The following is a 72,089-nucleotide window of genomic DNA, read 5'->3' on the forward strand; positions in this document are numbered from 1 at the left end:
CACACATTAGTGCACGATTTCTTGAGCCATGGGATTCTTTTATATGATGGCTATTAGGGTTACACCATGTAACTCATAACTTTACCCATTCCTTATGCTCCATGGATTTTAACCTCCATGGAGTATCCATGGGTCACCCCATCGACTTAGTCCAACATAAGGAATCTTGGATCACAAGCCCACATATATAAGAATGAATGATTTACACAATCAACCCATATATTTAATTAGTTTCCTTTTGATCACTTAATTAATTCCAAATTAATTCTTGATCAATAGTAATTAAATAACCTTATTAATATATTAGAACTTATAATATATTAACCAACCTTAAGTGTTATTTCTCTCATTATAGTCTATCCAAATACATGATGCCATGCAACCCAAATGGACCATGCCGGGTCGGGTCAAGTCTTACCAATTATAGTTATGGACTTAGACATTAATCCAACAGTCTACCACTTGGATAAGTCTAAAACTATTATTGCGTATGACTTCAGGAACCGATCAGCAATCGTAGCTCTCAAAAGCTTCTGTCGAACTCTGACCTTGTCGATGAACTCTGGCCTTTGTCAATGACTTGTCCATTAGATAAGGGATCATATATTCCTCCATTGTAGATATCATATGGACTGAGACATGGATTATCAATCATTCTCTCTGTCCATTTGTTGTTTCCCGATTTCCGATTCATGATGACTGACTGATTGAACAAATCAAATCAGTCCTGGCTTGGCCAAGCACTCACATGTATCATCTTTAAATCATCGAGGGGCCCACAGATATTGCTTTTATCCGAAGGTAAAAGGAATGGATAAACTTCGACTCATATGGCTTGTTCTACTACTTGTTGAATCATACACAAAGGCACGTTTTATAACATCGAGTTACCAATGCGTTTTCGTGCAATCAATGTATAACCAACTCATAGTAACAACTCATATCTCTAGGTTTGAAGAATATAAGATATTATCGTCTCATGATCTCTCGTGATAAAATCCATGAAGTGATTCAAATGAGCGCGGGTTGAATCCAATACTCAGAACTTATGAGCACTCATGAGTGTTGTAGCACCACTTTGTCCACCAACTTGGACCTCTACAAACCAAAAGTGAAACACAAGAATAAATGAATCGAATATGGTATCAAACCCTATGAATATAAATAAACACTTTTATTTATCACCATACTGATTACTCATTGTTCATTGTTTTGGTGTTATCAACTTTATACTTGAATTTAAAACAATAGTTGTCCCATGATCCAAGCATGTACACTATGTTTTCTAAACACTAGTCATGCCATACACCAAGTATGCATACTATGCTTGTCTATGATCTTTACTTTGTAAAATAGATCAATTGAACATCACTCCAATGATCCTCTTTTCACAGTCCCAAATCCTTACTGCAAATGCAAGAATTCCAAATTCATGCCATTTACTGAAATCTGTTAGATTCTAAACTTATATGCATTGATCCTCTTAATGATTACGCACGAAGTCAGAAAGACTTGACAACAATCATTACAGAGCATTCCAAAGGAGATCAGCTCCTTGGAAACATCCTTCTTTCATTAAGTTTCCTAATCTTACACATATTGAATAATTTCTAACTTTGAAACATTTCCATATTCCATTTTGACTATCACTTCTGAACAAGAGTTGCCTCCTTACAGATTATGTCAATATGGTCCTTCCAGAATTAACATTATACTTCCAACTGTCCTTGAGCAACCAATCTTTGGTAAACCTTAGATTGTCCTCGACAATTGCTTAATCATTTTAGTCATATCCAATTCTAGACCTTTTCCCTTCATAATGCCCCAGGCATTTGGAAAATTTTAGAAAGGATGAATATAGCACATGTAATCGATCCTATATCCGAAGCATATGGGACACGATTCATGATGTCTCACATAAAGACTAAACCAGTCTTTTGCTATAATATTTCCATTTCAATTTGCCAAGTTCTCAAAATTCAGATTATGAAAAGGGATGCCGTAATCATAATCGAATTTTAGAACGCAAATAATGGACCCATATATAGAATTTTCTTATGTTGAGCCATTCCAACATGAAATTCATATATATATCCTTGATTAAATACGATTAAAATCTCAATCTAAGCTTTTAGAATTGAAATGAAGTATAATTTCCTCTCCCTTAATTATAGCAAAACAACTTTTTCAACCCCTGCAACCTCACGAATTGAAACTTTTGTTTTCTATAATTAACATTGCTAACTTGCAACCTTTGTCATAATTATCATGCTCCCACTAACATGATGATTATTAGCATAACACTTATGCTCCTACTAGCTTTGACATGTACTCAGAAATCAGCTGACTTTCTTACCAAAGTTCAGATTTATGATACTAGATTGTTTTGATAAAACTTTATCAAAATCATACACCTCTCTTAGATAGCTCAAATGTGTGTCTAAACAATTTTAGAACTATGAAAAGGGATGTCGTAATCATAGTCTCAATTGTTTAGACCTTTGCCACTTCTCACAAGTCCATGTTAGTGTGCCGGTAAACCACACACGCTCCACTAACGACTTTGAGAATGCAAATATCGCAATTGCTATCTAGCTAAAATCTACTTAGTGAAAGTGTTTCCTCACCATCATTTTCATGAATCGGAGAGAAACCTTATGACACTTAGATTTAATAGTGTATGTGTTCTTATCCATGTGAATTTGTCAAAACCATAATCACAAGACAAGGTTAGTGCCAAATCCAAACTCATATTGATTAAACTTGTGCAATCTTAAATTCTTGCCATTTGGCAGCTCAGGTGCCTGCCATTGCTTCCAAGTAGTTGTGCAACCAATTGAGAACTCTCAGAACTCCTATGCAAAGCCAACTTGAATAGGCACAAAAATTTCAACACGATAGGTTATAAACCTCAAGTCGTGTGCTAGTGAAGGACTTTAGGTTTTATTCTTGATTAAGTCTTGAAACTTTCAAGAGCCTTAAGACTCCCACTGTCCTCTTGACATATAAGACTCCCTTGTCAAATATTCAAGAGATAGTGCAGATTCTTTATCAAGCCTAACACTTTACACAATTGGCCTAAGTTGGTCTCTGTTTTATCCAAAACATCACAACTTACCAATTTCAAATGTACAAGAGTAGATAACCTTTTACTCTTACATTTGACTAGTGTTAACAAACCCTCTTTAAGATATGTCACTCAAGTTACAATCTTGGAGTATGACTCTAAGAATTGTTTTGGAACGAAGTATGACTCATCTTTTTGATTTAACCATTTCAACAATTCATGACTCCTCTTCTTAGTCATAAGAATGCACTAAGATGACTTTAGAGGACCAATTGTGATATGGTATCTTAATCATTAAGATGATCATAAACATGATACTAAAGTACTCTCCCATCTTTTCAGATTTGAGAAACTTTTATCTTTCTTCCATACTTTGATTCTTCTTATTCGTTCTGTCTCACATTGAAACTTCTCCAATGCTACAGACTTATACTTAAACTTATAAGTATAACCATATTTACTGAACTTAAGTAAATCATGACGAATAGTCTTCTTTATCTTTTGTGGTGGACTTGACCAGTGCACAAGAATGTGTACTCGATCCCTTAGTCCTTTCCTTATTCACATAAGGAATTAGTCTTAATTTTCCAAGCTGAAAGTTCTTATTCATCATACTATACAACTTGCATGATTCCAAGTTTCGGTCCAATTGAACCTTGGGTGATGAGAATCTTTCCTTATTTGGTAATATTAGACACTACCACAACCGAAAGAATCAAATCCATTTTTCCAATATTTCTATCAATGGAATCTTATAAGCAACAAATTTTCACAAATGCCATTGTAAGGATACTTAAAATAAATAAAATCAAAACCTTTTTCTTTTATTTTAAAACTTTGCGGAAAAACTTATCCTTACAATCCATATGAAAACCTTGTTGTTATCTATTCCTAAGCAATATAAATATCATAACTCTTAAGTAATAGCCCAAAATTCTGATCACCGAACCATGCGATTGAAATCCATCTTCGCGATCAGAATCAGCATGTACTTAATAGAGTTAGACAATGGACTTTACCTGAAGTAGAGCCAAACTTATTGACTTTAACATCCTTAGGTAAATTTGGCAGCTTCGTAACCAATGCCCCTTCCTTTGGCAATAGTTACCTATGGACCCTTGATAATAGGACTATCTCAGACTTTGCCTCTCTCTTTACCATTGGGTCAACCGAGTTGACTATGGCGGATCCTTTTCCATTGGGAAGAGAGAGCTTTACTGGATATCCAATGTCATCATTGTCAATGTCCATAGCGTTTTAGGAAGTTGATCTTAGGAAATAGATAAGATCATTAAGGGTCTTGTCTTAGTCTGTTTCATAGGATTCCCAAAAGAACTCACTGTGTGACTTAGAAAGTAGTTGAGCCACCAACTTTCTCAAGACTTTGACACCCAACTCTCCCGGCTTGTCAAAATGTGACTACATCTCCAAGATGTGATCACACCTAGACCTTGCCTTGCCAATAGGGTTTGAGTGACCTTAAACTTTTTAGGAACTTGTGGGTTAGGGAAAATAATTGGAGGAGGTGAAAGAAGTATGATATCCATGGGACATCATCTTCATTTAGGAAAGCTTGTTTCAAGAGATTTGGGAAGATCATAAATGTCTAGACCATACATCTTTTTGGGAGATATTCAAGATAGTTGATTTTAAGTCCTTAATATGACACCCAATATGAAATATTAAGGCTAGGACCCAACAAACTATTTTATAACTTAGAAGAGGGATGCCGTAATCCAAGCTATAAAATATTTGAAGGTAGGTGAATGACGATTCACCAATTTCCACCATGAAAAACGAAATAATTTATTAGGTTTTAATTGGATTTGAAAGTCCTAGATCTTTGAGATTCATTGAACTGTTCAAAGGCATGTTTCAATCTCGAGTGTGCCCTTCAGGTTTTGTGACTGGGATGCCGAGGATCACAAAACAAGGTTTAAATAACCATGCAAATATACTTGGTACCCTTAATATTTACCCCTTAATCAGTGTGCCGGTTAACCACACACGCTCCACCGATACTATGATAAATATTAAGTTACCCTTTGCCTACCTTGTTAAGTCCAGGTTAGTGTGCCGGTTAACCACACACGCTCCACTAACGACTTAAGCAAAGTGCAAAGTGTAATTTCATGGGTTAGCACCAAATTCACATTTTCCTAAGTAACTAAGATTGGGTATTAATAAGAGTTTAGTTACTTAGTATTTATCATTAATACTTTTAATGGAAGGAGAATTATAGTCCTTGTCCTACCCGTTCGGCTAACGACCCTCCACCAGTCAAGGAAGCGGTGGTTGAGAGTGGACACCCATTAAACTGCCATTTTATAGGCAGTAACCTTATACCTCCCTTATAGACCGGCTTCGTGAATGAGGCCTACTAACGGTAAGACTGACTTTACTCTTATATATATATATATATATATATATATATATATATATATATATATATATATATATATATATATTATTAACTTATAATATTATAAAGTATAAGGGTTGAATTTTAACTTTTCAAATTCCAAAACTTGAGGGCAAGTTTTGAAACTATTCAAAACTAATTAATTCCATAACTTATGAGTTTAAAGTAGTTTTAATTTAAAAAAAAAAAAAAAAAAAAAAAAAAAAAAAAAAAAAACTCTTCAACTTCCATAACTTGAGGACAAGTTATGGAAGACTTTAAACTAATTAATAAAAAAAAATAACTTTTTTTTTATTGTAACTTATGGAACTAATTAAGGTTACACTTTTTTTTTAATTTAATGAAGAGACTCTTGAACCTCCATAACTTTAGGACAAGTTATGGAGTCATAAAACCATTTAATTAGAACTAGACTCTTCATTTTGTAACCTTTGCCAACTTTTATGAGTTTTATGATTCATAAATGTGACTTTTCATATAACTTGAGGACAAGTTACAAAAACACACTTTGGAATCAACTCTTAGATTAAAATGGATTGAAAACAACTATTTCACACAACTTTTCTATTAATCTAAGAACCTCATAAGAACAAGATAATTCAAATCATCAATCTTCAAGAAATTAGCATGAACATACAAACTAATACAAATCTTGAAATTATGACAATTATCTTAGAAATTGGATTAGCATGAACATTACCACATCAAAAACAAGTTTATAAGTCCAAAAACATCTTAGGGTAATGTTCCTAGTCCAATTCCAGCCAAAACAATCGAATATATGCATCCAACTCGATTTTTCAGCTACTTTTGCAAGTATAACAAGAAAACAAGCCTAGGCTCTGATACCACTGTTGGGTTATGAGCATTCTAACACTCCTAAGTGTACATGTAACCCTAAATACGTTGGATCTATGTTTTCTCTATTATACATACAATTATGAACATCCAAGGTATTATCCTAATCTAGCATACAAAATAATAAATATAACAAGATAGAATACATACCTCTTTGATGTAGAATGTCTTCATGAAGCTTGAGTGCCTAGTGCCCCAAGTGTGACACCTCAAATGGTTCACACAACACCAAATACACTTGGAATAACTTGAGAGAAACTTGAACACTCCTTGAAATCGTCTAGCCCTCACACTCACACATTAGTGCACGATTTCTTGAGCCATGGGATTCTTTTATATGGTGGCTATTAGGGTTACACCATGTAACTCATAACTTTACCCATTCCTTATGCTCCATGGATTTTAACCTCCATGGAGTATCCATGGGTCACCCCATGGACTTAGTTCAACATAAGGAATCTTGGATCACAAGCCCACATATATAAGAATGAATGATTTACACAATCAACCCATATATTTAATTAGTCTCCTTTTGATCACTTAATTAATTCCAAATTAATTCTTGATCAATACTAATTAAATAACCTTATTAATATATTAGAACTTATAATATATTAACCAACCTTAAGTGTTATTTCTCTCATTATAGTCTATCCAAATGCATGATGCCATGCAACCCAAATGGACCATGCCGGCTTCGGTCAAGTCTTATCAATTATAGTTATGGACTTAGACATTAATCCAACACCACTGTGAAGGACCTTGGAGAAGCTGCCTATATCCTAGGGATAAGGATTTTGAGAAACAGGAGTAAAAGACTAATTGGACTTAGTCAAAGCACCTATGTGGACAAAGTGTTGAAAAGGTTCAACATGCATAACTCCAAGAAAGGAGAGTTACCCATCCAGAGTAACGCCAGATTGAGTAAGACACAAAGCCCTAGTACTGAGGCTGAGATAGAAGAAATGAGTCGAATACCTTATGCTTCAGCTGTTGGATCGATCATGTATGCTATGATGTGTACTCGACCTGATGTAGCCTTTGCTTTGAGCATGGTTAGCAGGTATCAGGGGAACCCTGGCAAGGCACACTGGACTGCGGTAAAGAATATCATCAAGTATCTACGGAGGACTAAGAACTGGGTCCTTACCCTCGGTGGCAGTGAGAACTTGAGAGTTGTAGGGTATAGTGATGCTAGCTTTCAGACTGACAGGGATAATTTCCGCTCTCAGTCGGGCTGGGTCTTTACTCTAAACGGAGGGGCAATTACTTGGAAAAGTTCCAAGCAGGAGACAGTGGCTGATTCCACTTGTGAATCAGAGTATATAGCAGCAAGCGAGGCAGCAAAGGAGGCTATATGGCTAAAGAACTTCATCGAAGACCTTGGAGTTGTACCAGCTATAAAGGAGCCAATGGAGATTTTCTGTGACAGCAATAGTGCGGTTGCCTTAGCCAAGGAACCAAGAGATCATGGGAGATCCAGACACATTGACAGAAAATATCACTTCATCAGACATCGAATAGATGAAGGAATCCTCGTGGCAAAGAGGGTATCATCGGATGAGAACCCAGCAGATCCCCTCACGAAGGGACTGACTCAAGCTAAGCATCTCCAGCATGCTCGGAGCATAGGGCTGAAGGATGATATTAGTTTTAGTAGTTAGATAATCTTCAAATTTGTAAAATGTAATTGACATTTGATGATAAATAAAAGCTGTTATTTATGAGTAAAGTGTTGCTATCTCTTGTCAATCGTTTACTATTATTTCTTTTTGCATGTTTTGACTTCCAGAATAATTATATTATGGTTTATATCATATTATTCAAACTCTCCACAGTCGGTCATATGTTGGAAGTAGATATGAATCAAGACTGTCATGGGTTGGCTTGTAGAGGTCTAAGATGTTAGACAAAGCGGGGCTACAACACTCATGAGTGCTCATAAGTTCTGAGTATTGGATTCAACCCACGCTCACTTGTATCACTTCATGGAATTTTTCTCGAGTGATCGTGAGACGGTAATATCATATAAGTCTTCAAACCTAGAGATATGATTTGTTGCCTATGAGTTGGTTATGCATTGATTGCACGAAAACGCATTGGTAACTCGATGTTATAAACCGTGCCTTTGTGTGTAGTTCAACAAGTAGTAGAGAAAACATATGAGTCGAAGTTTATCTGTTCCTTCTAGGATTAGAAGCGATATATGGGCTCCTCGATGATTTTGTTTTGACCTATGTACCGGGCCCGGTCAGAACTACATTGATGTGTTCAGTTAAGTTCTATGTCAAACAAATCGAAAATCGGGAAACAAATGCTGGACAATAAGCAAGACCATGTTCCATGTATTTGTCCGGCTGATATCTAGAACAGAGGATTATACGATCACTTATCTAAAATGGTGCTTCATAGTTCAACAGAGTTTTAAGAGCTACGATTGCTGATCGGTTCCTGAAGTCGTACTTGCAAATATAGTTATTAGACTTATCCAAGTGGGTGACTGTTGGAGATAGTGTCTAAGTCCATAACTATATTTGGTATGTACTTGACCCGACCCGGCATGGTCCATTTGGGTTGCACTTCACCCGAACAATTTACGGATAATCTTTTGAGAATAGTATAAGTTATGATTTATTAATATATTATAAGTTCTAATATATTAATATAAAATCACATTATTTAATTAGTGTTGATCTGTAATTAATTTAGAATTAATTTAGAGATCAAAAGTATGACTAATTAAATATGGGCTCTTGTATTTATATAGTGTAGGCTAATGCTTATTTGGAATGGGCTAGGCTTGCATGGAAAGTCCATGGATACTCCATGGAGCTTTAACCCATGGATCTCATGGAAATGAAAAGACATGGGTATTAGGGATGTAACCCTAATCCACCACACTATATAAAGGAGGCTTTGGTTCTTGAAATCACACTAGTTGTGGTGAGTAAAGTAAGAGGGCCGATTTCAAGAAAGGTGATTACTATTCTCTCAAAATTCCAAGTTTGTGGTGATTTGTGATTTCCATTTGAGGCATCCACACTATTGGTGCTAGTCTCTAAAACTCCAAGCACTCAAATACAACTACAAGGTAAGTAATTCAACTAGCTTTATTTGATTCAAGTTCCCCATGCCATGCTAGATAGGATAAGAACCTTGGAAAATTAATTATTTACATGTATCTTAGTCAAACATAGATCCAAGGTTTCTAGGGTTGCATGTACACCATAGGAGTGTTAGAATGCTCAAAACCCATCAAGTCTAACACAAAGATTTTGTGTTATAAACAAATGGTTTTAAATATCTTATCAAAATGGATTTCAGTTATCATCAAATCAAATGGTTTTCAAAGATTGTATCAAAATGACATCAGGTCACCAAAATGAATTTCAAAATATCAAACTTCTTTTAAATATTTTTTTATAACTTATATTTCTCCCAAATATCATACTAGTATGTATATATATATATATATATATATATATACATATATATTTATATAAAGAAGATTTAAAAGGCTTAGGACTGATAATCCACTTTGGTTCCTTTTCCTTGTTTGGATGTGGGATTATAAGCATCAGTTATTTGTCCGAGTGTCATTTAAATTTTACTTATATATATTTGTATATGTATACAAGTATAAAAGTTAGTTCATTAAGTTCAATTACCCTTTGTAACATGTTGAGCAAGGGGTTGCATTCATGAATACTCGGTATCAATTCAGAAAGGGCATATAGATTATAATAGGTATAATTTATGATTCATAGAACATTAATTCACGATTCAAGTATACTAAAGTACATTGTTTTACAAGAACAAAAGTTTGATTCAAAACTACTCAAGGGCATACATCTTTCAGATACATGTTAAGAATACTAATTCAAGAACATACTATCAATCATTTATTTCAGAATAATTGGGTTTTCATAACTATTATACATGTAATGTTTATATGCTTTTTATGAGTCATTTGATATAGGTTGTTTAATTCATTTAAGCAATATAGTTAAAGTCCTGGCATTATAACCAGAATCATCAGCCGGGGTTCGAAACAATGTCTGTATAGATCTATATTGGGATTGACAACCCCGCACTCGGACTGCTAGCTACAGTCAGGCATACGCGCCTGTGAGTGACAAATTGTTATCAACAGCTTTCAGCGCATTCATAGCATTGGGTCAGGCCATCTAGTCGGTATGGTTATAATAACTCATAAAAGATATTAACAATACGTTAGTGTATAATTAACTAAACTTAAGTACATTTTCAAAGTCCTAGTTTACAGTATTACATTACAGTTTACAATAAAAGTTGATGAAACCAGGAACACTCTCAGATACAAGTTTACAAAAGGATTACAAATACAGAACATTGGTTTACAAATAGAACGGTTTTATGTAACTAAAACTACTTTTCATATACAGCAGAAAATATAGGATTTTCTGGAACAATTTACATATTCAAGAAACAGAAAACATTCTTTCAAACATAAATACTTATGCACTCACTCAACTTTATGTTGATATTCTCTTTTCAAATTACTTGTATTCTCAGGGAACCAGTAGACAGGTACTCCCCGAGCTTTTGAGAAGATGGAGCTATTTATGTCTTGTCTTCTTCTTTTGTATAACTATTTGGTTTCAATATACTATGATGAAACACATGTAAATACTTATACTTTTTAAATACAGTGGTTGTTTGTACTCTGATTACTATAATGCATGTGTTGTGATACTACAAATGAAGTCCTCCACCCCCGGACGTTTCCGCCGTCTGGTTTGGGGGTGTGACAGATTGGTATCAGTGCATTGTTTATAGTGAACTCAGTATATCAATCCATAAAAGATATACAAACTATAAACACATTTGGGGCTAAGAGCTCTGACTACAAGTACACTTTTAAAAATTTAAGTATTTTTACAAGAAGTATACTAACACTCATACCTACAAGTACAGTATCACAGTAAAAAGAACTTAAAAGGATTTGGATGTTGAACATTATTGTCAAACCTGGGCAGTTATGTAATCATATCTGGGATTAATATAGCCTGATCAACTATATTGATTTGAGATATGACCAACATGTGTTTGAGAGTGATAGTGGTGTTGCGACATATCTAAAACTTACCAACAATACATATTCAGAAGAACTCTAGAACAAAACATAAAGATTAAAATATTGTAGGGGTATTTTAGGCACTATATACTAATAACAAACATGTGAAAACAATAGAACAATTGAGGGTAGAACTATACATATTAAGGGTATATTACAATTATATATAATTAAAGTTACATAGACTTAGAATATGTGATCTAGCTTCATTTCTCGTTCTTTGTTTGGTTGTGGATTTAGAGCCAGGTCATTTAATCGAAGGTCGGTTATACTCAAGTTATATATAATTAGTATACACTTTATAGTTATAGTAATACATAGAACAAGTCATAAAGAATACATTACTTGATATATGTAGGTCTTTCTCGTAGAAACTTGTATCCTAAATCTATCGTTACTAACTATATTCTATATCTTTTATCCCTATTCTCGCTTAGATAACAATGGCTAGATTTCACTTACCCGGTGACCCATACTTCCCCGATCAAGGACAAGATGCAGATCCAGAAGAAAATCACGAATTTCCCTTAGATGATGATTTTGCAGAAAATTTTCCTGAAAACAATGATTCCGGATCAAAAGCCTATAATCCACCTCCAGTTGCCCAAAATCCTAACCCTCGTCCGACTTTTCATGTCCCGACGCCTCTGTGGGTGGAAAGATTGGAAACATAGAGTCAAGAGCAGGGTCAACCCATGCCATACACCGAAGACAGAAGCTTCTACAACCTGCCAATTCTGGTCCGCAGGGTTGCTCGAAATGAAATATAGGGTAGGACAACCATCAACTGAATCATGGAAGTTGATGCCAATGCAGGAGTTAATACAGTCCGCATTCGTCGTCTTGAAGATGCTTGTGACAGAGCAATAAGAGACAATGAAGCCTTACTGCAAGAATTAGCTGAAACTCGAGCTGAAGTCATAGAACTTCGAGCACGCCTGACAGCGTATGAAAGAAATCTACTTGCTGTGGAGCGTCAGCTGGCTGAGCTGAGGTTTCGTCCAAATAATACCCGTCGCCATTAGGAGATGCTCTACTCGTTTCCTGTTCACTCTTTTGGTTATAGTTTAAGTCTACGGATAGGTTCTAGCGTTATTTTTCATGTTTTTCAGTACGGCCGCGAAAATTTCATTTTCGGTAGGTCAGTATGATGTCGATGTTTTTCCAGAACTTTGTATATTGTAGACCTGTTTAAGGTCAAGTTTTTCCAGACTTTATATATTCAATATGCCAATTTAATCGACATGCATTTTCATATTCTTTGAAAAATAACCACTCAATTTCATATCATTCTCTTACAAGTCGTACTTGTCGTAGACTTTTATTTCCAACTCATTACAAGATTCATGCTGAACTATATGTTTTAGTTCAGAGATATCAAAATTTATATTCACTCTTGATATCTTACCAAGACCAACCCTCAAAACTTCTTTGTCAGTTCCCTGAAGTTGCAAAACCTCTATGTCCTTCAGAATCAATGCAACTTGAATCAGATTATTCAAGTTCATTATTGGAAAATCAGCAACTGAGAAATCACAAACTTGATTGTTCGCTCTTACAACATGATACTAAAAGTTTTGTATCATATTCTTGAACATCACATCCTTCGTTATGTTGACAACTTTCTTGATCTTCACCAAAGACCATATCTCTTCAGGTTCTTTCCCAACAACTGCATGAAACCTAAGTTTCATATGAATAAAATCTTCTTCATTGTCGAACTTCTCAACAACCTTGTACTGAGCCATTATAAACATCATTTCGTTTATAGGGAAATCAAGCTGACTCATATCAGTGTTAGTGACAGAGTAGCTTTTCTTCGGCTTCTTCTCAAAATCATACATACGATTATAAGACACTCTAGCTTCAATGTTCTCATAACTGTACAACTTCTTCGGATCTCCTTTTTCCATGCCAGGTGGATCACTTTCACGAAGTCTCAGTATGCTTTGATTTTGCCTTTGCTTCTCCATTTCAACTTCAGCTTCGACCTTTTTCTCTTCCTTTGATTTTTCAACTACTATCACTTTTCCTTTATCTCTATCACCTTCTGAAACTTTTGGTCTTGACGAACTTGAGCTTCCTTCTTCAGTTGTCGAATTAAACACAATCCCCTTCAGAATGGGTCTTGTTGTTGTCTTGATTGCTTCTATTGTATTCGTCTTTGGAACAATAGGAACTGTGACTTGAGTAGAAATAACTTTCGTTACTTCACCAGTAGTGGTAACAATCTTCTCAATATTTTTTGGTTTTTCCACCACTTTTGTAACTTTCGAAGGTTTGCTTTCTGGATTTTTCTTCTCTCCCCCTTGCACCCCTGTGACAACAGGCGGGGCACTAGTTGGTAACATATGAGCAAACTTCGAAATAGGAGCCATAGCCTTCTGAATCTCTTGATCCAGCGAATGTAACTTCTGAGTTAAAAACTCAGGAGTTAAAAACGATGTAGGAACTGGCTTCGACACTAACTCCTTTAATTCCCCAAGCATAACACCCATCTTTTCGAACTACTGAGCATCAGCTTTATCCTTTGCATTAAACTTCGGAGTTAAAGCTTGATACCATTCAACAATTGTTCGTACAGCAGCTGCAATAGTGTCAACATTCGACTGAAGTGTGGAATAATTGGAATTCAGCTCATGTAGTTCTTTGGAAACCTCAGCCTTCAACTCTTCAAGCTTTCTATTCACATCTTCCCGAACTGTCTTCACATCTTTAACAAAAAGAACATGGCGTTCTTTTGTTGTCAAACGAAGATCCTTGAGTTCAGAGTTAAATGAAGCCGACTGAGCTTTGACCCGCAATTCATTATTCTTATCCATAACATCCATCTATTTTTGCATGTGAAGCTCTACAGCCTTGAGCATCACATCAACTTCAATTCCAGACACTAAGTTCTTTGCTCCTGAATCAGCTTGTGATTGAAGAATGTCATTGAGTTTTCGATTTAAGATCTTGAACTGCTTACCAAACATCAACATATGATCTGGTATATCTTCTTCCTCTGAATCAAAATGAAGATCATCAAACATTCCTCCGAAACCTCCGCCATCAGTTTCTTCATCGGAATTTGGTTTTGGTGGATCGGTGGATTGTGATGGAAAGAGTGTAGTGAAGGGTTGGTTTAAGACTTGGTCAAAAGTTGGTGAAGGGTTTGTAGTGGAAATGGAAACAGGTGTAATAAAAGGTGGAAATGAAACAAAGGTACTGGTAACAGGTTCAGGATTACCTTGAGAAAATGGAGGAACACTCACCATAACATGTGCATCCATATTAGATACGTTTGCAACAATGGGAGTAATTGGAACCTCCTCAGGAATTGGTTTGGTGATTACAACTTCAAGTGGAACTATTGAGATTGGCAATGAAACAGTTTCGATGATGAGTGGTTGTGAGACTTTTGGGGAATTCGAACCCAAAGGAGATTCTGGAACAATCTTTTCTTCTGAGGACTCATCTTGAACCACCAACTTTCGCTTCTTCCTCTTCTTGTTGATTTGCTTCGCCACATCCTCTACTCGTCGCTTCTTGGAAGATGGGGAAACAGGTGCAGGTATTTCACAAACTTTCACCCCTTTGTGGTTAACTTGAGGTTTACGAAAATTTGGAGAGTGATCTTTGGATGAACTTCGTTTCTGATATGTGAAATTCCATAGTCTTTTGAACACTCCGGATTTCGAAGGGATGAATTCCTTCGAAGATTTAGGAACTACTTTCTCCTTAGGCTTCTCTGTTTCACTTGGAAACTTCTTAGGAGACTTAGTCTTTGATTGTTTGTTGGGACTTTCGTTAACAATAGCCTCTTCAGTAACCTTCTTTGATTTCTTCGACTTCTTAGATGACCCTTCATCACTGGTTTTCAGCAAGACTCCAGTTTCTATTGAAGGATTAATATGTTGCAAATATTCCACCAGCACAGAATTTGTGGGATCAACCTTCTTTAACATGCCATCAGGAATTCGAGCAACATTTGGGAATTCGTCTGAATCATCAGCAACATTCTTTGGAAAGTGATACTTTGCAAATTCTGCCTTAGCCTCATCAACAGGAACAGGAATACCTTCTTTCTCATACACATACTGTAGAATCAAACTCCAGTAACGTGCACACGAAATTCCTTTCACCATATTCGTGTTCTCCAAGCTCTTGATAAACTCCTTCCAAATTTGAGTGGCATAATCAACATTGAGATCATAATACAACCCTGCTACCATACCATAAACTTCCATTCTCCCCTTATCAAGCCCCACACTTCGTCTAGTTAAGTAACGAAGGTATATTCCAAACAGAAAGTTCCAGATGCACGGAAGACCAGATTTCTTGAAATCACTAATCTTAACGAGTGGAGGTTGATGACCCATCTCGATAAACATGAACATCACTTGATCAGCAGTAGGTCTAAAGAATGGAGGGGAATTGGGAATTACCAAGATTTGAGTAAACAACTTCTTCGAGAGACGAATTCTCTTTTAATTCACCAGATTGAATGTGATAAGATCAGTGGCTTTGTTGTAAGAAGCAGTGGAACCAGCCATTGATAGCCATGACAACGGAACTGCAAAAGCATTAAACATTGCAGTTGCAAGACCTGAATGTTTAAGAGTAGCAATCAGCATCTTGAGTTCTTCTAGATACAGGGACACATCTCCTTCAACCTGATAGTTGGTACTTTGGATCTTCATTAGTGGTTGAGAAACAACTTCTTCAGTAGTGGAACCCCTATTGAATGCCAAACGTCTTCTGAAAAGAGTAAACCACGACTGTCCTAGAAAGTCGCACCACTAGCCATTAAACGCGCCATGTCAGATAAAGTTCCTTGAAACTCGGGCCACATTGCCAAACCGTCACATCAGACTGTTCGTTAGTACCATTGGATAAGATTGAAAACCTTCATCATGGAGGTTAGGCTCTTTCATCTTTGGGATTAAAGACGAAATCATTTTCCAGACTTCCGAAATCATCAGCCTGAGTTGGTAATACTCAGAACCTCAAGGATTTCGTGAGTGCAGTGTGCCAAGAGAATAAGATAAGAAGCAAACTAACGAAAAATTTAGGATCTGTGATGTCGAAAAATAAATTTTCGACACAAAGGCAGTTAAACCCCGGGCAAAGGATGCTTCGTTAATTATCAAGAGAGATAATTAACAGCTTGTGTATGTTCCCGTGAATTACAATCGAATACTTGTAGAGAAGTATCGAAGGGCTTCTTTTTCAAGGCTTCATGGTTGGCTTAAAAAATTTCGTTACATATCAACCTAAACATAAGGTGAGTAATTGTAACCGAAATTACTTGTTTGACCAGTGTAGTCAGTGACAAGTATGCTTTGGATTAAAGTGAAAGTGACTTCGAATTTCAAATGAAACTCACCCGGAAATCATATTGAAGAAAAAATTTGAGTTGGATCCTGTTGGGTAACAAATATCGTGGGTTTCGACAATTTGATCAAGATCACGCAAAAGAATTGAATATGATTTGGTGTTTCGAAAGTTTTGTACTGAAAAAAATGTTTCGTTAAATCCGGAACGAAGTTCCCCGTCAATTACTTAAAAGTTTAGAAAATTGGGTTTCGCTTTCATCACGGTCTCATGATTAAAGATCATAAACACAAAGTTTTGATATGTCTAAGTCATGATTGGTTTGATCAATGACCTCTTGGACATATGTCATTTTGTGTGAAATGTGTTAGAAGTTTGAGATGAAAAAGGTTGGTTCACGAATTCAATTGTACCTCTGTTATTCTTGGACCAAACAAAAAACTCTTAACTTATGTGAGAAGAGTTAGGTAGCTCAGTAGACTAATGTGAATGCAAGCCTGATTGGGAAGAAATTTTCGTAGTGAAAAATTTCGTTAAGGCTTTCGAAATCACACATTGAGTCAATGGAGGCTTGGGTCGACATGCTGCAACATGCTTCTAGGGACATTCTAACCAGTACAAAGTTGTCAAAATTTTACCTGACCCTAGAAACGCAAGCATGACCCTTGTAAAACATTCGTGAAATCTGCACTAAGAAAAAAATAACAAAATACAGAATAACAAAAATCTTTTTGGTCTTTTATGTTTTTGGAAAGAACGGAAATATTTTGTGTTTTAAAGTTTTTCGAAAAATTAAAACAAATAGCAAAAGAAAATCTTTTTCGAATTTTTGATTTTTCGAAAAGAATACAAACAAACGAAAATATTTTTGGTTTTTCCAATTTTTCGAAAAGAAAACAAAGTAACGAAAATATTTTTGGTATTTTTGATTTTTCAAAATTAACGAAGAAACGAAAATTTAAGAAAAATTACCAAACTAACGAAACATTCAAAATTAACGAAAATTTAAAACATTACCAACTTTACAAAACTTGTCTTTCCCAAATGTCGAAAACGAAGCATGTCGAAGCGCTGAACGTGAACAGTAACTTTTGAATGGTTAATACTGCCAGCCTCTGAATGAATCAGTTTTGCCTCCGAATCGACACTTTTGCATAACACTTCATTGTTATTGTTTTGAATTTAGTCCTGGAACAGAACTTGCTTTGATCATCCCCAATCCTGTCAAAATTCGAACAAATGATTTTTCGTCCAATGCTTTTGTAAAAATATCAGCAAGCTGATCAGTTGTTTTTACATAATGAACTTCAATATTGCCATATTCCACATTATCTTTAATAAAATGATAACGAAGTGCAATATGTTTGGTTTTCGAATGTTGTACTGGATTATGAAAAATGCGTATAGCACTTTGTGAATCACAATACAGTGGAGTCTTTTTCATATTAATTGCATAATCATACAATTCACTCTGGATCCAAATGATTTGTGAAGTGCAAGCATCAGCTGCAACATATTCAACTTCAGCAGTAGAAATCGAAACACACGTTTTCTTTTTCGACTGCCAGCTTACTAACTTTCCATCCAATAATTGACATCCACCACTTGTACTTTTTCGATCCAGTGTACATCCTCCCAGATCTGCATCTGAAAACGCCTGAATAAAAAATCCTGATTTCGAAGGATATCACAATCTTAACAAAATTGTTCCCTTGAGATAACGAAAGATATTTTTCATAGCAGTCAAGTGTGGTTCTCGTGGATTTGCTTGATACCTAGCACAATTACATACAGAAAACATGATATCAGGTCGACTTGCTGTAAGATAAAGCAATGAACCTATCATACTCCTGTATAAAGTAAGATCAACCGTAGGTGTTTCTAACGAAGGTGTTAGCCTTGTTCCAACTGCCATTGGTACTCTGAACTTCGTGCTATTTGTCATTTCAATTTTTTTGAGCAAATTCCTTGTATATTTTTCTTGATTGATGAAAATTCCTTCTCTGCTTTGATGAATGTTTAAACCAAGAAAATTATTGATCTCACCCATCATGCTCATTTCGAATTGGCTTTTCATCAAACATTCAAATTCACTAGACAAAGCAGGGTCAGTAGAGCCAAAAATAATATCATCGACATAAATTTGAACAAGCATTAGATGATTCTGTCACACCCCAAAACCGGAACGGCGGAAACGTTCGGGGGTGGAGTACGTCATGTTCAGTATCACAACAATGCAACAACATCATCCATTGCATTAATAATATAATTTCATACAAGTGTGTTCTGTCAAGTTATATAGACACCAAAAATATACATCAAAAATAAAAGATGAGTCTTGAACGAGCTCCATCTTCTCAAAACCTGGCACCGGTACCTGTCTACTGGTGACCTGAGAATACAAGTTATTTTGAAAGAGTTTATCAGCTTTAAAGCTGGTGAGATCATAAGTATATTAGTGTATGTATTTGTATGAAAGTGATTGTAAGTCTGTAATGTATAAGTTTTGTAAAAGTTTGTAATTGTTTGAACTCTCCTAGAAAACCCTATGTTTCCTACTAAAAGTAGCCTTCTACCAAGGCATCTAGTGTCTGTGTGTGTGTCTCTTGTAAGAGTATGTATTTTCCCAAATCTGACTATCATTAACCAAAATATAGTTTCTACATTATTTTTTTATTGTGTGAATATCACAAAGTAAATGTAAAGGGAAAATGATATAGTACTGTAGTGTTGTATTTAGTAACTACTGCTATACTAATTAGTTTAAACCAATTGTTATTTTAAAGTACCATGTGATCGGCCTATATCCTGCTACCGACTCTATAGTAAAACGACGATGTAAGACGTCGTAAGAAATGACGTTTGGCACCCGTAGAGTTGTAAGTCCCACTGTAGAGAGAAGCAAGGTGTAGGATAGTCAATCCAGTATAGATCTATACACAAACTCATACGCTCCCCATTTAAGGAGATTGTGGATACAAAACGGGTCATGACAGGTAGTGCCATGCCCCCGTTAAGTGGCGCACATAACTGTAAGTAATGTATATGTATGTGCTAGCTTTATTGTGTGTTCTTTCTCTATCTAGCTTGTATGTTTTGTTTCTCATCACTGTGTATTATGTTTGTTTCTCATCACTATGTATTATGTTTGTTTCTCATCACTATGTATTATGTTTGTTTCTCATCAATATGTATTATGTTTGTTTCTCATCACTATGTATTATGTTTGTTTCTCATCACTATGTATTACTCATGAATATGACTCATTGTATGTTTCATTGTTCTAGTAATAGTATCTACCTAAACTATACCTATTATAGTTTACTAGTAATGTTGTTTGTGTATATGAACATGTTTGTATACCTTTGCTACCCAAAGGCATTGAACTGAATGAAAGAAGTAACCTTTTATATCTATACACATATACATGATATATAACTAGGATTCAAACGACCTTCGGACAAATAACTCTAATACCCTATGTCCACAACCAAACAAGGAACAGGAAGTAAGGTGAGCTATCAGTCCTAAGTCCTTCCAATCCTACTTATATAATTATATCCATATAGATACACATAATATAAGTTAAAAGAGTTTAATAAATGTATTTGATAAGTAAAAGAGTTTGTAAAACAGTTTGAAGTAAAACAGTTTGATAACACAGTTTGAAAAGTAAGAAATCCACTTGTTTGGTAGTTATTAATCACATGTGATTGATATAATAACTATAATAGTTCAACTTGTATTCCCCCCCATAAAAGCATTTAAAAACATTTAAAAGGTTAATTAATGGGTATGAACTCACCTGTAGTGAGTGGTTTGGATGAACGGAAAGTATAGGATGCTAGGTGTCAAGTGAAGACTTGTACACACACGATGATCCTAGTTAACATATAATATCACATATATATATCCAATTAGTCTTTCAACAACTAATTAACAAAGTTAAGACATCCTAGGACATGTAAAAAGACCTTATTTAAGTGTTATAAGTCCTAAGGATTGCATCTAAGTGTTGTAGGACATTGCTATTGAGTTTAGGGTTCAAGGGAACCCTTTATTTGAGTTTACGGTTTTGTGACCATAACTCATTGAGTTTACGGTTGTAAACCCATGAGTTTACGGCCGTAAACTCATGTTTCTTTGACCCTTTTGTGTTTTGAAGCCTTAAAGATCAAAAGAAGCATTCCTACTTCATGTTTAAGCCTTAGGAAGAGATTAGGGCACCATTTCACTCCTTTTAGGAGTTTACGGTCCTTGGACCATTTCCCTTTGGGTTTACGGCCGTAAACCCAAATGGTTTATGGTTTTATGATGTTTTCAAGTACTAAGCACATCAAGGAAGGGATCTAGGCAAGTTTCCAAGGCTTAGAAGGGACTAGGGCACACTTTGGCACCCTTTTTGGGGTTTACGGTCCAAGAACATCTTGGACCGTAAACACCCTTGATCCTTGGTTTCTTGGGTGTTTTCTTGATGTTTAGAAGTGTAACAAGCTCTATAATACTCTAGGATACAAGTACTTACTAGGTAGAAGCTTGAAAAGGTGCTAAAAGTCCAAGAACACTAGTGTGTGTTCTTGGTGTTCTTGGTGAAACTTGAAGATCTACACTTTTGGAATGATTTCACGGATGGAATCATGTTAGATCACTAGATTAAGTAAGATATCAACTTTTTAGGGCTAGAAACACTTACAATGTTGAAGATCAAGAAGAAAAGTCGATGATACTTGAGATAGAATTGAGTTTTGGATCTTGAAATTGTGAAAAGTGATAAATAATGACTAAGTGTCATATTTATACCCTCTTTTAGGGTTTATGGCCGTAAACACCTTTGTTTAGGCCGTAAACTCCAAACTCTTGGAGTTTTGGAATAATATTGTTGCACAATAAACCCTAGGGCATCCTCTCTCCTGTTATCTCCTGAAGTACTAATCTTAAAATACTCAAACTTATTCCAAAAATCTTGAAAATTAGCAGAAACAGTTTTGACTGCTATTGAAGTGAATGGTTGTATAGAATAGAAATTTCGGGTTGTCACAGATTCCCAACTTTCTTTCGAAATAATGTGGGGTCAACTGATCCTTGTTTAAATTTCGATTTTTTTAAGAAACTGGTAAGAGTTGCATACAATGCTCTTGGTGCTTGTTTTAACCCATATACTGCTTTATCTAAAATATACACATGATCAGGATATTCTTCATTCACGAAACCTGGAGGTTGTTCAACATACACTGTTTCTTCGAGTTCACCATTGAGAAAAGCACATTTCACATCCATTTGATAAACATCAAAATCTTTGTGTGCTGCATAAGCTAAAAATATTTGAACAACCTCGAGTCTTGCGACATGGGAAAAGGTTTCTTCATAATCGATACCTTCTTGTTGCGAATATCCTTTAACTACCAATCGTGCTTTATTTTGAACAACATTTCCATCCTTGTCGATTTTGTTTTTGAAAATCCTTTTTAATCCGACAATCGAAACATTTTCGGGTTTAGGAATTAACCTCCACACCTTGTTTCTATCGAAACATTTTCAGGTTTAGGAATTACCCTCCACACCTTGTTTCTACCGACAATCTGAGTGTTCCATTGCAACCTTAACTGTATTTGGTTCAATTTTCGAGATGAAAACATTAAACATGCAAAATTCTTGACGAGTATTGAGTACCTCATTCTTTGCACGAATTTAAGCTCTAGTCAAAACTCCATCTTGTGGATGTCCAATGACTTGTTCTTTCGGATGATTTCTTTTCACTTTTCCAATGGTGGATATGCTGGATCAAAGTCTAAAGGTGCATCTTCGTACATCTCTTCATTTTCGGATCCTGCAATAGAATTATTATCATTTAGTTCATGAAATTCATCATTTTCATCAAGATTTATGGTTTCAGTTTCATTATGCTCCCCCTCGACATAATTGTCATTCTAATGCACCTCCTCGAAACTTTAATTGACACTGCTATTCTCCCCCTCGAAAGGATGCTCCCCCTCAACAGTTGAAGGAATATTCAAGTGCTCCCCCTCCACTTGAGCATCTAGCATACTTTCGCCATTAGCAGTTGTATCTGACGTGATTGGCGAATCCTCAGTATGTTTCGAGATTCAGGAGTTTGATTATCAGCAACATGTACTTCATAATCAAAATCATATGAATTAGAACTTTCATATTCATCATTTGATTCATTAAGAATTGGTTTTTGTTCGAAATGTTTTTCAACTTGTTTCACATAGTAATCATCAAAAGTGAGGTTAAACATTTCTTCTACTTTTCTTGTTCGTTTATTCAACACTCTGTATGCAACCGAATTATTTGAATATCCCAAAAATATTCCTTCATCAGCCTTAGCTTGAAATTTCGAAAGATTATCTTTGAGATTCATTATAAAACACTTGCAACCAAACACATGAAATAATTTGACATTAGGTTTTCGGTTATTGATGATTTCATACAGAGTTATATTGAAACGACGATGAATAAAAGATCTATTCTGAGTAAAGCAGGCTGTCGAAACTGCTTCTGCCTGTAAGTCCCTAATCTGCTTGTGTATCAATCAGATCCGTTTGATGGTGCGGAATCCCAATCAAACGGATGATGTCAGATCAAATAGATGAGAATGAGAAGAAGAAGATGATGAATCTTGTATGTATTGATATGAATGAAGATTCGGATACAAGATTCACACGCACTAACACACACTCTCTTTTCTCTCTCTCTAGAACACCTTCAAATGCCCACACTTAAGCTCCTCTATTCTATGGCAATTATGCACTCCTCACCCTATATATAGTGGACATGGGCCGTGAATGGGTTTACGGCCATAAACCTGTTCACGGCCGTAAACACAACCGTAAACACGTATACGGCCGTAAACACCAAGCTGTTTACGGTCCAAGACACAAAAATACATTTTCCTAGAAAAGTAAAGTATAAACCATATTTTTGACCCAACAATCTCCCCCTTGGTTTATAACTTTCTTTTCTTAATTGACCCAACAAGCTCCCCCTAAAAAGTAGCTGGCTTTTCTTGTCAATCTTCATTGGGAGCTTTGGCTTCAGCTTTAATCTTCGATATCTTCATGACTTCATCTTGAGCAATTGGGCTTTTCTACAGAATTTGGCTTTGAACGCACGTCGGGTAAGGATGCTTATTGAAAAGTGTAGAGACCCATTTTTACAACGAACGGTGAGTGCGGAAGAAGGATATCTCGAGATTAATCAAGTTTTTGGAAGTATGAACACCAAGAACATATTATGAGTTCATAAGAAAAGAGACTAAGAACAAAGAGAGAATATTCATATTACATGAAGAACATGGTGGGAGAGAGATTCTCCCTGGGTGGGAGAACCCACCACTTTCTCTCTCTAGAGATTACATTGTGAGAAAAGTAACTCTAAGGAAAAATAAGCTAGATTTTTTAAATAAATGACCAACTCTCCCTTTATATAGGAGGGAGAGTATTTACACCTAAAATACAACCTAATAAACACTCATTATTTGTGGAGCATTTCCATGCACCGACATTCTCTCCCTAAATGCTTACAAATGATGAGAGATCCAATAAGTGATACAAGGCTATAATACAGTAATCCGACTAGCGAGTGTGGTAATAAAATGCAATCAAGTGCTGAAATGTCTCTGAAACTCTGAAGTGTCTGTGCAGTCTGAAACTGGTCATGAATCTCTGAAATGAAGGTCTTCGGCTTCAAAGCACAACCAATGGAGCAGAAAAAAAAATAAGATCCAAATCTTCAAACCAGTCATAATCACCCGAAGAAGGAGGTCACCATGAGCAAGTATAAGATCCAATAAAAGAAACACTTCGGCTTCAAAATTCTGAAAAACATCTCAAGTTCTCGAATCATAATACACCGAAATTCTTCAAAGAATAACTTGCTAAAAATGTGAAGCATCCATAAAATGAAGTCCGGATAAAAATAATGTGAGTCCAAAAACATGGTCTAGCAATGCCGAAAATTTAATCCAAGGACCAAAAATAAGTGCCACATCACATTGCCAAAATAATCTCCGTCCTCAACATATCACAAATCCAAACTCGTGAAACCATAATATCTGAACCGGATGCGAACACAAAATCATCCTGTGGTAGAGTCCGAATGATAAATAATCTGAATCGGAAAACATCGAGTAATGCCAAAAATTTGATCCGTAAAGACCAAAAAGAAATGTCACGTCGCATCACTAAATAAATAATCGTCTTCAGAAGTCTTCAAAATTCAAACTCAAACAATCATAATAACCAAATCCGGATGATATTCTCTCCCTATTTTTGATAACCAATGACCGGATATCAAAAATCAACAAATCATCGGATGGAGAGTGTCGGATACCAAGAGCTAATAGAGAAGCTCTCCCTAGATGTATGAAGGGTCTCGATACGAGACGAGACAGAGTAAAAGAGATACTCTTGCGGTCATGAGGAAGCGGGTGACATAGTTGCTGAAACTGTGCTGAGAATAATCTGTTGTGCCAAAAATATATCCAAATATCCAAACTGCGGTGCCGGAACACTTGAAGTGGTCTTCAATAGAGAATAAAGTCCACATGCTCAAGATACATGATTCGTCAACCAAAAATCAAGAGCGACAAGTCATAATATCCCATAAAGTGAAGAATGTGAAACAACTTTGTTGATCAATCGCCGTTGCGGTGCAAGCATCACAAAAATAATATGAAGTCCGACTGCGGTAGGAGTATTCTTCCAATAATAATAACTGGCATGAAATGAACGAATGTGACAATCCAAGGGTGCGGGTGTGGCAAAAATTGGTGTTAAATAAAATAATTGGTTTAACAAAAAAATTGGTTTTAAAAAAATAATGGCTAAATTAAATAATTGGTGTTAAAAAAATAAATGGCTAAATAAAAAAAATTGGCTGAAAAAAAAATTTAATTAAAAAAAATAATGCAGAAAAAAAAATCTGAATAATAAAAAAAATCTAGAAAAAAAAGGGTTTTAAAAAAAAGGAAGGGAAAAAAAAGAGGGGAGGGGAGGAAAAAGAAGGAGGGAATGAAGGGGGGGAGGAGGAGGAGGGAGGGGCTGAAGGAAGAAGAAGGAGGAAGGTGGGCTAAAGAGAGGGTGGAGAAGGGGGGGGGGGGCGCTGGAGAGAGGATCTGAAGTCTGAGAAGGGTGGTTGCGGGTCATGGTTGGATGCGGATGGGGGAAGGTGGTTTGGGTGGGAGGTGATTGCGGATGAAGGGTAAGCAGGTGGGTGCGGTGGGGTCTTGGGTGCGGATGGAAGAGCTGGTCGCGGATGGAGCTGGCTGCGGTAGGCGAAATGGCTAGGCTGACTGCAGTTGCTGGGATGCGGTGCCAAGGAAGTAAAGCCATAGCGGTGCGAGCCGGGATGCCACTGCGGTCCGAGAGTAATTCAGCGAGTGCCTGCGGACGAGGCTGCGGTCCGAGGCTGCTGATGGCTTCGGTCCGGAATAAGCAAATGACTGCAGTCTCTCGGCTGCGGATAGGGACCTGAGAGGACCTCAGATCAAGGCTAAAAAATGGCTGCGGGTAGGCTTTTAAGGGGACTCCGGTAGGCAGTTTTTGACTACGGTCCGGGGGGCTGAGAGGGGCTGAACAGGTGACGAAAAATGCTATTTTTTCATGAAAAATGGTACCGCAAATGCCATTTATTCATATTTTAATAAGGGAATCTTTTTATAAAGCATTGTGTTTTTGTAAGTATGAACACGAAGAACATATTATGAGTTCGTTGAAGAAGACTAAGAACAAGAGAGAATAAAATATATTAATGAAGAACATGGTGGGAGAGAAACTCTCCCTGGGTGGGAGAACCCACCAACTTTCTCTCTCTCTAGAGATTACATTGTGAGAAGTGTATTCTCTAACTAAGGAAAAGATAAGCTAGCTTTTTTAAATAAATGACCAACTCTCCCTTTATATAGGAGGGAGAGTATTTACACCTAAATACAATAAAGGGAAAATACAGCCTAATAAACACTCATTATTTGTGGAGCATTTCCATGCACCAACAAAAAGATTCTTGAAAGATAGCGCTTTCAACTTGAGAATCTTCAGAGAGAACATCACAGAGAACTAATTTTCAGGATCACTTCAGCAGGTTAAGATAGCAGCAGACTGATTGAGGAGGCTTCAATGCAATCCGTCACATAATCTTCAAGTCAGCTTCACCTTGCTTCTGGGGTTGAAAGATTGAATGTCGAAAGAATAATCTTCATTTCTTGCTCCTTCGAATCACCTGAATTCACTTTTCAAGACAAAACAAAACTAAAAGAAAATTTAGCACACAATATTTTTTGGGTTTTTCATATTTTCTGAAAAAAATAAAACAGAAACAAAAGTATTTTTTGATTTTTAATTTCTGATTTTTGTTTTTTTTTTTTAATTTTTAATTCTCCCCTAATATTTAAATTAGAAGAAAACTATGAACAAATTTAACAAAAACAAAAATAATAGCTAACTTTAAGAGTGATTTGGGATCAAAGTTTTTAAACAACCTTTATCCGTTTATCAGTACCTCTCCCTTCATGAATAGATCTGGTCAATCACCGGTATTGTGGTCCACTTAAACACGAGAGATTGTGACAAAATTAGGACATACTATAAGTGACAAGACAATGTGATCCTAAGTTCCTAGATAATTTTCCTTAAGGACCATTCAACTAACGACGACCAAAGATATTGTTGTCCACCTAAATTGAGCAGCGAGATCTACAGACAACCTAGTGATTGTTCAATTTTAAATGTACTAGAACATGTTTCCCGCTTCCTGACATACCCCAATAATCAGGAACTTCCAAAGTACTCCTTACTTTAGGTGAGCAGAAAATTATTATGAGAGAAGTCAGATTTAGAATGCATATGCTATACACCCAGGTCGGATCTCTTCCAATCTCGCAGAGGGTGAAACATATGACTAACCAGATTTAGAGGGATTGAGAAGTAGAATGGTACATATGCTGTGTACCAGGTCGGATGGTTAATCACGCAAAGAAGACACCATATGGCTAACAGGCAGGAAGAATTGCATAGATAGAAGATGCATAGAAATAGAGTTGTATATGTTGCAGTCCAGGTCGGATGTATTTCAATCACGCAGAGGAGACAACATATGACTAACAGAAAGAAAGCAAGAAAATAATTTCCTACAGACCTGCTTTATCGGAATTCCCCAGTCGCCCCATCAATACCGGAATTAAGGACAAAGTCCGTACATCGAGGAAGAGTTAAACCACAGTTCTAGATACGGATTACTTTAATGTGACCGGTGGATTATCATGTATATCTCCCTGCTCAACCTATCTGAGCGTCGTACTGTCAGGCTAAATGAATCTATCTAGGTCAAGATTTTTCAAATCTCTAGATTCTTTAAGTTCATTAATGCCTAGTGAAGTCCATTTAGAATCTTTCGTGCCTACCAGCGCATCGAACACAGAGCCTAGACAATTTAGATTCAGTCCCTTACACAGATTCAGATTGTCTGTTATCACATGATTATATCACTTCCCAAAACATCTCCCTCAAGCACATTTCATTAACACCATATTTTTGGATTTTCTGAATTTCTAATGTTTTTGGATTTTTTTTTTAAATATTCTAATTTTTGATTTGTTTTTATTTCTCCCCCTAAATTTGTGCATAGGAGAGAAACGAAAGTAAATGCGCAAATTTAAACTATCCTAAAACAAAAATTAGTCTTTAAAGCGAATCAACTTAAGAAAAACTGAGGAGTATAGAGAAGAAAACTCAAACCGTAAGTCACCGATTGAAATTGCATCCAGAAGGTCTGAGAACTGCACACGTAATCTCAGAACAGATCCGAAAATTCTTCATGTCATTAAGCACTAACCCCGTGAGTGATCCCTTCCTTTCTTCCCTTCCCGCAAAGGACACATACTCCCAAACAAAGTTATGAATGTTGTACAGTTGAGAGATGTCCCCTATCATGTTCCTGGAATAGCCACTACCAACAAACCGAAGTCTGATGATATGCCTCCATAGCTGCTCTGACACAGAGCGGGATTAGTTGGTCTTTGGAACCCAGTCCATTTTGAAACTGGGCTGACCTTTTTCATCCTTGCACGGTACTCTCTCCCATGACATATCCTGTTTATCACAAACAGAAGATGTAGAAATATTAGAATCGTTAGAAGATTTGGGAGAGTGAGCCTTTGGAACCCATTTGTAGTTGGGTTTAACCCATTTCTTTTTCGATCTGATGGGTGGCTCGGTACTTGATTTTGACCTTGATGTCGGCCGTTGAGATGGCTTTGATTTTGGCTTCACGGGAGCATCTCTTGGATTTGGCTTCTTGGCCGACATTCCCTTCTTGCCCTTGGGATTCGGATTCTTGGCCTTGTGGGATTGATTCTTTGCCTTCTATGCGTTCCAGTCATCATGGTCTGAACGTGACCTTGAGGGGTTTCTTTTGAAGTATCTCCCTGTTGGCGCGTTTTGCCAGCCTTGTGCATAGTAGGAAACATATGCGCGATTAGGACAATTTCTGGCAATGTGTCCAGGTGTTCCACAGTGAAAACATGTATTTTTCTTTACTGTGAAGTTGTTTCTTCCTGCCCCTCGTGGCGTATCCTTGCCTTGTCTCTTGCTTTTCCCACACGCACAGTTGCAGCATGCATTTTGTTTAACTTGATTTGGTTGCCTGTACTTCTCAACAACAGGTTGATCAGAAGCAATTCAGTTCGAAGCAACAGATTCAGAGTTCAAGGAGATGTTGGTTTGTTCAATGTTTTTCTCCTTGTTCTCATCCTCTGCTACTTTACTATCAGTAACACTCTCTTCAGCTGCTTGCTTGGATTTGTTTAAGGATTGATTTGCATAGGAAGTAGAAACATTAGTATTTTCAACATTAATAATGCCTCCTGATACAAAACCAGCTGGTTTTCCATAAAACATGAACGCTTCGTTGGCAATCTCCTCTTTAGACAAAGGTTGATACTGATATGTATGATTAAAAGGAGGAGGTACATTATCGTATCCTAAACCCTTTGATTGATTATGTTTAAATTGCATGTGATGGTCTATCATGTTGGCAACTACTTCGCTTGATACATCAAACTTTTTAAAATCAAAATTTGCAGTTTCAAATTGCCCTTTTAATGTATCAAGCTCAGTAATTAACTCAGCATTCTGTCTCTTGATATAATCATAATGTTCACATTTTTCACTATAGTCTTGCTGAATTCTTTTAAAGTCCTTTATTTTTGTTTCTAATTCATCCTTCAGGGGTTTTTGTCCTTTCTTGAGTTGATATCCTTCATATCTCAGGTCCTCAACTTCTCTTTTTAATAAATCAATTTGTTCCCGAAGAAATTTAATCGTATCTTCACTAGATAGTGTACATGAAACTTCACATGATTGAGAACATGAAACTTCATTGACCGGAAGGTTTGCGGAACACATTGTTTTTCCACACTTCAAAGCGTCAATTTCTTCAATTATATCAGCAAGACTAAGACGATTAAGATCTTTTGTCTTCTTGATGACAACCACGTTCTTATCCCACGATTTCGGAAGTGAATTCAGCAGCTTTTTGTTTATCTCAGATTTAGTCAAGAAAATCCCAACTATATTCATCTCAGTAGTGAGTGTGGTAAATCGCTGCAACTAAGCTTCCAGGGTTTCTCCAGGGATATAATCGAACATGTTGAAGTTTTGTCTTAACATCTCCTGACGACTCTCTTTCATGTCTTCAATTCCCTCGTAAACTTCAAAAACTATTAAAAGCACAACTAGAACTTAAAAGTCAAACCGAAAAGCTAAATTTGAAAATTTAAAAGTTAAACGAGAAAGTCAAAGTTTAAACTCAAAGGTCAAACTTGAAAGTCAAAGTCAAAATTTTAAGGTCAAAAGTTAAAAAATAAAGTCAAAAATTAAAAACTAAATTTTTGGGTTGAAAATGGAATTTTAAAATAAAGAAAATTGATTTTTGGGTTAAAAATGTAAAAAATGCAAAATTGGTGCGAATAAGGAGTCTATTTTAATTAAAATCGGAAGAGTTGAATCATCAAGCAGCCTAACTGAGATGGTAAGGCGCATGCGATGCTGAAGCGAGGAACCAGGGTTCGATCCCTGGCACCTCCAAAAATCTGCCCCCCCTTTTCTTTTTAATTGTACGATGCGAGGACGAGGGCTTGTGAAGACGGCTACGAAGCGAGGACGAGGCCGAGGCTCCTGAACGAGGCGAGGTGCGAAGCGATGCGAGGTGCGAAGACCAAAGTGCGAAGGCGAGGACCTGGTGCGAGGATGCTGCTGAACGAGAAGGCGTGCGAACCGGAAAGTGCTGCTGACCGAGCCGTCCTTCAAGCCGTTCACCGAGCCGCTACCGAATTCTGAGCCGAGGCCGCAAACTCCGGCGACCGTAAACCGGCGACCGTAAACTCCGGCGACCGTAAACCGCCGACCGTAAACTCCGGACCGTAAACACGTTTACGGCCGTAAACTCCGGACCGTAAACACGTTTACGGCCGTAAACTCCGGGAAACCCCAGCCGCCGCCGCCGCCGACCGTAAACCCTTCAAAGACCGTAAACTCTTCGCAGATTACGTGAAAAACAGCGTTTTTCACCTCTTTTTGCTCCAAATCTCGATCAAAAACTCGTTTATCAAAAACGCGAAGAACAAACCCCCCCTAATTTTCAGAGATCTATCCAAAAACGCAAGAATCTTTCAAAAATAAGATCAAATATGCTCCAGATCTGACAAAAATGACTGATACAATCCAAGCTCTGATACTAATTGTAAGTCCCTAATCTGCTTGTGTATCAATCAGATCCGTTTGATGGTGCGGAATCCCAATCAAACGGATGATGTCAGATCAAATAGAAGAGAATGAGAAGAAGATGATGATGAATCTTGTATGTATTGATATGAATGAAGATCCGGATACAAGATTCACACACACAAACACACACTCTCTTTTCTCTCTCTCTCTAGAACACCTTAAAATGCACACACTTAAGCTCCTCTATTCTATGGCAATTATGCACTCCTCACCCTATATATAGTGGACATGGGCCGTGAATGGGTTTACGGCCGTAAACCTGTTCACGGCCGTAAACACAACCGTAAACACGTATACGGCCGTAAACACCAAGCTGTTTACGGTCCAAGACACAAAAATACATTTTCCTAGAAAAGTAAAGTATAAACCATATTTTTGACCCAACACTGCCCATAGATATTGTGGAAGATTCGCATATGTCAACATTTTTCTTGCTGCTTCGCAAAGTGACCTATTCCTCCTTTCAACCACACCATTTTGCTGTGGTGTATATGGCGATGAGAAATTATGCGAAATTCCTTTCTCAGTTAAGAACAAATCGAGCACATTATTTTTAAACTCTGAACCATTATCACTTTTGATATTTCGAACTTTCCTTTTCAGACTTGTCTCACTTTTCTCTATAAACTCGATCATTGTTTGATCAACTTCAGATTTTAACCTGAGAAAATACACCCAAGTGAATCGTGAAAAATCATCAACAATAACCAACATGTACCATTTCTTGTTGAGAGTTTCAACAGTTGATGGTCCACAAAGGTCAATATGAAGAAGTTCCAGTGGTTCAACAATTTTCGAATCTATGACAATTGGATGTCCTTTGCGATGCTGTTTTCCTTGTTCGCAAGCTGCACAGAATGTATCATTATCAAACTTTAGAATAGGTAAACCTCGAACAAGATCATCTATTACCAACTTATTGAGATTTCGAAAGTTTAAATGTGATAAACGTCGATGCCATAGCCAGCTGACATCAGAGGAAGCTTTCGAAAGCAAACAAACTGAGGGTTTCCCAACAATAGGTTTGATGTCAAGAGTGAACACATCGCCATATATTTTTGATTTTAGCAACACTTCTTTCCTATCAACATTGGAGATGATACTTCCTTGTTCGTTAAACACAACTTGATTACCAGTGCCCACAACAAGTTGTGAAACACTAATCAAATTATGTTGAAGACCTTCGACATAGGCAACACGAATTACAATAAACTGTCCATTTGTTACTTTCCCATATCCTTTGACTTGACACTTGGGATTATTTCCGAACTTCACAACACCAACATTTTCCAAACTTCGAAAATCTCTCAAATTCTCCTTTCTTCCAGTCATGTGACGTGAGCAACCGCTATCAATTTACCATTTCTCATCATATTGCTCGTCACACAGTACCTGCATTTATTAAAAGAATTTAGGTACCCAAGGCTGTTTGGGTCCTTGGTCATTAGTTTGAAAAAGAGAATGAAATTTAGATCCTAAAGCCCAATTTCGAACTTTATTTTTGAAAGAATCAATTAAGTCGACATCATCAGTTAAAGGTGCCGAAACATAAGTATTCGATAGTTTTGGATTTTCACTGATTTTCTTCTCATGTTTCTCAGTGTGTCTTTCCTTTGGGATTGGTTGCAATTTTTGAACTGGAGTATTTGATTCTTTCGAAGATGAACTTCCAAATGAAGTATCATTCAAATACTGTTCAAATTCCTTCTGGATTTGATGTTGAGAAAACTTTCCCGATTGATACTTTCTCCCTTTGTTTTCAAGCCAATGATTGATTGTTTTCTCCCCAGATGAACCTCTTGTGTACGACACTTTAGTGGCTTTGTGGATTCAAGGATTCGGAAAATTTGGTTATTGTGGTATAGACTTTGCAGTTTTTGTGGATTTATCACGCACAACTATTTGATGGTTTGCAAACTTTCGAACATTTTCAAATTTTCGACCATTTTCAAATTTTCGAACATTGTCAAATTTTTGAACATTCTCAAATTTTTGAACATTGTCAAAATGACGAGTATTCTCAAATTTTCGAACATTGTCAAATTTTCGAACATTTTCAAATTTTCGAACATTGTCAAAATGACGAACATTCTCAAAAGTTTGATTTGTTCTATTTGAAGAAAATTAGTTTTGTTTGTTTGGTGGTTTTGGAAATGATGAATTTGGAGTTGAAAACTTTTGTTGGTTTTGTGACTGAAAATTCTTTTGTTGCCCATTTGTTTGAAAAGTATTTGAAGATGTTGATTTTGAAGATTTTGTTGAAGATTTTTCAGTATCAGAGGAAATTGGTGGAGCGGGATTTTTCTTTTTATCTGAACAAGTTGAAATCTTTGTTTTCACTGATTTAGGCAACTCGTTTTCAGATATTTTCTTGGTTGGTAAATTTTTCTTTTTATCTGAACAAGTTGAAATCTTTGTTTTCACTGATTTTGGCAACTCGTTTTCAGACATTTTCTTGGTTGGTAAGTTTGTTTGTTTTTCATTGGACACAACTTGCCAAAAAATTCTTTTTCCTGCCTGTCTTTTTGAAATTCCTTTTTCTTTTGAAAATTTTTCAACAAGATCCTTAAATTCTTGTGAATTAAGTTTCATCTTTTCATTTGTTTCATTAGATTCTTGCTTCAAAACCTATTTTGTAATTTCTTGTTTATCAACCCATTTTCTTTGTGGTTTTTGTCTTTGAAAAACATACGAATTCTTTGTTAGATTGTTTTCGACAGTGCTTTGGTTTGAAAAGAATCCTTCTTTTGATGCTTTCTTGTTATCATCTTCGACCATTTTGTTGAACTCAGGTTTGATGTTTTCAACATTTCCAGTGGTGACAAACACTTGATTCGGAAATACAACATCATCTCCATACACTTGATCAACAACAACCCTAGGAACGGATGTTTCATTCGAAACATTATTTTCTGGCTCAGAATCTTTCGAAAACTTTTTAACGTTTTCTTCATTCTCATCATCACTACTATCTGTTTGGCTATCTCTTACACTCATATTATCAAAGTCACACACTTTCGAAGTAGAGGGTCTATCAGTGTCATCCTCAACCATCGAATTTTCACAAATTTCTTTACCTTTTGACTTAGATGTGACATTAATGACAGATAACTGAGAACAATCGATACTTTCCTCCTCCTCAATTTCACTGATTTTGCTAAAACTATCAGAATTATCATCGACATCAGCAAAATTTGATTGAGAGTCAAGTTTTGAATTCTCAGTTCTTTTCAAAATTTTGATTTGTTCACTTTTGGTTAAAGTATCATTCACAATCTCAAGAAGTTCATCTGCATTCAAATATTCATCTATCTTAACAATACTATAAGCAAAACGATTGTCAGACACTTTATCGAATTCTACTATGGTTTTCTCACAATCATAGGACAAACTATCAACTTTCTCTCTTTCGAAAACAAGAAAAGGCAACAATTTCCTATGTTGTTCTTTGCTAATGTCATACGAATGATGCAATGAGGTTAATTTCGCATACAATCTCTTTGCTGAATTACAGTAGATATTTCTTTGTGCAAGTAACATTCGAACATCTTTGTCTAGATTTTCCATATTTACATTATTCAACTGTAATTCCAAATACTCTACCCTGCTACGTTTTGAATCTAACAATTTCTGGGTCTCTAGCAACTGGATGTTCAGTTTCTTAGCTTCATTACTAGCAGACACCACAATTGTATCAAAGTAAGCAACATTATTGTGACAACCCGAAATTTTATTCCGTCACTGTAACCCTTTCCGTTAATAAAATTTATTTTATTATTAAAATTGTCCGTTAACTTTTAAGTTAAATAATTCATCTAGGGTTATTGTCATAATTTCCTACGTGTAGGAAATCAATAAAATCACATATAATACCCTCGATAATCCTTTGGAAAAATTTCTAATTTACGACTAAGTCGGGTTACGGTCATTTAATCGGGTAAAATCTTAAACTCCGTTTAATGTCGGGATTGGGTGTGTCCCCACCTAACCGTGGACTCAACCCCATATAAGGGTTGACTGGACTCCATTTGAACCTTTTGACCCACCTTGGAACTTTCTCTCTCTACTCTCTCTCTAAAAATCGGGTTTTGATCAAGAATCACCTCATTCAAGCTCCAAAATCGTAAGTAATCCTTCCTAGCTTGTTGTTTAACTTAACATGCATGCAAATCTATGGGTTAAACTCTCAAAACCCCCAAAAAACTTGTGTTTACGGTTTGGGAACACCTTCCAAAACCGTAAACTCCCATAAGGGGGTTTTGAAGCCCTAAAACCCTTTCAAACCTCTTCTAATGTTTAGCTATGGCATAGAAACTTGCATGCATGAACTTAGAACACCAAAATCATGTCTTTATGGGACTAGACATGAGTTTACGGTCCATGAACATTCATGAACCGTAAACACCCTAAAAAGGGGTTTTGATGCCCCAAAAACCTTTCCAATGCTTGACTAATGACCTAGAAGCTTGCTTGAATGATCTTAGAACCCTAATACATGGCTTGAGAAGTGTAAACATGAGTTTACGGTTTGGGAAGGTCTCCTAAAACTGTAAACACCTCCAAAGGGTGTTTAAGTGCCCTTAACACCTTGTATGGCTTACATTTGGGTCTAGAACCTTGCATGCATGACCTACAACCACCAAAACACATGAAAAATGGACACACATGAGTTTACGGCCGTAAACCCATGTGTTTACGACCGTAAACTCCCCAAGGAGTGGTTCAGAAACCGTAAACTCCATAAAGGGTCCATTCCAAGCCCCAAACTGTTACATCCGAAAAATACCAACTAAAAATTTCATTTTTAAATTAGGTTAATACATAAAAACATCGTTACAAAACATTCATAATATTAATTTATGTCTGAAAACCGGTAACATCATAGTAAAATATTCAGAGTACATCCCAGAAAATCCATAGTGCGGAAACAAGAGTGTGTGTGATATGCCGCTACCGCGCCAGCTCCTTTTCCCTAGCTGAAGAGATACCTGAAATCAAAACTATAAAACGTAAGCACGAAGCTTAGTGAGTTCCCCCATAATGCCACATACCATGCAATCATATAATGAGTAACTAAGGGATACGGGATTCGCCCACACCCATTGAGATACGGGCCTCGCCCACACTCTGCTATCCATGGAGATACGGGCCTCGCCCATACTCCGCTACTAAACCATAACATACAAGTATCACACAGACAACAAGTATAAGCAATTCTATCATACTGGCATATAACACAATCAAACTCGGCTATGAGATACGGGCTCTGCCCACACTCTGATACTAACATATCGTCTATACGGGCCGACCTTGGTGCCTTAGACCCGTCCCTACTGGAAGGAAACTCACCTCGAGAGTAGCTGCCGAAAACCTGCTCAGACTATGCCTGGCTGCCGCACCGGTAATCCCTCCGGCTATAAATTCGTAAACATGGATTAGGTACTCATAAATACCCCTAAGGTCAAATGACTGGTCAAAGTCAACTCCTTGGTCCAAGTCAACCTTCTGATTGACTAGACTCGCCGAGTCCATATGGCGACTCGCCGAGTCCTTCTATGTCTAGCCCGACTCTGACTCATCGGGCCCCTGTTCCCACTCACTGAGTCAGCCTGACTCGCTAGACGGGGATAACTAACAAACCCGCGACTGGACTCGCCGAGTCCAAGGGGGAGCTCGCCGAGTCCGACGAACAGATCTCACAAATCGCTCCAATCTTCCATCCGAACATCAACCTTGGAGGTTTGGAGATTCTGGGACTATAGCTACACGTTAAATTGCTAATTCCACATGCGGCTACGGAGGGTTGGACCTCCTACACTTAAACCCTTCTTATCCTAGTGACTGATCATATGACTCGCCGAGTTGGAAGAACAACTCGTCGAGTTCAATGCTATATTCAAGGGACTCGCCGAGTTTGAAGAACGACTCGCCGAGTACCAGACAATCTTCATAGGACTCGCCGAGTTGTTTATACAACTCGCCGAGTCTAAGGCCATCTTCATGGAACTCACCGAGTGCACTTTGGCACTCGCCGAGTACCCTTCGACTCTTCACCCATTCTGGCCAATTCTGAGACATGCAATGGTTCCAAACCATAAATCTAAGTTCCTAGGGCATAAACACACGGAGTTTGGGAGGTTTAAGGTCTTGCAATCCACATATAAGGGACAAAAAGGGAATCTATTATACTAAAGATCAAGAAGGAGCTTCCTTACCTGGTTAGGAGCTTCTCCCAGGGTAGATTTCGGATCTACCACACTTCCTTGCACCCTCCAACTTCCTCCTTCTTCTCTTAAGCTTCAAACTTCCTTCACCAAGCCAAAATCACTCACAAGGATCAAAATGGGCTAGGGTTTCGCTCTACAGTTCTTCTGGAAGAGAATGGGACGAAATGGGTGTTTTAGAATGGGTAAAATAGGGTGCAATGTCTGAAAATAGAGTTTCATCTAGACAGGTGGACTCGCCGAGTCCATGCATCGACTCGTCGAGTTCACCGCTCAAATCCCGTGTCCACCCTGCTGCTACTCGGCGAGTCGGGACGCAGACTCGCCGAGTTCGTGGCAAAAATAAGATAAAAACTTAAATAAAATCATACCACGAACCCGGTGTTACAAATCTCCCCCACTTATTTTAGACTTCGTCCTCGAAGTCTGCCGCTCCCTTTCGGAACATCTCCGGATAATGCTCCATCATCTCATCCGTGGGCTCCCAAGTCCATTCCGAGCCCTTCCGATGCTGCCATTGCACCTTCACCAGCTCCACCCTTTTGTTCCTCAGTTCCTTCGACTTCCGGTCTAGGATAGCCACAGGCCGCTCGATATAATTCAGGCTGTCATCAATCTGGATGTCCTCCAAAGCTACCACTGCTGAATCGTCCACCAGGCACTTCCGCAGCTGGGAGACGTGGAAAGTGCTGTGGATCTGACTGAGTTCGGCTGGCAGGTCCAGCCGATATGCCACCTTGCCCACTCGGGCTGCAACCCTAAACGGTCCAATATACCTGGGACCCAACTTGCCCCGTTTCCTGAATCGGATGACGCCCTTCCACGGCGACACTTTCAGGAGAACCACATCCCCAACCTGGAACTCCAGGTCTGATCGGCGCTTATCAGCATAACTCTTCTGCCGACTCTGAGCAGTCTGAAGCCTGCTCCGGACCTGCTGAATCTTCTCTGTCGTCTTGAGCACTACTTCGGTGCTCCCCATGACTCTCTGTCCAACCTCGCCCCAACATATCGGGGTCCTGCACTTCCTCCCGTACAACATCTCGAAGGGAGAGCGGTCAATACTCGCGTGATAGCTGTTGTTATATGAAAACTCGGCTAAAGGAAGATAGGTATCCTAGCTACCACCGAAGTCTAAAACACATGCCCGCAACATATCCTCTAGAGTCTGGATGGTCCGCTCGCTCTGGCCATCCGTCTGCGGGTGAAAGGCTGTACTAAAATGCAGACGAGTACCCAGCTCGTCATGAAACTTCTTCCAGAACCTGGAAGTGAACCGCACATCCCTATCCGAAATCACTGAAACCGGCACCCCGTGCCGTGCCACCACCTCTCTGACGTAGATATCGGCCAATTTCTCGGCCGAAATGCTCTCCTGAATCGGGATAAAGTGGGCGCTCTTGGTCAATAGATCGACGATGACCCATATCGAATCCACTCCCCGTGCGGTCCTGGGAAGCTTGGTGATGAAATCCATCGTGATGTCTTCCCATTTCCACAACGGGATATCCAACGGCTGTATCTTGCCGTGCGGTCTCTGGTGTTCGGCCTTGACCTTCCTGCAGGTCAGACACCGCTCAACGTACCATGCTACATCCCGCTTCATGCAGGGCCACCAATAGTCCAGACGAAGATCCCTATACATCTTCGTTGCCCCTAGATGAATGGAGAATCGGGATTTGTGCGCCTCCTCCATCAGAACCTGGCGCACGCCTCCGAGATATGGAACCCACACCCTGCGGTGTAATGTCAATAATCCTCTGCTGTCATAGTCGAAGGAGGAAACCTGTCCCACAATCCGCTCACTCTTCCGATGTTCCTTCTTCATAGCCTCCTGCTGAGCCTCCCGGATCCGCTCCAAAAGCGGAGTCACCACTGTCATCCGCATGTAAATATCCCTAATCGGCGCCGCCTTGCGGCTAAGCGCATCGGCCACCACGTTGGCCTTCCCCGGGTGATAAAGGATTTCACAATCATAATCCTTTACCACATCAAGCCACCGACGCTGCCTCATATTCAGATTTGGCTGGTCCATGAGGTACCTCAAACTCTTGTGGTCCGTGTAAATCGTACAGCAAACCCCATAGAGGTAATGACGCCAAATCTTGAGGGCGAACACAACAGCCCCCAACTCCAAATCATGCGTCGGGTAGTTCGCCTCGTGAGGCTTCAGCTGCCTCGACGTGTAGGCGATGACATGTCCTTTCAGCATCAATACCGCGCCCAAACCTGAGATGGACGCATCGCAGTATACAAAAAAATTCTCCATGCCCTCTGGCAAGGCTAAGATTGGCGCCTCGCACAATCTCTGTCTCAGTGTCTCGAATGCTGCCTGCTGCTCAGGCCCCCAACGAAAGACCACAGCCTTCCTCGTTAACCTGGTCAGGGGTAATGCTATCTTGGAGAAATACTGGATGAATCTACGATAGTAGCCAGCTAATCCCAGGAAACTCCGAATCTCAGATGGAGATTTCGGAACCTCCCATCTCATCACGGCCTCCACCTTGGCCGAATCCACCGAAATCCCGTTTTGGTTGACAAGGTGCCCAAGAAACTGCACCTCGCGCAACCAGAACTCACACTTGGAGAACTTAGCATACAAGTTCTCCCTTCTCAAGGTCTCCAAAACCTCCCGCAAATGCTCCTCATGCTGCTCTCGCGTCTTGGAGTAAACCAAGATATCATTAATAAATACTATCACCGACCGGTCTAACATCGGTCTACACACGCGGTTCATGAGGTCCATGAACGCGGCAGGAGCATTGGTGAGCCCGAAAGGCATCACCACGAACTCATAGTGGCCATAACGTGTCCGAAATGCCGTCTTCTGCACATCCTCCTCTCTGACCCTCACCTGGTGATACCCTGAACACAAATCTATCTTGGAGAACTAAGATGCTCCCTGAAGCTGGTCAAAGAGGTCATCAATCCTCGGGAGTGGGTAGCGGTTCTTCACCGTTACCTTATTCAGCTCCCTATAATCGATACACATCCGATGCGACCCGTCCTTCTTCTTCACAAACAGAATCGGGGCTCCCTAGGGTGAACTGCTCGGTCTAATGAAACCCTTGTCTAACAGCTCCTGAAGCTGTGTAGACAACTCCTGCATCTCAGGAGGAGCCAACCGATACGGTGCCTTGGCTATCGGAGCCGCACCAGGGACTAGGTCGATCCTGAACTCCACCTGTCGCTCTGGAGGTATCCCAGGCAGCTCCTCGGGGAATACATCCGCGAAGTCTCGTACTACGAGCACATCACCCACCGTCGCCTTACCCGCCTCCCGGGTGTCCATGACACATGCGACATATCCTACGCAACCCTGCTGAAGGAAACGCCTTGCCCTCGCTGCCGAACAGAAGGCTGGCCCTCGCTGTGATCTCTCACCCTGAATTACTAACTCTCCCCCACTTGGGGCTCTGACTCGTACTAACTGTTGCGCGCAATCTATCACTGCCCCATTGGGACTCAGCCAATCCATACCAATAATGACCTTGTTTCCCTGCAATGGAATGGGAACTAGGTCAACCAAATACCGCTCTTCGAACAACCTTAACACACAATCTCGGAAGACCTCTGATGCTCGCACCAACCGGTAGTCCGCAATCTCGACCTCTAAAGGGCAATCCAACATGCCCGAGGACTCAGGAAACTTCTTGCTAAGTGCAAGAGAAACAAAGGATCGGGTAGCCCCCGAATCAAACAACACCTGGACTGGAATACCGTTCACACGGAACGATCCTAAACGTATATACACAGAGCACATATCAATATCATAAATCTCATATAAATAGGTCAGAGGTAAAGAATCATACCCGTCACCACATCGGGTGCAGCGCGTGCCTCCTCGGCTGTCAGCTGAAATGCCCGGCTCCTCACCACCGGAGCCTCTGCCTTGCCCTGCCGGCCATCTGTAATCCGCAGGTCGCTGGAGCTGGCGCCTGTACTGGCGCTGCTGCTGTCAACTGGGGGCAGTTGGCCCTCTTGTGGCCCCTCTGGTTGCAGTGGAAACACAGCAACTCAGATGTCTGAATAACCAGAGCAGGGGCAGTACAATCCCTGCTGAAGTGTCTCGTCTTGCCGCACCTGTAGCAGCCTGTCGATCCTAATCTACATGCTCCCTCGTGCGACCTGCCGCACTTCCTGTAGCGGCCCGGTCCTGAATGGCCTTTCGGCCTACCATCTGATCCCTTGGGCTTCTTTCCCGAAGCCCCTATCGTCTGTCCCTCCTCTGCCTTCCTCTTCCGGATGTGCTCCAGATCTATCTCCCTCTCCCTCGCCCTAGCAATCATAGAATCCAGGGTAGGGCAAGCTGAAAAACTGACATGCTCCCGAATGTCGGCTCGCAGCATGTCATGGTAGCGGGTCCTCCTCATATCCTCATCACCTGCATACTGGGGCACCAGTAACGCCCTCTCCCGGAACTTGGCAGTGATCTCTGCCACTGTCTCTGTCATCTGCCTCATATCCAAGAACTCCCGTGCCAACTGCTGGAGCTCCACCGCAGGCGCGAACTCCGCCCTGAATCGTGTCACAAAGTCCGGCCATGTCATAGCCTCAATGGCCGCGGCTCCCAAAGAGTCACAAACCGACTCCCACCAATCTCTAGCTCTGTCACGTAGACACCCTGCTGCAAATCGTACCTTCGACCCCTCGGGGCAGAAGCTGATCAGCTGTGCAGACTCAAGGTCTGCAATCCATCGTCTGGCAGCAATGGGGTCCTTCGCCCCATGGAAATCTGATGCACCACTGCCCCTGAAGTCCTTAAAGGACAGTGTGCGTGGTCCTGACTGGCTAGCCGCCATATCACTCCTAAACGCCCTGAGACGATCCTCCATCAACTCTACAATACCCTCCTTGATCGACCCGAAGATGATGGGAGTCGACTCAAGGATGCCCCTGGTAATCTCTGACGCAATGAACTCGCGTAGACCCTCATCAACTGGTTCGGACCCTGAACCCGAACCCGATCCTGATCCTGAGCCTCCTGCTCCCTGTCGTGTGGTCACCATACTGCAAAACATAGCATAACCACCATCATACTATATTCCACTAACGAGGCTCACATTCATATCACAAGTCCCCGGTCTCGTCTCGTCCCTTTTTGAATCGAGTACGGATCCTCCGCTTTCAGTAGTAAGGGCCCATACTACCTTCCACGTCTATCCGTACTTTCCTCAAGAATTGCCTCAACTCAACCAAGTCCCTTCTACTAATACTGCGGTTCTCGTGCTACTCTCGCCCTAGGCTTGCCCTATGTAATCGCCATCCCACTCTCTGCCATCAGCTGCACAAGAAGTCCCTGCTTTCTTTCCCTAACTAGCTCGCGAATACTATTACATATTACTCAGACTAGATAATTCTTCGAATGAGAGGTCCTACCCTACAACGGTTGGACTCAAACAAGAGCTGGGAAATAGGGCTAGACCCAACCTTCTGAAATTATTTAATCCTTGCAATATGTAACTTAGCATATTCGTTCACTAGTTAGTGAAAGACGACTAGAACTCCTAATAGCACAAAGCAAGCAGCATTAGGGCATTGAGTACACATAATCGAGTATATACTACTCTGGCTATCATACTGACTGATCTGTACTAGCATGCAATTCTCAAAAAGCCGAAACACATAAAGCAGGCACATAAGGCATCATGCCTAGATCCTTAGTCCTATTCTAGCATGCTGTTCTACTGAAACTGAAACTGATAATCATAACGTAAACTTGTATGGGTACTTTGGGGAAAACTTACTTGAGCTCGGCCGGTCGCGCACATCACACACCTTTTTCTTTTTAGAAACCCCTTTTACTTAGTCTTTACAAAATCATTTCTTTATAAAAATCTTTTAATCCCTCGATTTGAGTCCAGACACCCCCCAGGTGTGTCCGAATCCCTCAAACCAGGGCTCTGATACCAACTTGTAACATCCGAAAAATACCAACTAAAAATTTCATTTTTAAATTAGGTTAATACATAAAAACATCGTTACAAAACATTCATAATATTAATTTATGTCTGAAAACCGGTAACATCATAGTAAAGTATTCAGAGTACATCCCAGAAAATCCATAGTGCGGAAACAAGAGTGTGTGTGATATGCCGCTACCGCGCCAGCTCCTTTTCCCTAGCTGAAGAGATACCTGAAATCAAAACTATAAAACGTAAGCATGAAGCTTAGTGAGTTCCTCCATAATGCCACATACCATGCAATCATATAATGAGTAACTAAGGGATACGGGCCTCGCCCACACCCATAGAGATACGGGCCTCGCCCACACTCTGCTATCCATGGAGATACGGGCCTCGCCCACACTCTGCTACTAAACCATAACATACAAGTATCACACAGACAACAAGTATAAGCAATTCTATCATACTAGCATATAACACAAAACTCGGCTATGAGATACGGGCTCCGCCCACACTCTGATACTAACATATCGTCTATATGGGCCGGCCTTGGTGCCTTAGACCCGTCCCTACTGGACGGAAACTCACCTCGAGAGTAGCTGCCGAAAACCTACTCAGACTACGCCTGGCTGCCGCACCGGTAATCCCTCCGGCTATAAATTCGTAAACATGGATTAGGTACTCATAAATACCCCTAAGGTCAAATGACTGGTCAAAGTCAACTCCTTGGTCCAAGTCAACCTTCTGATTGACTGGACTCGCCGAGTCCATATGGCGACTCGCCGAGTCCTTCTATGTCTAGCCCGACTCTGACTCATCGGGCCCCTATTCCCACTCACTGAGTCAGCCTGACTCGCTAGACAGGGACAACTAACAAACCCGCGACTGGACTCGCCGAGTCCAAGGGGGAGCTCGCCGAGTCCGACGAACAGATCTCACAAATCGCTCCAATCTTCCATCCGAACATCAACCTTGGAGGTTTGGAGATTCTGGGACTATAGCTACATGTTAAATTGCTAATTCCACATGCGACTACGGAGGGTTGGACCTCCTACACTTAAACCCTTCTTATCCTAGTGACTGATCATATGACTCGCCGAGTTGGAAGAACAACTCGTCGAGTTCAAGGCTATATTCAAGGGACTCGCCGAGTTTGAAGAACGACTCACCGAGTACCAGACAATCTTCATAGGACTCGCCGAGTTGTTTATCCAACTCACCGAGTCTAAGGCCATCTTCATGGAACTCGCCGAGTGCACTTTGGCACTCGCCGAGTACCCTTCGACTCTTTACCCATTCTGGCCAATTCTGAGACATGCAATGGTTCCAAACCATAAATCTAAGCTCCTAGGGCATAAACACACGGAGTTTGGGAGGTTTAAGGTCTTGCAATCCACATATAAGGGACAAAAAGGAAATCTATTGTACTAAAGATCAAGAAGGAGCTTCCTTACCTGGTTAGGAGCTTCTCCCAGGGTAGATTTCGGATCAACCACACTTCCTTGCACCCTCCAACTTCCTCCTTCTTCTCTTAAGCTTCAAACTTCCTTCACCAAGCCAAAATCACTCACAAGGATCAAAATGGGCTAGGGTTTCGCTCTACAGTTCTTCTGGAAGAGAATGAGACGAAATGGGTGTTTTAGAATGGGTAAAATAGGGTGCAATGTCTGAAAATAGAGTTTCATCCAGACAGGTGGACTCGCCGAGTCCATGCATCGACTCGCCGAGTTCGCCGCTCAAATCCCGTGTCCACCCTGCTGCTACTCGACGAGTCGGGACGCAGACTCGCCGAGTTCGTGGCAAAAATAAGATAAAAACTTAAATAAAGTCATACCATGAACCCGGTGTTACACAAACACTTCCTAAGCCCTTGAATCAACCCTAGAACCCTTCCTTGTGAAGCATGAGACCTTGAAACACCCAAATGCACCATTCCCATGAGTTTACGGCCGTAAACTCATGGGGGATATGGTCTTTGGACCGTAAACACCCCTAAGGGCTTACACTTGAAGAGTAAACTCCATATGAAGGCCCAACACTCCTTAGATGCAACCCGGATCATTCCTAACACTTGAAATAAAGTGTTTTCGCGCCTCGGGTGTATTATCTTACTTAATTAGTAGTTCAATGTCTAATTAGATACAATTATGTATCTCCTCATGTTACATAGGATCCTCACGCGTGTTCAAGCCCTAAATTGACACTTAGCATCCTATCCGACACATTTCTCGTCTGGTGAGTTCATACCCCTACACTTTTCCGAGTTTTTCATGTTTTTCAGGGGGGGAATACAAGCAAATCATAAAGGTTTTTGTAACTTAAAAACTGATGTAATTATACGATTTTCTGTCAAACTTTAGATACTGTATCCCTTTTGGAACATCTGGAGCATAAGGGACGTTTTTCTAAATATAATTACATAGTTTTCAGAACAGCGTGAAAACTTCTCAAACCATTCAAATTATTATGGGAATAATTTGGGATCTTTATTACTTGTTTTACGGATTCAGATTTCATGCAAAGTCAATATACATAAACTATGTCTGATTTAGTTTATCCATGTTAAACTAGAGTATCATGCTAAATAATTACTTTGTATGTAATTATTTATACTCTACTATGTTCCAAACGATTTCGAAATTTGATGACGACCAGTTATCCCGTGATTTAGTTAATACTAACTTGTGAGACTTATCTTCGATATACCCTTCGGGTTACCAGTAAATCCTCTCTGGAAGTATAACCAGAGTCTCCTGGAGGGAGAACGTGAAATTTGTGGATAGATCTATTCGGGACTGACAATCCCACACCTAAACTGCTAGCTACAGTTAGGCGGGCACGCCTGGGGTGACAAATTTTGAAAATCGATCGACGCCTGAAAAACGTCAAGGAGGTCACGGGTCAAATCAGTATGGTTATACGACTCACAATACGTACTAAATTAACTAACTCTATTCACGGATTTCTTTCTTTCATCTATAGTTTTATGTATTAAAACTACCTACTTTCGTACTGGAGGGGAATTCCAGGATCCTAACTTATGGTTTTCTTAACTTATTGATGATTAGTCAAGGTTTTTCTCATCCCATGGAAACCAAGTTACATGTTAGAAAATATGGGATTTTCTGGGAAAACATGCTTATGTAATTCATAACTCAGTAACAATGGTTTTCGATATAACAACAATCTTTATTAAAGGAAATGAATTATTTATCACAAGATTAAATAACCGGTTTTCCTTACAAAACATGCTTATGAACTCACCAGCTTTATGCTGATATTTTAAAACTGCTTGTATTCTCAGGTTCTCGTTAGACAGGTATCCCGTTACTTTTGGAGAAGACGGAGTGTATAGAAGTCTCGTCTTTACTTTTGATATACTGATGTATATAAACTATGTATTTCTCCACTCTCAAACGAATGTAACTTTTCTTATGGAATGTAATGGTTGTGCTTACTATGATTACTATGTTCAATGGTTGTGATACTACGTATGACGTCCTCCGCCCCGGAACGTTTCCGCCGCCGGTTTCGGGGTGCGACAGATTGGTATCAGAGCTATTATTTATAGTGAACTAAGTATACCGAACCTTACATGGTATACAACTATAAACACTAAGGGGCCTAAGTGCTCTAAACTAAAAGTATACTTTCAAAATATAAGTATTTTTACAAAAGTATACGAGTATACCCGTGTCCCAGGAACCGTGCCTTAAGCAGAACAAAACAAAAGTATTTTGGATGTTAAACACTGCGGTTAAACCTGGGCAGTTATGTAATCATGTCTAGGGTCAATATAGCCTGATCAACTATATTTATTCGAGACATGACCAACATGTGCTTGGGAGTGACTTTGGTGTTACAACAGGCCTAAAACTTACCTAATATCTATCCAACTCAAAATACTATAGGTGTATTTTAGTCAAAACCGAATGCATTGTAGAAGTTCATCCTAAGTGTTGCTACTCATTGCTTCCTTAGCGATAGTTTACTTGCTTTAGTAACTTTTCCTATACTATCGCTTTGTAGAACACTCTAACTGCCATAATGAGATATCCCTTGTTTCATATCTCTTAATTCTATCCAGAGGACTTACCATCCTCTTCTTCCTGATTGTTTTAGAACAAGATGCCTCACCGAAAAAGACCAATCAGGAGAAACGACGACACTCCACCACCACCACCGCCTCCTCAGTTTGATCCTGTCATATTCCAGGCAGTTGTTACTGCCGCAGTGGCTGCCGCAATGTCACAAATGAATCCTGGTGGATCTGGTGGTCAGGGAGGTGGTATGCATCCCCAAATCCAGGAAGGCGGTCAGGAACGCCAGAAAGAATGCTCTTATAAGGACTTCATGAACGCAAAACCTATAACTTTCGACGGCACAGGAGGTGTTATTTCCCTGACTCAATGGTTCGAAAAGATTGAGTCCATACTTGAAATTTGTGCCTGTTCGGAGGCCAACAAAGTGAAATTTGCCGCTTGCACTTTCGTCAATAAATCAGTAACCTAACGGCCGGGTCAAGTCCTTAACCCTACCGGTGGCAAATGCTATGGGTTGGGAAAGCCTAAAGGAACTTATGATAGCCCAGTACTGCCCACGGGGCGAGATGCAGAAACTCGAACACGAACTCTGGACCCTAAGGATGAAGGGTTCCGACATTGCTTCCTACACTTCTAGGTTTGAAGACCTAGCACTCCTTTGTCTGGGAATGATCTCCCCCAAAAGCAAAAAGATTGAACGATTCATTTGGGGGCTGACCCACCCAACCAAGGGAAATGTTTTGGCTGCGAAGCCAGACACCTTCGACAGCGCTAAATGTTTCGCGCAAACTCTGATTGATCATGGTGACGATCACGAGGAAGTGGCCATCGTTCCTGAACCGGATAAAGGGAGTGGTGAAAATAAAAAGAAATTCTGGAACAAACGAAAGGGTCAAGGTTCGCAAGGATCCTCGAAGAAACAGCAAACTGTGGCAGTTCACGCTGCTACAACTCCTACCGCCGCTCCTACAACTCAAGCTCCTACCAGTGGATACACTGGTACCCACCCCTGGTGCGACAAGTGCAGTTACCACCATCGTGCTTCTGGACCTTGTCGTGAAAAGCTCTGCAACAATTGTGGTAAAAAGAGCCATCTGGCTCGAGACTGCAGAAACCCAGTTCAACAAACTAATCAGGCCTCTGGAGCAGGTGTTGGTCGAGCCTGCTACAACTGTGGGAAGGTTGGGCATTTCAAGAGAAACCGCCCCAAAGTAGCAACAACCAACAACATCGGGAGAGTTCTAACTATGGGACAAGAGGAGGCAGTCGCCGACCCCACCGTTGTCACGGGTACGTTCCTTCTTGACAACTCTTATGCATGCATCCTTTTCGATTCTGGTGCAGAACGAAGTTTTGTTAGCCATTCATTCAAACGTCTTCTTAAACATAATCCTCAACCATTAACCGAAAAGTTTACCGTCGAAATGGCTAACGGTGAGAAAGAGAGCACTAACGAGATATACGTAGGTTGTACCCTTACCTTAAACGACCATTCATTTCCCATCGACCTTATGCCAGTCTCCATAAAAAGCTTTGATGTCATCATCGGCATGGATTGGTTGAGCCCCAATCGTGCTGATATCCTTTGTTTCGAAAAGGCTATACGTCTCAATCTTTCCCTCGACGAAACTCTTGTAATCTACGGTGATAAACTCAGTTCAAACCTTCACATCATTTCGTGCATCAAAGCCCAGAAACTCCTGCGGAAAGAGTGTTATGCATTCCTAGCCCACGTCATTAACGAGAAGCAAGAAGTTAATGATCTCGAGAGCATCCCCGAAGTCTGCAACTTTCCCGATGTTTTTCCAGAAGACCTCCCAGGAATCCCTCCTGAACACCAAGTCGAGTTTCGTATCGACTTAGTCCCCGGAGCTACTTCCGTAGCCAAATCTCCCTACCGATTAGCACCAACAGAAATGCAAGAGTTATCTAGTCAGCTCAACGAGCTGCTCATCAAAGGATTCATCAGACCGAGTTCCTCTCCCTGGGGAGCCCCGATCTTGTTTGTGAAAAAGAAGGATGGATCCTTTCGAATGTGTATCGATTATCGGGAGCTGAATAAGCTCACAATCAAAAACCGTTATCCTCTTCCTCGGATAGACGACCTTTTCGATCAACTTCAAGGAGCCAGCTAGTTCTCGAAAATAGATTTAAGATCAGGGTACCATCAGCTACGAGTACATGAGGGTGATGTTCCTAAAAGAGCCTTTCGAACTCGATATGGTCACTACGAGTTCGTAGTTATGCCCTTCGGCCTAACCAACGCACCGGCAATATTCATGGACCTGATGAATCGGGTGTGCCGTCCTTTCCTGGACAAGTTCGTCATCGTATTCATTGACGATATACTTGTCTATTCCAAAAACGAGGAATATCACAAACAACACTTGAAATCAGTACTGGAAACCTTAAGGACAGAGAAGTTGTACGCAAAATTCTCCAAATGTGAATTCTGGATCCGAAGAGTAACTTTCCTAGGTCACGTAGTAAGCGAGGAAGGCATACACGTGGACCCCTCCAAAATCAAAGCGATAGAGAACTAGTCAGCACCAACGACACCCACTGAAATCCGTCAATTCTTGGGTCTCGCTGGCTACTATCGCAGATTTATCCAAAATTTCTCCAGAATTGCCAAACCCTTAACCACTCTAACTTAGAAAGGCGTACCCTTTTGTTGGAGTGAAAAGCAAGACACTGCGTTCCAAACATTGAAGCGGGCCCTATGCAGTGCACCTATATTGTCTCTGCCCGAAGGGACAGAAGACTTCGTTGTTTACTTGATGCATCTAATCAGGGCCTAGGTTGTGTGCTCATGCAACGGGGAAAAGTCATTGCTTATGCCTCGAGACAGCTGAAAGTACACGAAGTCAACTACATGAGGCACGACCTAGAATTGGGAGCAGTGGTCTTCGCATTGAAAATATGGAGACATTATCTCTACGGAACTAAGTGCACTATCTTCACTGACCATAAAAGTCTACAGCACATCCTCGACCAGAAGGAGCTGAACATGAGACAACGGCGATGGGTTGAACTACTCAACGACTACGAGTGTGAAATCCGCTACCATCCCGGCAAGGCAAATGTGGTGGCAGATGCCCTCAGTCGGAAAGAGTACTCAGGTCGTAGAGTGAAGGCACTGACTATGACTATCCATTCCCATTTATCTGCGCAAATCAAAGAGGCTCAGTTGGAAGCCTTAAGACCAGAGATCATGCCAGGCGAAGCCCTGAGAGGAATGGATAAGAATCTTGAGATCAGAAGCGACAGAGTCTATTGTTTCATGGACCGAATCTGGACCCCGAAGTTCGGAGGTTTCAGGGAGGTTATCATGAACGAAGCTCACAATACTAAATACTCCGTACACCCAAGTTCGGATAAGATGTACCTGGATCTCAAGAAACTATACTGGTGGCCAAACATGAAAGCAGAGATCGCTACCTTCGTGGGCAAGTGCCTGACTTGCGCCAAGGTGAAGGTCGAATATCAGAAACCCTCCGGTCTACCCCAACAACCAGAGATACCTGAATGAAAGTGGGAGAGGATTACTATGGATTTCATTACCAAACTACCCAAATCTCCGAGTGGGTACGACGCCATTTGGGTAATTGTCGATCGACTAACCAAATCCGCTCACTTCCTTCCTATCAAGGAAAACTTCAAAATGGGGAGACTCACGCGAATCTACATCCAAGAGGTAGTCCGACTGCACGGTGTGCCTGTGTCCATTATTTCCGATCGGGATAGCAGGTTCACTTCGAGATTCTGGCAGTCACTGCAGAAGACTCTTGGAACTAAGCTGGATATGAGCGCGGCTTACCATCCTCAAACAGATGGACAGAGTGAGAGGACCATCCAAACCTTGGAAGACATGTTGAGAGCCTGAGTCATCGATTTCGGCGCATCGTGGGACACTCAACTTCCTTTGGTTGAATTTTCTTATAACAACAGCTACCATACCAGTATCAAGGTTGTGCCTTTCGAAGCCCTCTATGGCCGCAAATGCAGATCCCCTCTGTGCTGGGCTGAGGTGGGCGACACGCAGCTGGTCAAGGGACAAGTCCCTGACAACACTCTCACTGGTCCAGAAATCATCCGTGAAACCACCGAAAGAATCGTACAAATTCGAGAACGACTTAAGGCCTCCCGAGATAGACAAAAGAGCTACGCCGATAAACGACGAAAACCCTTGGAATTCCAGGTTGGAGACTGTGTCCTGTTGAAAGTCTCACCCTGGAAAGGCATGATACGCTTCGGAAAACATGGAAAGCTGAATCCAAGATACATAGGACCCTTCGAGATCCTCGCTAGGATCGGTCCCGTAGCCTACAAACTTCGATTACCTCATGAACTTAGCAATATCCATCATGTCTTCCACGTCTCTAATCTTAAAAAGTGTCTTTCCGATGAGACCCTTGTGATCCCTCTTGATGAGATCAAGATCAACGAAAATCTGAACTTTGTGGAAGAACCAATCGAAATCATGGATCGAGAAATCAAATGAACGAAACAAAGCCGCATCCCGATAGTGAAGGTTCGCTAGAATGCCAAGCGGGGACCCGAATTCACTTGGGAGCGCGAAGACTAGATGAAACAGAAATATCCGCATCTCTTTCCAAATCCATGATTTGTATCTTAATTCTAAATTTCGGGACGAAATTCCCTCTAACAGGGGTATGATGTGACAACCCGAAATTTTATTCCGTCATTATAACCCTTTCCGTTAATAAAATTTATTTTATTATTAAAATTGTCCGTTAACTTTTAAGTTAAATAATTCATCTAGGGTTATTGTCATAATTTCCTACGTGTAGGAAATCAATAAAATCACATATAATACCCTCGATAATCCTTTGGAAAAATTTCTAATTTACGACTAAGTCGGGTTACGGTCATTTAATCGGGTAAAATCTTAAACTCCGTTTAATGTCGGGATTGGGTGTGTCCCCACCTAACCGTGGACTCAACCCCATATAAGGGTTGAGTGGACTCCATTTGAACCTTTTCACCCACCTTGGAACTTTCTCTCTCTACTCTCTCTCTAAAAATCGGGTTTTGATCAAGAATCACCTCATTCAAGCTCCAAAATCGTAAGTAATCCTTCCTAGCTTGTTGTTTAACTTAACATGCATGCAAATCTATGGGTTAAACTCTCAAAAACCCCAAAAACTTGTGTTTACGGTTTGGGAACACCTTCCAAAACCGTAAACTCCCATAAGGGGGTTTTGAAGCCCCAAAACCCTTTCAAACCTCTTCTAATGTTTAGCTATGGCTTAGAAACTTGCATGCATGAACTTAGAACGCCAAAATCATGCCTTTATGGGACTAGACATGAGTTTACGGTCCATGAACATTCATGAACCGTAAACATCCTAAAAAGGGGTTTTGATGCCCCAAAAACCTTTCCAATGCTTGACTAATGACCTAGAAGCTTGCTTGAATGATCTTGGAACCCTAAAACATGGCTTGAGAAGTGTAAACATGAGTTTACGGTTTAGGAAGGTCTCCCAAAACCGTAAACACCTCCAAAGGGTTTTTAAGTGCCCTTAACACCTTGTATGGCTTATATTTGGGTCTAGAACCTTGCATGCATGACCTACAACCACCAAAACACATGAAAAATGGACACACATGAGTTTACGGCCGTAAACCCATTTGTTTACGACCGTAAACTCCCCAAGGAGTGGTTCAGAAACCGTAAACTCCATAAAGGGTCCATTCCAAGCCCCAAACACTTCCTAAGCCCTTGAATCAACCCTAGAACCCTTCCTTGTGAAGCATGAGACCTTGAAACACCCAAATGCACCATTCCCATGAGTTTACGGCCGTAAACTCATGGGGGATATGGTCTTTGGACCATAAACACCCCTAAGGGCTTACACTTGAAGAGTAAACTCCATATCAAGGCCCAACACTCCTTAGATGCAACCCGGATCATTCCTAACACTTGAAATAAAGTGTTTTCGCGCCTCGGGTGTATTATCTTACTTAATTAGTAGTTCAATGTCTAATTAGATACAATTATGTATCTCCTCATGTTACATAGGATCCTCGCGCGTGTTCAAGCCCTAAATTGACACTTAGCATCCTATCCGGCACATTTCTTGTCTAGTGAGTTCATACCCCTACACTTTTCCGAGTTTTTCAAGTTTTTCAGGGGGGAATACAAGCAAATCATAAAGGTTTCTGTAACTTAAAAACTGATGTAATTATACGATTTTCTGTCAAACTTTAGATACTGTATCCCTTTTGGAACATGCGGAGCATAAGGGACGTTTTTCTAAATATAATTACATAGTTTTCAGAACAGCGTGAAAACTTCTCAAACCATTCAAATTATTATGGGAATAATTTGGGATCTTTATTACTTGTTTTACGGATTCAGATTTCATGCAAAGTCAATATACATAAACTATGTCTGATTTAGTTTATCCATGTTAAACCTAGAGTATCATGCTAAATAATTACTTTGTATGTAATTATTTATACTCTACTTTGTTCCAAACGATTTCGAAATTTGATGACGACCAGTTATCCCGTGATTTAGTTAATACTAACTTGTGAGACTTATCTTCGATATACCCTTCGGGTTACCAGTAAATCCTCTCCGGAAGTATAACCAAAGTCTCCTGGAGGGAGAACGTGAAATTTGTGGATAGATCTATTCGGGACTGACAATCCCAGACCTAAACTGCTAGCTACAGTTAGGCGGGCACGCCTGGGTTGACAAATTTTGAAAATCGATCGACGCCTGAAAAACGTCAAGGAGGTCACGGGTCAAATCAGTATGGTTATACGACTCACAATACGTACTAAATTAACTAACTCTATTCACGGATTTCTTTCTTTCATCTATAGTTTTATGTATTAAAACTACCTACTTTCGTACTGGAGGGGAATTCCAGGATCCTAACTTATGGTTTTCTTAACTTATTGATGATTAGTCAAGGTTTTTCTCATTCTATGGAAACCAACTTACATGTTAGAAAATATGGGATTTTCTGGGAAAACATGCTTATGTAATTCATAACTCAGTAACAATGGTTTTCGATATAACAACAATCTTTATTAAAGGAAATGAATTATTTATCACAAGATTAAATAGCCGGTTTTCCTTACAAAACATGCTTATTAACTCACCAGCTTTATGCTGATATTTTAAAACTGCTTGTATTCTCAGGTTCTTGTTAGACATGTATCCCGTTACTTTTGGAGAAGACGGAGTGTATAGAAGTCTCGTCTTTACTTTTGATATACTGATGTATATAAACTATGTATTTCTCCACTCTCAAACGAATGTAAATTTTCTTATGTAATGTAATGGTTGTGCTTACTATGATTACTATGTTCAGTGGTTGTGATACTACGTATGACGTCCTCCGCCCCGGAACGTTTCCGCCGCCGGTTTCGGGGTGCGACAATTATCATCAAATGCAATTATTTCAGAATCATAAGCCTGTAAAGGAATGTTAAAAGACTGAAGAATAGCACGTACCTTGGTTGTCATTGGTGATTTGTCTCCTGATTTGGTCATGAAACAGCGACCAGTCACCTTTTCGTCCTCTTCCTCTTCAAACTGTGCGAACATAGCACCATGCGTCGGATTACGCATCTCTTCATCGTTAGATCCTGAAGACCAGATCTGATAAGTTCCATCCTCCTCTCATTCACCTTGTGCAACCAAAGTCACCCCCTTCGTCTTTGCACATACTTCTTCCAATCTTTCCACATAATAGGCTTCGTCCTTGACCCTATTCTTTTTCTCTTCTTTCTTACGAAGCATGCAATCATTTGCCAAATGATTTGCTCCGTTGCAGTAATGACAGTCAATGCCCGAATCTCCCTTCAATTTCTTCTCGCTTTTGACTTCAATTGCCTTCACTTCATTCTTCTCGAATTTCTTCTTCTCCTCACCCACATACGTTTTCACGAAACTTCCTTTCACATCACTTGGCTTCACTTTAGGATTGAAAGGTTTCTTGGAAAACTTTTTAACTCGGTTGTTTGAGTAAAAAGCAACAACTTCATCATCAGAATTCATTATAAAGCCTTCTTCATCAGAACTATCTTTCTCAACAGCTTCTTTCTCAGACACTTTCGAAACTAGAGCTAATGGACCTCCCAAACTTAGTTTCGACTCTTCATCCATCTCATTCACTTCACTTTCGTGAGTTTTCAACTGATTATACACATCATTCAGAGATGAAGTATTGAAGCTTTGTTGATTCTTCACCATCATGCTGACACTTCTCCACTCCTTACGTAGTCCCATCACAAAAGTGAGATTGAACTCCATTGATGACCTTATGATTCCATAACGATTGCACCTATAAATCAATTCATTAAGACGATCATAGTAAACTTCAATTGTTTCACTCTCTTTTTGTCTGAACTCTTTCAGCTCCACAAGACATTGTTTAACAGAGTTGATCTTCGTTTTCTCGCTTCCCTGATACTTTTTCTTAAGAGTATTCCAGATATCGTTTGCAGTTTTACAACCACGTATGTAATTGTAAACAACAGGTTGCAAGGCACCTCGTAATTCCCTCAAACAACGTTTTTCATTGTTCTTCATCCTAGTGAGTTGATCAGAAACTGCAGGTGCTGTTCCAGATGATCCAATATGTTGAACATTTGGTGGAGGTTGAGCGATTCCAGTTATACGCCTCCAAAGTTCCTCGTCCAATCCGTTCAAGTAATCCTCCATTCGATCAGCCCACTGATCATAGTACTTCGGGATCAACATAGGAATCTTCGTAGAAGATCCTAACAGATGAGAAAATGAAGTCATCGTGTTCATGTTGAAATTCGCCATTAACGTACAGATCAAATTTTTCAGAAAAACTTGAAGAAAATTGAAATTGAATGACTGAATTGATCAGAAACTCAAAATCGATTACTCAATTACACAATTCAAATGTAGAATCAAATCAAAACTGTAGATCAGAGATGATTTTCAGAATCAAACAGTGCGGAAACTTTTGAGACAGATTCGTGACTCAAAAACTAGAGATTCAATTGAAAATCAGATCTTAGTAGTATAGATTCTCGCTCTGATGCCAATTGTTGAAGTGATTAATCGAGTATGTAAATCAAAATCAGAGTATAAATGAACACGAGAAGTAAATAAGGTCTGGTTTAAGCTCTCATTACTTCCAATGAACACGAGTACAAAATGATAATAGAAACTGGGAAAAACTCTACGATCTACTCTATGTTCAGCTCCTAATTATAGGAGGCAGAAAGTACAAAAAATACTAAGGCTAGACATTCACGCTTCGTACAAATAGATGCCATAGTAAATACATAACAAACATACGAAAAAACCAATTACACAGATTCGACATATTACAACAAAATTCGACTCTACAATATACATCTTTAAGATACATGTTAAGAATACTAATTCAAGAACATACTATCAATCATTTATTTCAGAATGATTGGGTTTTCATAACTATTATACATATAATGTTTATATGCTTTTTATGAGTCATTTGATACATGTTGCTTAATTCATTTAAACAATATAGTTAAAGTCCTGACATTATAACCAGAATCTCCAGCTGGGGATCGGAACAATGTGTGTATAAATCTATATTGGGATTGACAACCCCGCACTCGGACTGCTAGCTACAGTCAGGCATACACGCCCGTGAGGGACAAATTATTATCAACAGCTTTTAGCGCAATCATAGCGTTGGGTCAGGCCATCTACTCAGTATAGTTATAATAACTCATAAAAGATATTAACAATACGTTAGTGTATAATTAACTAAACTTAAGTACATTTTCAAAGTACTAGTTTACAAGATACAGTTTACAGTATTAAATTACAGTTTACAATAATAGTTGATGAAACCAGGCACACTCTCAGATAGAAGTTTACAAAAGGATTACAAATACAGAACATTGGTTTACAAATAGAACATTTTTATGTAACTAAAACTACTAGTCATATACAGCAGAAAATATAGGATTTTCTGGAACAATTTACATATTCAAGAAATAGAAAACATTCTTTCAAACATAAATACTTATGCACTCACTCAACTTTATGTTGATACTCTCTTTTCAAATTACTTGTATTCTCAGGGAACCAGTAGACAGGTACTCCCCGAGCTTTTGAGAAGATGGAGCTATTTATGTCTTGTCTTCTTCTTTTGTATAACTATTTGGTTTTAGTATATTATGATGAAACACATGTAAATACTTAAACTTTTTAAAATACAGTGGTTGTTTGTACTCTGATTACTATAATGTATGTGTTGTGATACTACAAATGAAGTCCTCCACCCCCGGACGTTTTTGCCGTCTGGTTTGGGGGTGTGACAAAGGGTTTGCTTTCTTTTAATATAGTCAAGTCAGGTACAAGTTGATTATTTCAGGTGATCAGGGTAGTGAATCGGGAACAAAAACTTTTGTTGTCTCTGATGTATCTCGACAATAAGAATGACGCCTCTTGTATTTATGATTGATTAAATAGATAGTTGGTGATTTGCAGACTAGGTGTGTGGTATTCCATTTGTTCCTAGATATGGAATCGATGTTATGAATGGACATAATTATTGCTTGTGTATATGTATGGGATTCTTGATGTTATAGGAGGTTATGATTGGGGAGTTTTTGAGGTCTCCATCTAAGATTCAGAATATCTTTGAGTTTTCTTGGTCTTTATCTGGAATTTCATCTTGAGTTGTGTTATACATTCCAAGGGTATGGGATGCTATGTATCTGGTTGAGCTGGTATGAGATTTGGTTTGTTTGCAACGTCAATTGGTGGTAGTTTGAACCCTATGTGGGGGAGAATGGGGTATTTTTCTTGGAGGACCATCGATCTATTCGAGTTTATGATTTAAGAAGAATGGGTCATAGGGATCTTCGGTTTGGGTATGCGAGACTTTGGTTCAAGATTTGGTCAAGACGGGGGCGCAGAGCAGGTTGCTATCATATATATATGTACTCAGGAAAGCATAATTTGTCTTCACGGCTGGAAGCTACAGACAAGGAGATCGAAGTAGACATTGGTTCCTTTCGGGAATGCCAATGAATAGGTCAAGAGGCATTTGGGTCGCTTAGATTGAGTATCGATTGTAGAGGGATTTGTCAACTTGTTGTACAGATTGTGTTGGATTAGTGTCTAAGTCCATAACTATAATTGGTATGTACTTGACCCGACTCGGCATGGTCCATTTGGGTTGCATGGCATCGAAACATTTGGATAGACCGTTTGTGAGGAGAAGACATTTTGTGACATATTAATATATTATAAGTTCTAATATATTAATATGAAATCATGTTATTTAATTAGTATTGATCAAGAATTAATTTGGACTTAATTTAGTAATCAAAATTAGACTAACTAAATATATGGGGATTGATTGTGTAAATCAGTCATTATTATATATGTGGGCTTATGATCCATGATTCCTTATGTTGGATTTAACCCATGTGGTGATCCATGGATACTCCATGGAGGTTAAAACCCATGGAGCATAAGGAATGGGTAAAGTCATGGGTTACATGGTGTAACCCTAATGTGCACACTATATAAGGATCCCTTTAGCTTAAGAAATTGGCACTAGTAGTACATATATGAGGGCTAGCCGATTTGAGCATGAGTGTCTTCTTCTCATGGTTATTCCATGTGTTGGTGATGTTGTATGAACCATTTGAGGTGTCACACTTGGGGCACTAGGCTCTCGATCTACATGGAGTCAAGCTACATCAACAAGGTATGTATTTCTATCTAGTTTATTACCCAAGTATCAATGTTTTGTATGCTAGTTAGGGTAATACCTTGGAATATTCATATTTGCATGTTTAATAGAGAAAACATAGATCGAAGGTATTTAGGGTTGCATGTACACTTAGGAGTGTTAGAATGCTCAAAATCCAACAGTGGTATCAGAGCCTAGGCTTGTTTTCTTGTTATGCTTGCTAAAATTGCTTAAAAATCAAAGTTTTTTGCTGTCTGAACAGCAGACTCGCCGAGTCCATAAAGGGACTCGACGAGTCCAAGGCAAAACTCATCCAACTCGCCGAGTTGGTTCGTGTACTCGAAGAGTTGGACCCCCTGACAAAATATCTTCGACTGTTTTGGCTGGAATTGGACTAGGAACATTACCCTAAGCTGTTTTTCAATATATAAACCTGTTTTTGATGTGGTAATGTTCATGCAAATCCAATTTCAAATATAATTGTCAATAGATTCATGTTTTGTATTAGTTTAATGGTTAGGCTAATTTCATGAAAAAGTTTGATTAAATTATCTTGTTCTTATGAGTTGCTTAGATTAATAGAAAAGTTATGTGAAATTGTTGTTTTCAATCCAAATTAATCTAAGAGTTGATTCTAAAATGTGTTTTTGTAACTTGTCCTCAAGTTACGTGAAAAGTCACATTTAAGATTCATAAAACTCATAAAGTTTTCCATAAGTTATGAATAAAGAAAAGTCATATTCTTTTAATAGTTTAAAGTCTTCCATAACTTGTCCTCAAGTTATGGAACTTGAAGAGTTTGTTGAATTAAAACTACTTTAAACACATAAGTTATGGAATTGAAAAGTTTTTGAATAGTTCAAAACTTGCCCTCAAGTTTTGGAATTTGAAAAGTTTTCTTTCATGAATACCTTAATTCCAAATTAAGCCCTTAGGATGTTAAAAGTCAAAATCAATCCTTATACTTTATAATATGATAAGTTAATAATAATATATATATGTATAAGAGCAAGTCAGTCTTACCGTTAGTAGGCCTCATTCACGAAGCCGGTCTATCAGGGGGTATAAGGTTACTGTCTATAAAATGGCAGTTTAATGGATGTCCACTCTCAACCACCGCTTCTTTGACTGGTGGAGGGTCGTTAGCCGAACGGGTAGGACAAGGACTATAATTCTCCCTTCATTAAAAGTATTAATGATAAATACTAAGTAACTAAATACTTATAAATTCCCAATCTTAGTTACTTAGGAAAATGTGAATAAGGTGCTAACCCATGAAATTACACTTTGCACTTTGCTTAAGTCGGTTAGTGGAGCGCATGTGGTTAACCGGCACACTAGCTTGATTTAACAAGGTAAGCAAAGGGTTTCTTAAAGTTTATCATAGGCCGGTGGAGCGTGTGTGGTTAACCGGCACATCGGTTGGGTGATAAACATTTAAGAGTACCAAGTAATTTGCATGGTTACTTCACACCTTGTTTTGTGATCCTCGGCATCCCAGTCACAAAACCTGAAGGGCACACTCGAGATTGAAACATGCCATTGAGTAGTTCAATGAATCTCAAAAGATCTAGAAGTTTCAAATCCAATTAAAAACCTAATATTTTATTTCGTTTTCATGGTGTAAATTGGTGAATCGTCGTTCACCTATCTTCAAATATTTTATAGCCTGGATTACGGCATCTCTCTTCCAAGTTATAAAATATTGTGTTGGGTCTTAGCCTTAATATTTCATATTTGGGGTTATATTAAGGACTTTAGATCAACTATCTTGAATATCTCCAAAAAGATGTCTAGTTCAGACATCTATGATCTTCCCAAATCTCTTGGAACTTCACTTCCTCCACCTCCTACAATTGTTCTCCCTAACTCAAAGTTCAAGGTCACTCAAGCGTTATTGGCAAGCAAAGTCTATGTGTGCTCACATCTTGGAGATGAAGTCACATATTGACAAGCCGGGAGAGTTGGGTGTCAAAGTCTTAAGAAAACTGGATGTTCAATCACTTTCTAAGTGACATGGTGAGTTCCTTTGGGACTACTATGAAACAGACTATGACATGACCCTTTAAATGATCTTGTCTATTTGCTTGGTGCTCCTGAATCAACAATGATTTGGAGGACTAGTAAAGCAAGTTTGATTAAGAAGATCAATTTCCCAAACCTTAAATGGACATTGACAATGGTAACATTGGATATCCAGAAAAAGCTTTTTCTTCCCAATGGAAAGGGATCGGCCATAGTCAACTCGGTTGACCAAATGGTAAAGAGAAAGTCTAAGTCTCTGATAGTCCCGTGTACCATTTCGATAGAGTCCATATGTTTATATTGCAAAAGGAAGGGGCATTGGTTACAAAACTGCCTATTTACCTGAAGGATCATAGGGTTGATCAAGTCAAGATGTTTGATTCTACTTCAGGTGAAGTCCACTATCTAACTCTATTACGTTTCTATTATGAGATTCTCATTACATGATGTGATTGGGTCACATGTTGTTGTTTTAAGAATCAAAGAAAAGTGAAGAAACTTAAAGGAAGTATATGTTGATTCTGATCGCGAAGATGGATTTTGATAGCATGGTTCGGTGATCAGAATTTTTGAGTTGTTGCTTAGGAGTTATGATATATTGCTTAGGAATAGATAACAACAAGTTTTTCATATGCATTTGCACTGTAAGGATAAGTGTTTTCCGCAAAGTTTTGAAATAAAATAAAAAGGTTTTAATTTTATATTTATTTTAAATATCCTTACAGTGGCATTTGTGAAACATGGTTGTTTATATGATTCCATTGATAGCAATATTGGAAAAATGGACTTGATTCTTTCGTTTGTGGTAGTGTCATAATTTACCAAATAAGGAAAGATTCTCATCACCCAAGGTTTCAGTTGGATAGAAACTTGGAAATCATGCAAGTTGTATAGTATGATGAATGAGAATTTTCATCTTTGGAAAATTAAGATTAATTCCTTGTTCACATTTATATGTGAGTCAAGTGAAGAACTAAGGGATCGAGTACACATTCTGGTGCACGGATCAAGTCCACCACAAAAGATCGATAAGACTATTCGTCATGATTTACTAAAGTTTAGTAAATATGATTATACTTACAAGTTTAAGTATAATTCTGAAACATTGGAAACGTTTCGATGTATGGCAGAACAAATGAGAAGAATCAAATTAGGCAGAAGGATAAAAGTTTCTCAAATATGAAAACATGGGAGAGTACTTTAGTATCATGTTTCGTGATCATCTTATTGATTTAGAAATCATGTCACAATTAATCCTCTAAGGACATCTTAGTGCATTCTTATGACTAAGAAGAGGAATCTTGAATTGTTGGAATGGTTAAATCAAGAAGATGAGTCATACTTCATTCCAAAACAAGTCTTAGAGTCATACTCCAAGACTGTAAGATGAGTGACATATCTTAAAGAAAGGTTTATAACACTTGTCAAATGTAAGAGTAAAAGTGTCCTACTTTTGTACGTTTGAAATTGGTAAGTTGTGATGTTTTGGATAAAACAAAGACCAACTTAGGCCAATTGTGTAAAGTGTTTGTCTTGATAAAGAATCCGCACTATCTCTCGAATATTTGACAAGTGAGTCTTATATGTCAAGAAGACAGTGGGAGTCTTAAAGATCCTGAAAAGCTTCAAGATCTAATCAAGAGTAAAACATGTTGTCTATCACTAACACACGACTTGAGGTTTATAACCTATCGTGTTCACATATTCCTATTTCAGTGCTCATTCCAGTGAAAGTTGGCTTTTCATATGAGTTTTGAGAGTTCTCAATTGGTTGCATAACAACTTGGAAGCAATGGCAGGCACTGGTGCTGCCAGGTGGCAAGAAGTTAAGACTGCACAAGTTCAATCCATATGAGTTTGGATTTGTCATTAACCGTGTCTTGTGATTATGGTTTTAACAAATTAACATGGATAGGAACACATACACCATAAATATCTAAGTGTCATAAGGTTTCTCTCCGATTCATGAAAATGATGGTGAGGAAACACCTTCAGTAAGTAGATTTTAAGTAGATAACAGTTGTGATATTTGCATTCTCAAAGTCGTTAGTGGAGCGTGTGTGGTTTACTGGCACACTAACATGGACTTGTGAGGAATGGCAAAGGTCTGAACATTTTAGACTATGATTACAGCATACCTTTTCATAGTTCTAAAACTGTTTAGACACACATGTGTGCTATCTAAGGAAAGGTGTATGATCTTGATAAAGTTTATCAAAGCATCTCTTATCAGAAATTTGAACTTTGGTAAGAAAGTCAATGCAGTATTGATTTTTAGAAGTCCAGCTGATTTCTGAGTAAATGTCAAAGCTAGTGGGAGCATAAGTGTTTTGCTATTAATTCTCATGTTAGTGGGAGCATGATAATTATGATTAGTATTGCAAGACAGCAATGTTAATTACAGAAAACAAAAGTTTCAATCCGTGAAGTTGCAGGGGTTGAAAAGTTGTTTTGCTATAATTAAGGGAGAGGAAATTATACTTCATTTCAATTCTAAAAGCATAGATTGAGGTTTTAATCATCTTTAGTCAAGGATATATATGAATTTTGTGTTGGAATAGCTCAACATAAGGAAATTCTATATATTTCAATTCTAAAAGCTTAGATTGAGGTTTTAATCATCTTTAGTCAAGGATATATATATGAATTTTGTGTTGGAATGGCTCAACATAAGAAAATTCTATATATGGGTCCATTATTTGCGTTCTAAAATTCGATTATGATTACGGCATCCCTTTTCTTAATCTGAATTATGAGAACTTGGCAAATAGACATAGAAATATTATAGCAAAAAGACTGGTCTAGTATCATGTCTTTATGTGAGACATCATGAACCGTGTCCCATATGCTTCAGATATAGGATCGATTGCATGTGCTATAATATCCATCCTTTCTAAATTTTCCAAATGCTCTGGGCATTACGGGGGAAAAATCTAGAATTGGATATGAGTAAAATGATTAAGCAATTGTCGATGTCACACCCCAAAACCGGAACGGAGGAAACGTTCTGGGGTGGAGGACGTCATGTTTAGTATCTCAAGATGTCGCACCCCAAAACCAGAACGGCGGAATCGTTCAGGGGTGGAGGACGTCATGTTTAGTATCACGAGATATGTATATGGTAAGCAAGTAATGAATAACCATTTCATTTCGAAAGAAAGTGTTTACAATGTGTGTGTTCACAAAACATAGAATTCATACACAAATAACAAAACAAGACATGAAACTATAATGCTCCATCTTCTGTGTCACACCCCAAAACCGAGAACGGCGGAAACGTTATGGGGTGGAGGACGTCATGTACAGTATCATCACAAAGCATAATAGTAAAGACAAGCAACAACATCCATTGCATTAATATAATAATTTTAATACAAGCGTGTTTTGTACAGTTTGTAAGACACCAAAAGTATAATCAAAATAAAAGATGAGTCTTATATGTGCTCTATCTTCTCAAAAGCTGCATCTGTACCTGTCTACTGATGACCTGAGAATACAAGTTATTTTGAAAGAGTTTATCAGCATAAAGCTGGTGAGTTCATAAGTATTTAGTGTAATTGCTTGTAAAAAATGTTTACAACAATGTAGTATGATAGTTGATATGAATGTTTGAAAATAGTATGCTCCCTAGAAAATCCTATATTTTCCAGTAAAATTAGTCTTCTACCAGGAACCGGTTGGTTGCATGTTTGATCCTTTGAAAATGTAAAAGTTTTCCCAGTGAAACTATCAGTATGAAAATATAGTTTTAGACTTTATTCATATAAAGTAATTGGGAAAATAATGCTTTACCCCAGCAGTGTCACTGTCGGCTTAATGTAATGAAAATGCAGATTCCAGGTAGTATTAAATGTACAATACACCTCAGGGAATCCGTTTTGCCTTTAATTCTTAAAGTGTTAATTAAAGGTCTGAATGTGAACTCGTATGTAACCATGCTGATTGACGATCGAATAAATGATGACCCTCCGAGTCATATGTAAAAATGTGACATTCTGTCACCCCTTGGCCTTTCGGCTGGGACTGTAGCTAGTAGTCGGGAAGTAGTATGTCACATTATAAATATAGTATATTCTCTTGTATGTTGTATAATGTATTTCCTGGTATAATGTATAGGGTGTTCTCTTGGATAGCATATAGTATTCTCTTTGTATAGTATTAATCATGTATTGACTCATAACTGTACTGACTCTGATAGATGTCAATGTAATAGGAGTAATGAGTAATGATCCTTAACTATACCTATTATAGTTAAATAATAATGTTGGTTGCATGCCCTTGTTACACAAAGGTACTGAACTGAAGTGTAGACTTTTATATCCAACACAAGTATATATGATATATAACTAAGAATTCAACGACAGTCGGACAAATAACAGAATACCCTAAGTCCACAACAAAACAAGGAACAGGAAATAAGGTGAGCTATTAGTCCTAAGTCCTTCAAGTCTTACTTATATAAATACATTAGTATAGATATGGTTTTGAAGATAAAACAGGTTTAAAAGAGTTTGAAAACAATTTTAGCATTTAAAGAATTTGATAAATGGTTTGAAACACTTGAAAACCCAAAGTTTGATGAAAATATGAAAGTAGCAATAAATCATGTAGTCTGTTCTAGTTATTAATCACATGTGATTGATACAATAACTATAACAGTTCAACTTGTATTCCCCCCCATAAAAGCATTTAAAATCATTTAAAAGGTTGATTTAGGGGTATGAACTCACCTGCAGTGAGTGGAGTGGATGGAAGTGCCGGGTAGGATGCTAGGTGTCAAGTGAGGACTTGAACACACACACGGATCCTATGTAACATGTAGTGATACATAAGTGTATCTAAATAGTTATTTAATCACTAATTAATCAAGTAAAGACACTCTAATGTATGAAAACACTTTGTTTCAAGTGCTAGGAGTGCTAAGGGTTGCATCTAAGGAGAGTATGGCCTCACATTGGAGTTTACTCCTCAAATGGTGGCCCTTATGTGTGTTTACGGTTTCTGGACCATTTCCCCCATGAGTTTACGGTCGTAAACTCATGGAAATGGTGCATTAGTGTGTTTCAAGGTCCTATATCTCACAAATAAAGGTTCTAAGTTCGAAACAAAGGCTTAGGAAGTGGTTAGGGCACAAAAGGACCCGTCATTGGAGGGCCGTAAACACCTAGCTAAGGTGTTGGTTGTTTTGTTTGCTACACCTCACTAATAACGTCACTTCCTTTTATTTAATCGTTTGACGAAATATAAAATAAAACACCCAAACGGACTTAAATCCAGCCAAAAATATATTGAAATGTTTTTGAATATTATATGAAGTGTTTAACGGTAGAGATTATACAAATGAAAATTTCGGGTTGTCACATCATCCCCCGTTAGAGGGAATTTCGCCCCGAAATTAGAGTTCAGACAACTAAGTTATTACAAAATAACTAAGTAAAAAGATGAGGATATTTAAGTCTCATTTGATCCTCGCGCTCCCATGTGAATTCCGGTCCTCGCTTGGCATTCCAGCGAACCTTAACGATTGGGATGCGGCTTTGTTTCGTTCGTTTGACCTCGCGGTCCATAATCTCTACAGGTTCCTCCACGAAGTTGAGGCTCTCGTCGATCTCGATCTCGTCGAGTGGAATTACAAGAGTCTCGTTGGATAGGCACTTTTTCAAGTTTGAGACGTGGAAGGTAGGATGTACATTACTGAGTTCGCGGGGCAGGTTGAGTTTGTAAGCTACGGGGCCGATCCTAGCGAGGATCTCGAAAGGGCCTATGTATCTTGGATTCAGCTTTCCACGCTTTCCGAAGCGTATCAAGCCTTTCTAGGGTGAGACTTTCAAAAGGACTCGGTCTCCCACCTGGAATTCCAAAGGTTTCCTTCGTTTTTCTGCGTAGCTTTTCTGTCGGTCTCTAGAGGCTTTCAATCGTTCACGAATCTGAACGATCTTCTCTGTCGTTTCCCGAATGATTTCCGGACCCGTGAGAGTGCTGTCAGGAACTCGTCCTTTAGCTAATTGAGTGTCACCCACCTCAGCCTAGCACAGAGGGGATCTGCACTTCCGGCTGTAGAGGGCTTCAAATGGAGCAGCCTTGATGCTCGTGTGATAACTGTTTTTGTAAGAGAATTCGACGAGAGGTAAGTGGGTATCCCATGCCTTAGCAAAGTCGATCACACAGGCTCGCAGCATATCTTCCAGAGTTTGGATGGTTCTCTCACTTTGTCCGTCGGTCTGTGGATGGTAGGCTGTACTCATGTCCAGCCTCGTTCCTTGGGAGTTTTGTAATGACTGCCAGAATCTCGAAGTGAATCTACTATCTTTATCTGAGATAATAGATATAGGAACACCATGCAGCCGTACGATCTCCCTAATGTATGTTCTTGTGAGCTTCTCCATCTTGTCGGTTTCTTTGATGGGTAGGAAGTGTGCGGACTTGGTCAATCTGTCGACGATGACCCATATGGTATCAAGTCCACCCGCTGTCTTGGGTAACTTGGTTATGAAGTCCATAGTGATCCGCTCCCACTTCCACTCGGGTATCTCCGGTTGTTGGAGTAGACCTGACGGTTTCTGGTATTCGACCTTGAACTTCGCGCAAGTAACGCATTTACTTACGAAGGTAGCAATCTATGTTTTCATGTTAGGCCACCAGTATGACTTCTTGAGATCCAGATATATCTTATCTGAACCTGGGTGGACGGAATATCGTGTATTGTGTGCTTCCTTCATGACCAAGTCTCTGAAGCCACCATGCTTCGGTGTCCAGATCCGGTCCATGAGATATAAGGCTCCGTCACCCTTGGCTTCCAGGTTCTTATCCATTCCTTGCAGTGATTCTTTCGCTACATTTTCAGGTTTCAAGGCTTCGAGCTGAGCCTCCTTAATTTGTGCGAATAGATGTGAATGGATAGTCATTGTTAGTGACTTCACTCTTCGACCAGAATATTCTTTCTGACTTAGGGCGTCTGCTACTACGTTGGCTTTACCCGGATGATAACGAATTTCGCATTCGTAGTCATTGAGTAGCTCGACCCACCGTCGTTGTCTCATGTTGAGCTCTTTCTGGTTGAAGATATGTTGGAGGCTTTTGTGGTCGGTATAGATGGTGCTCTTCGTACCATACAGATAGTGTCTCCAGATTTCTAGGGCGAACACAACCGCTCCTAACTCGAGGTCGTGCGTGGTGTAGTTGACCTCGTGTGTCTTCAGCTGTCTTGAGGCGTAGGCGATGGCCTTACCTCGTTGCATCAGAACACAGCCGAGCCCTTGGTTGGATGCATCGCGGTACACCACAAAGTCTTTTATCCCTTCGGGGAGGGACAGTATCGGTGCGGTGCATAAGGCTCGCTTCAGAGTTTGGAATGCCTTCTCTTGTTTCTCTTCCTAGTCAAAGGGCACGCCTTTCTGGGTCAATGTAGTCAGGGGTTTCACGATTCGATAGAAGTTTTGAATGAACCTGCGGTAGTAGCCAGCGAGGCCTAGAAATTGACAAATTTCTGTAGGCGTCTTTGGTGCTGACCAGTTCTCAATGGCTTTAATTTTGGAAGGGTCCATGTGGATTCCTTCTTCGCTCACCACATGCCCTAAGAATTCGACTCTTCGGATCCAAAATTCTCACTTAGAGAGCTTCGCGTATAGCTTCTCCGATCGTAAGGTTTCCAGGACTTGTCGTAGATGATTGCTATGCTCTTCCTTACTTCGAGAGTAGATAAGTATGTCATCAATGAAGTCGATGACGAACTGATCCAAGTAAGGACGTCATACCCTATTCATCAAGTCCATGAATACTGCGGGCGCATTGGTCAGTCCGAACGGCATTACTACGAACTCGTAGTGTCCGTAACGACTTCGGAAGGCTGTCCTCGGAACATCCTCCTCAAGCACTCGCAACTGGTGATACCCGGACCTCAGATGAATCTTGGAAAAGTAACTCGCCCCTTGCAGTTGGTCAAATAAATCGTCTATGCGAGGAAGAGGGTAACGATTTTTGATCGTAAGTTTGTTGAGTTCCCTGTAATGGATGCACATACGGAACGATCCGTCTTTCTTCTTCACGAACAAGACTGGTGCTCCCCTGGGTGAGAAGCTCGGTCTTATAAAGCCCTTGCTGAGCAGGTCGCTAATTTGACCGGACAGTTCTTGCATCTCAGCAGGCGCTAGACGATAGGGCCATTTGGCTACGGGGGTGGCCCCTGAGATTAAGTCGATTCGGAACTCGACTTGACGTTGGGGAGGTAATCCCGGTAGCTCTTCTGGAAAGACGTCGGGGAAGTCACGTACCACGGGGAAGTCTTTCAGGTCTTTTTTTTTCTGGCTCGTGTCGACGATGTGTGCAAGGAACGCGCGATATTCGTTACGCAAATATTTCTGGGCTTGAATACTTTAGATGATACGAAGGCTCGTACTGGGTTTGTCTCCGTAGATCAACAAGGTTTCGTTATTTGGTAAGTTCAGACGGATTGCTTTGTCAAAACACAGAATATCGGTACGATGGAGACTCAACCAGTCCATGCCCACAATGACATCGAAGCTCTTGATTGCTACTGATATGAGGTCGATTGGAAACAAATGGTTATCTAGTGTGAGGGTACAACCTATGTAGATTTCATTAGAACTCTCTGTCTTTCCGTTAGCCATTTCTACGACGAAGGTTTCTTTTAGTGGTTGCGGTGATTGTTTAAGTACGTGTTTAAAGTTTTGGTTTACGAAACTCCTTTCTGCCCCACTATCAAATAGGATACAAGCATAAGAGTTATAGAGAAGGAACGTACCCGTGACTACTGTGGGATCTGCTACTGCTTCATTGTGGCCAATAGCAAGTAATCTGCCTGCTCCTCCCGCATTCCCAGCCTTTGGACAGTTTCTTTTGAAATGTCCTACCTCGCCATAGCCGTAACAGGCCTGGCTTACTCCCGAACTGGGGACCTGGGAAATGGGTTTGGGTGGTGTTCGGCAAAACCAGGCGGTATGGCCCTTCCGATCACAGTTAGTGCAGTGCATTTCCCGGCAGGGGCCATTGTGATGGAAAGAGCACTTGGTGCACTTGGGTAGACTCCCTGCATATGTTTTGGCTGGTACAGGGGCAGCAGGAGTAGTGGCAGCATGGACAGCCACCGTTTGTTGGTTCTTTGAAGAGGATTGGGCTGTTTTACCCTCCTTTCGGTCCCACCGCTTCCTTTTGTTGTCGGATGTCTTGGTCGGTGCAGTGGCAACCATTGTGGTTGCTGATGGAGTGTAAGGAACTTCATGATCAATCAACCTTTGGGCCAATTCCTTGGCACTGTCAAAGGTCGTAGGGTATGACGCTAGGACGTTCCCTCGATACGGGGGCACTAAACCCCAGATGTATCTTTCAATTTTCTTGCCTTCGGTGGGGACCATGTTTGGACACAGAGTCACCAGGTCGCAGAACCTGGCTGTATACGCCACTATGTCGGTCCCTTTCATTTTTGAGGTTCCAGATTTCCTCCTCGAGTTTCTGAATTTCGCCCCTAGGGCAGTACTCCCTTGTCAGAAGGTCCTTCAGTGTGTCCCAGCCCATGGCGTTGGCTGTTACTAAAGAGAGTGTTTTGACATGGCCGTTCCACCACGTCAAGGCCCTTTCGGTGAAAGTGCAAGCTACGAACCTTATCTTGCTCTCTTCAAGGCACGAGCACATCTCGAAGATGGCTTCAGTTCTTTCGATCCATTGGGATAGTGCAATGATCCCTCTGGTCCCATTGAAGAATGTTGGTTTGCAGCTCATGAAATCCTTATAGGTACACCCCTATGTACGTGGGTGGATTTCACCAAGTCTAGAGTTGGTGCCCATTCCGGCTCCACTTGCATCGCCAGATTTTATTTGGGACATAGCTGCGGTCACAGCTGCGGTTACAGCTGCCTGAAAGATCACCGCATCAAACTGTTGCGGAGGAGGTGGTGGTGCTGTTTGACTTGCAGGCGTGTTTCTGGTCGGACGCCTGTGAGGAGGCATCTTTTACTAAAAATTTATAAAGATGAGGACAATAGTAAGTATCGACTGTAAGTATGAGGAGAGTGTTTCATGGACTAAATCGCCATAGTCCAATTGTTAGATAGAAGCATATCAATAGAGTAGGAAAAACACAAGAGTAGGAACTTCTCACTAGATTAGATTAGATAACTGCCAAAATTACTGGTATTAATGATGTAAAATGTGTTCGGGAAAAATGACCTAACAGTAGGTCTTACATCAAACCATAAGGGAAAATGTTGGCAGTTTAGAAGTCTAGTAAGAGTACTTTCAAATCTAGGAAAGTTCACAGACAAGTGCTCTATAGAGCATAGAAAAGATAGGCTATTCCTTAATCAAAAGAGAAAGATGAGTTAACATCTTCTACCGGCGACGGGTATCCCTCGGACGAACCCTTAGGTCAGCCAGTTGACGTACAACTTCCTGAAGATGTCGTTCATGCGCTCTCTGACACACTCGGAGTTCCATGACTTCGGCTCGGGATGCAGCTAGTTGCTGCTGTAGAGCCTCATTGGTCCTCCTAGTCCTATCCATAGCTTGTTCGAGTTGGCGGATACGGACAGTGTTAAGGTTAGAGTTGGCGTCAATTTCCACAACTCTGCCGATGGCT

This window comes from Lactuca virosa, chromosome 5 (genome assembly GCF_052849685.1).
Source record: "Lactuca virosa cultivar CGN04683 chromosome 5, Lactuca_virosa_CGN04683_v6, whole genome shotgun sequence".
Taxonomy (NCBI): domain Eukaryota; kingdom Viridiplantae; phylum Streptophyta; class Magnoliopsida; order Asterales; family Asteraceae; genus Lactuca; species Lactuca virosa.